The 70839-nt window shown below is 47.9% G+C and overlaps 2 protein-coding genes across 2 annotated transcripts; one reads left to right on the forward strand and one right to left on the reverse strand.

Moving 5' to 3' along the window:
* Positions 1–3788: 3788 nt before the first annotated feature.
* Positions 3789–14450, reverse strand: LOC114706834 (ras-related protein Rab-19). Its single transcript, XM_028889340.2, is given in 5 exon segments — positions 3789–4463; positions 4466–4666; positions 6696–6879; positions 10900–11123; positions 14270–14450. Coding segments are annotated over 4 exon segments (651 nt in total). The 5' UTR covers positions 11101–11123; positions 14270–14450; the 3' UTR covers positions 3789–4398.
* A 4148-nt stretch (positions 14451–18598) lies between these two features.
* Positions 18599–59591, forward strand: LOC114706829 (sugar phosphate exchanger 3). Its single transcript, XM_028889334.2, is given in 16 exon segments — positions 18599–18683; positions 29478–29635; positions 31937–32045; positions 35766–35858; positions 37556–37586; positions 37589–37638; positions 40003–40148; positions 42033–42129; positions 45183–45267; positions 46037–46215; positions 48140–48281; positions 49622–49723; positions 50301–50348; positions 51578–51729; positions 56477–56542; positions 58296–59591. Coding segments are annotated over 15 exon segments (1482 nt in total). The 5' UTR covers positions 18599–18683; positions 29478–29546; the 3' UTR covers positions 58389–59591.
* Positions 59592–70839: the final 11248 nt, after the last annotated feature.

Raw genomic sequence — 70839 nt, forward strand, 5'->3', positions numbered from 1 at the left:
GCAGTTATTTATAAATACATATCCAAGCTAGTCACAACAGAATATATCTGAAGTTCCTGCTACTCAGGATGATGAGGCAGGAGTATTCCTTAAACTCAGGGATTTTTGGTTTTTTTAGACAGGGTCCCTATGTAGCTCTGGCTGGCCTGGAACACAGAGAGATCTACCCGCCTCTGCCTCCCATGTGCTGGAATTAAAAATATGCTATAGCTAGACTTTAATTTTAGTTTTTTATTTTGTTTTTATTATTTCGTGTGTGTGTTTGACTTTTTTCAAGACTGGGTTTCTCTTTGTAACCCTGGAACTCTATAGACCAGGCTGGCCTGAAACTCACAGATCTGCCTGCCTCTGCCTCCTAAGTGCTGGAACTAAGGGCATGCACCACCACACCCAGCCTAGATTTTAAATATTTTAGATGTGTTTTTATGTGTATATGTTTGTGAGAGAGTATGCCACATGTGTGGGTGTCTATGGAGACCAGAAGAGGGTTATCAGATCTGGAGCTAGGGCAGTTATGAGCACCTAACGTGGGTGTTGGGAAGTGAACTCAGGTCCTCTGGAAAAGCAAAAAACATTCTTAATCTCTGAGTCATCAATCCAGCCCATAAAAAAGACTTTTTTTAGTTAGGCGTGATGGTATACATCTGTAATTCTAGAACTTGGGAGATGGAAACAGGAGAATCAGTAGTTCAAGGTCCTTTTTGGCTACACAGTGACTTCAAGGCCAACCTAAGATACATGAGACTGTCTCAAAAAAGTGTGTATTTACTTATTTAATCATTTATTCATTCATTAATTGGAATGTTGGTGCTTAAACCCAGGGCCTACTGTATGCTAGGCTAGCGCTCTACGGCCAAGCACGTTCTCCCATCCACCTCGCCGAGGTTGATTGTTTTTTTATTTGGTGCTTTCAGACATAAATAGCTGAAAGACTTCAGTTACCCGATCTGCATAGCACCGCAAAAGCTGCCTGTCATTTGATGAACAAGTTACTTAGCATTCCTTTTCTTTGTCTGTAAATTGGAAGAACAGTAGGTCTCAAATGGGAAGAATAGTGAGTAGGTCTCTCAAGTGACAGTTCTGAAAATGAAAAGGAAGATGAGCAGTCCTCCATAGTTCCTTCCCAGAATTCCCAGGAGAGTTGTTATAACAGAAGAAATGACAGAACTGGAAGACTACCGTGCTGGTCTTGAAGAAATGACTCAGACAGGTCCCTTAAGGGGGTTCTAAAGCAGTGGGTGAAGTATTGGTGTTCACAGACAGCCAAGTTAGCAGCATGGAGAGAGGTCTTGTGAACGACAGTGTGCTTTCTGCTGGGGAGATTCTCTAAGTCTCCACTTGGAAGTATGGACTCCAAGCATCTCCTACACAGGACATGCTACCCGACCTCATGTCACAGCAATTGCCAAGTGTCCCCCAGGTCGTGATCTTGTCCAGGACGCTTGGCACTAACCATCCAGCCCTGACACCTGACCTTTCGCAGACTGTTCCATTTGTCCATCGACATTGCTATAGTGAAATACTTTGTGACTTACAAGAAAAGTGATTTGTTTAGCTCACAGGTTAAGAGTCGCAGTGCTGGCCCTGGGGAGAGGCCTGTTTGCTGTGGAACAGCATGGCGCCAGGCCTCACAATGCCAGACATTTGTTGGAGAGGGAGATCACATGGTGGGTCAGAAAGACAGAGTGAGGGAGAGGGACCAAATTTGCTCTTTTTGTCACAGCTCTCTCTAGAGAGAACTAACTTGAGGCTCATGTTAAAGGAAGGAGCCTCAGGCTGTTGACACTGTTGGCAGAAAGCTGGAACTGGATCCTCTAGGGGACGTGCCCAGTGCAAGGAGGTTATGTCATTTGTGGCGTGGCTGGAAGGAGATCTTGGGATACTAAGCCCTCCCTTCCATCTTGGTTCCAGCCCCCACCACACAGCCCCCCTCCTGCTGGGAGGAACTGCACCACAGGCCCAGACACAGACTGAAATCTCTGAACCTGAGCCCAAATTAAGTTCTCAGGTGCTTTCAAAGCTGATGAGTCCCCAGAATCTGAGGGAAGGCCCCTAGTAACTCATGTTTCAGGAAGATGTGAGTGGGCACAAAAGACAGCTCAGCGGGTAATGGCACTTGTCACCAAGCTGGACAATCTGAGCTCAATTTCTGGCACCCATGAGTAGGAGGGAACTGACTCCATGGATATACCTTAATACTTGTGCGTGCATGTGCACACACACGCGCGCACACACACACACACACGTGTAAAAACAATACATAAAAACAATTGTAATTTTCTTAAAGGAAGCTTGAGTGACAGTGTAGAATGCCTCCTGCTTAAGCAGGTAAGAGCTGGGAGAGACAGGCTCTCTCCATGGCTCCTGTCCTGTCATGGTGGACCTGTTAGGAAGGTCAGAATTGAAGGTCCATCCTGTCTCGGCATGTCAGCTAAGGTCAAGTTCCCACCCCTACCTAATGTCCTTAGGAGAAGCAGGACGACCTTGGGGAAGTCGGGATGAGAGGGGGAAGGGCAGAGGTGGCCTGAAGGACTGGATGTGAGTGCTTTGAGGAGTGCCCCCTCCATCTCCTACAGGAGCTAGAAAGAGAGCAGGGGAAGGGGAGCCAGGCCATAGCAGGGTGAGGGGCTTCAGTGAGTGGCGGCTTTCCTTCTGCACTGGAGTTGGTAAACTAGGGGCCTGTTGACTCCCCAGGGGTCTCACCCGACTTCTGTCAGTCACAGAGGAGCAGCTGAGTATGTGCTGCCCTCTGGGGCTCAGACTCCTGAGGCTAAGGGATCCCTCATGTGCTGGGTGTGACCCTAATAGTACCCTTCCTTGTCTCCTTTACAGTTGAGTACGTTTAGGGTTTGGTTTGGTTTCCAGTATTGGGGATAAAACCCAGGGCCTTGAACATGTTAGGAAAAGCACTCTATCACTCTATATCCTCAGCCCTTTGTTTTGAGTTAGGGTCTTGATAAATTGCCCAGGCTGGCCTTGAACTTGTTCTGTAGTCAAGGTAGGTCTTGAAGTTTTTAAAGGTTTATTTATGAGTGTGTGAGAGGGATACTATGTACATGTGAGTGCAGGTTCCTGTGAGTACAGAGGAGGGCATCAGATCCACTGGAGCTAGAGTTAAAGGCTGCTGTGAGCTGCCCAGCACAGGTACCAGGAACCACTCAGATCCTTGGCTCGAGCAGTCCCTGCTAATTACTGAGCCATTGCTTCAGCCCTGGTCTCAAACTTTTGATCTTCCTGCCTCGGTATCTTGAGTAAATGAGATAACAGGCCTGCACTACCAATCCCTACTCTATCATATCATATCATATCATATCACATCACATAACAAGACCTAGGCTGGCCTCATTCAGTAATGTAGCCAGGATGACCTTCAACTTGTGACTCTGGTCTCTGCAGGAGCTGGGATTACAGTCTTGCGCCGCCATGCCTGGTCCTCCTCTATGTTTGTGTCAATTTATGACTGTCTTTTCATCTATTTATTATTTGTGTTTGCAGTGCTGGGCATTGAAGCTAGGATGTTAGACGTGCTCACCAAGTGCTGTCCCCTCTGTTTGTAGTTCTGAAAGCGGGGGCCGCCCCACCACACGATGACGGTAGCAGCTGTTCTTTGGCTGCAGCTTATGGAAGGCAACGACGCAATACTGTTTGCAAAGAAATCTATAGAGCAATTTTTTTTTTTTTTTGCTTTTTGAGACAGGGTTTCTCTGTACACTCCTGGCTGTCCCGGAACTCTCTCTGTAGACCAGGCTGGCCTCGAACTCATAGAGAGCCACTTACCTCTGCCTCCTGAGTGCTGTGATTAAGGGCGTGCACCACCACTGTTTGGAGACTATTTAATTTCAATGCAGCACTGACTTCTGTGTAGTAGATAATTTAATGTTTTAGGAACTCAGGGTAAGCATCTCTTCCACACACACACACCCCCGTGGTCAAAACACATCGACAGGGTGGAGCCAGTTCCATCTGCCTCCTGGTTCCTGACCATTTGGCAAGATGGCATTTCTGCCCTTGAGCCAACAGCCCTTGCTCCCCGGGAAGAAGACCAGGCTGTGGCTGTCAGGAAGCAGTCTGGCTTTTCATTATAGGCCTTTACCCACCCCGTCCTTGGCTGTTTCCAAATCTAGAACGTTCCAGTATCCTCTCTGCATATTGCTGCTCTCTCCTTCTTTCACGGCTGTCTTTGTACAACAGAGAAGCAGACTCCACTATAAAACAGTTGAGGTGTTGGGAGACAGAGACCAGGACGGGGAAAGTCCATCCTAACCCTTTCCCCCCGGGGCCTGAGTCCTGGAGTCCCCAGGAGTCCGTGAGGACAGCGGCGTCCCCTTCCCTCAGAGTCTGCCAGGAGGAGGGCTCGGCCTGCAGTGCTACCTGGAGACGCTGGCCTCCCACACATGTTCAGCAACTACAGCGGGTGTTCTCGCTGGGGCCCTGGGCCACAAATATTGGGCTGGAATCCTGGAGAGACCTTGCTGGATGGGCTCCCCGTACAGGTGCAGGCTGTTGCGGGCAATTAACTCCTTCGCCATGAGCACGAAGACTTCATCTATGTTCCGGGACTCCTTGGCAGATGTCTCCAAGACAGCCAGGAGGCCATACTTCTCAGCCAGTGTGCAGGCATCCTCAAACAGGACGTGCCGCTTCGCCCACAGGTCCGATTTGTTTCCTGCAGATGGAAGATGTGTAACTATAACAGTGATATAATCTGCCTTTATCAAACAAACCCTCTCCCTCCCTCCCCCTCCCCCTTCTCCTTCTGCTGTCTTCGTACTTTTTTTTGTTTTGTTTTTGGTTTTTGGTTTTCGAGACTTTAGAGCCTGTCCTGGAACTCACTCTGTAGCCCAGGTTGGCCTCAAACTCACAGAGATCCGCCTGCCTCTGCCTCCCGAGTGCTGGGATTAAAGGTGTGGGCCACCACCAGCTGGCCTGTCTTTGTACTTTTGAAATTTTTTAAAAATTACATTTATAGGCACAAAAAGCTACACAGAGAAACCCTGTCTGGAAAAAAAAATTGCATTTATAGCCAGGTGGTGATGGTGCATGCCTTTAATCCCAGCACTCAGGAGGTAAAGGCAGGATAATTTTTGAGTTCGAGGCCAGCCTGGTGTATAGAGTGAGTTCCAGGTTGGCCAGGGCTACACAGAGAAACCTTGTCTCAAAAAACTGAAGGGGAAAAAAAAAAGGAAGAAAAAGACAAAAAGATTATATTTATTTGTTGTGTTGGGAGTGTGATGTACTCATATACCACAGCACATACGTGGAGGTCAGAAGACAACTTTCAAGAGTTATTTCTCAGGCTGGAGAGATGGCTCAGAGGTTAAGAGCACTGACTGTTTGTTCTTCCAGAGGTCCTGAGTTCAATTCCCAGCAACCACATGGTGGCTCACAACCATCTGTAATGAGATCTGGTGCCCTCTTCTGGCCTGCAGGGACACATGCAGGTAGAACATTGTATGCATAATAAATAAATAAATCTTTCAAAAAAAAAAAAAAGAGTTATTTCTCTTGGGGATTGAACCCAAGTCTTAAGGTTTGGTGGCAAGTGCCTTTATCACTCAGCCATCTTGCCCACCCCCTCTGTGTTCTTTGAGATAGGTTCTCATGTAGCCCAGGCTAGCTTGAACCTGGTTACATAGTCACAGCCCATAGGTGGTGGCCCAGGCCTTGCTGATGCTTTTATAGAACACCAAACGTACCGGAAGCTGATGAATTCTCAATTCTGAAATAGTTGTCCCTCACTACCATGTTCAGCTCTTTGATAGACATCCTAAGAGAAATTTCATATGCCTAAGAACCTTATAAGGCAGACATTAGCATAACCTACCACAAGAAGTCGACTCCCAAACTTTTCTTTTTTTCTTTTGAGATAAGATCTCAGTGAACTTTGACCTCAGTGACTCAGATAGACTGGCTGGCCTATGAACTGGACGGATCTCCCCGTTTCTAGGTCCATGAGTGCTGCAGCACCTGACTTTGACCTGGGAGCTGAGGATCTGAACTCAAGTCCTCATGTTTTTACAGCAAGCGCGTCATTGGCTGAACCACCTCCCCGGCCCCTCCTGAACTCTCCAGTTACCTGCCTCATCATCCAGAGACCTGGGATCACATGACCAATTTCCAGTGAACCTTTTAGTTGATTTTTAAAGGTTTCACTTAGGAGTTGGCACACTCATAAGTAGTCATTCATTGGCCGGTCACATTCATCTGAGTGGCTCCTGAGACAGGGTTTCCCTGGCTGTCCTGGGGCACTGTGTAGACCAGGCTGGCCTCGAACTCACTGAGATCCGCCTGCCTCTGCCTCCCAAGTGCTGGGATTATAGGCGTGTGCCGCCACCCCCCCCCCCCCCCCCCCCCCCCGGCCTGTACTCAGTCCAATCTTTATTTAGTTTACTTTATGCTTTATTGTGCACGTGGGATTGAGTTAGTTATCACCAGGAAAGTTTTCACCAAATTGTGCTGTGCTTAAATATGCCTAAAACAAACTACTTGGGGTCAGACTTCTGAAGTCTGAACCCATACCAGCTACTTAGTCCTGTCAACTCAACTGCCTTTTGCCTCCCAAGGATGGTTATTCTGCTGGCTGCGGTGGCCACACTCTCCACCTTTTAGGATTTCATAGTCCACTACTGAGGAAAGCAAGTTGAGCACGGGCAGAGGCGGGTCAAGAAATGCTAACTGCTGGGGACATGCCCTACCGATCAGCATGATGACCAGGTTAGCCGCTCCATACTTCTCTATCTCATGAATCCAGTGAGGGACAGACTCGAACGTGGACCGCCGCGTGAGGTCGTAGGCGATGATAGCTGCGTGGGCACTTCGGTAGTAGCTTTGGGTGATGGTACGGAAGCGCTCCTGGCCCGCGGTGTCCCACACCTGCATCTGCGGGACGGAAGAGAGGACAGGAGTTAGAGCCACGCGGACACCTTCATCTAAGTCACCTTACGCATCGTTTCCTGTGGGCTGGCAAGATGGCTCAGTGGGTAAAGGTGCCGCTGCCAAGCCTGAGGACCCGAGTTCGATTCCTGGGGCCAATATGATGGCGGGAGAGAGCCAACTCTGGCAGGTGGGCCTCCAGCTGTCTCACACATACACACACATACACACATACACACACACACACACACACACAGTGGCAGGCATGCCCACACAGGCACACACGGCAAATAAGTAATATACTTTTTAAAAGAACAAAGCCAGGTGGCGGTGGCAGTGGCGGTGGCGGCACACGCCTTTAATCCCAGCATTTAGGGAGCAGAGGCCGGTGGATTTCTGTGAGTTCGAGGCCAGCCTGGTCTACAGAGGAAGTTCCGAGAACAAATAAATCCCCACATCTTACTGCAATGTATTCAGATTCAGCAGGACCAGGCAGGGCCAAAAGGTGCTTCTGGTCTAGGAATCACTGTGCTCTTCCACTGCTTGGAAGATTATTTATTTCTGGGTCTTTCCTTTTGACATCAAACATTCCTTGGCCTGGGTTTTTCGGTTCATATTTCGACTTTACCTGTTGGGGGGAATCCTGGCAAAAGGGATAGTGTAGGCTGAACTGCATTGATTTTAAAGGACCGCTCAGACCGTTCACATTCAGTAGCATCCTTATCACAACGTTCTCCATTGTCCCAAGCATGGATCGCGTCAGCACCAACTTATACACCTTCCAATAGTGTCTGAATTTTAAAAAAACATTTTTTTTAAGAATCATTTTATATGTTTTTACTTTTGTGTGTGTGTGTGTGTGTGCACCACATCTATGCCTGGTGTCTATAGAGGTCAGAAGAGGGCATCAGATACCCCTGAACTAGAGGTTATGAAGTGGAATGGACTGTTTTTGATTTTTTTCTTTTTTTGAGACAGTTTCTCTGTATAGCCAGGATATCCTGGATGTCCTCAAACTCACAGAGGTACACCTGCCTCTGCCTCCCCAAGTGCTGGAATTAAAGGCGCAAGCCACCTCACGGCTGGCATGCATTGTTATGAACTACTATGTGGGTGTTGGGAATCAAACCTGGATCCTTTTTGAGAGCAGCAAGTGCTGTTAACCACTGAGTCATCTCTCTATCCCTGTGTATAAACTTTTTTGTTTTTAAGATAGTCTCATATGGCCCAGGCTGGCCTTGAGCTCAGTATGTAGCTGAGGTTGGCCTGAAACTCTTGATCTGCCTGCTTCCGCCTCCCAAGAGATTATAAGCATGAGTCTCTATGACGGGCACTGGTCACTGGCATATGCTTATGCTGTTTATATAAAAACTGATCATTTAGCCTGGCTTGGTAATTACAGCTACTCATAAGGCCCAGGCAAGAGGATTTTGCTTAACATGTACAAAGTCCTAGTCACAATCCCCAGTATCAGAAAAAAAAAAAAATACATGTCTGAGGCTTGGGGGCCATACACATGCCACAGTGCATGTGTGGAGGTCAGAGACAGTCTCAGGTCGTCAGGCTTTGTGGCAAGGGCCTTTACCTGCTGAGCCTTGCCAGCCCCTCTCCCCTTTTATCCGTTAAAGAAAAATTGCTAACACGTCACCAAACAGGAGAGAATAGAAAAATGAGTCTTGAATCACTGCGATTCAGTAATTATCAAGATTTCCTCCTTCAGCATCCTCCTATGCTGCTCTTTGATAGCCAGTGTCTTCAGCTGGCGCACATCAGCACACAGACGCGGTGTTCTCGTTAGCAGCTGGCCGCACATCAGCACACAGACGCGGTATTCTCGTTAGCAGCTGGCCGCACATCAGCACACGGACGCGGTATTCTTGTTAGCAGCTGGCCGCACATCAGCACACGGACGCGGTACTCTTGTTAGCAGCTGGCCGCACATCAGCACACAGACGCGGTACTCTTGTTAGCAGCTGGCCGCACATCAGCACACAGATACAGTAGATAGTTTCTTTTTAGTTTTTTTGAGACAGGGTCTCATGAGGTAACCCTGGATGGCCTGGAACTCATGAAGCAGACCAACGTGCTAGCTATAAATTTGTGGTCATCCTCCTGCCTCTACATTTTGAATTCTGGACTTAGCACTACTCCAGGTTACAAATAAACATTCATTTACATAATCACAATACCAACAATTCCCTGCTGTCATCTAATTATCTACACCATATTAAAATTTTCCCAATGATCCCAATATCTTCTTAGGTATTTATTTATTTTGAGGCAACGTCTATGTAGCCCAGGCTGGGTGCAAACTTGTGACCTCCCTGACTCGGCCCTTTCAGTGCCAGGATTACAGGGATGTGACAGGATGTCCCACTACTTACAGTTCTTTGAGAGTAACAGTGGGCGTCTACATATAAATCTATACGTGAGTTCTTTGTCATTACATTTTATTTATGGGGTGTGTGTGTGTGTGTGTGTGTGTGTGTGTGTGTGTGTGTGTGTGTGCAAACGCACACGAGTGCACCATGGTACACAAGCATGTGTGGGTACCTGCAAGCTCACAGTCAGCAGGGAAATGATCCAGGTAAGGGAGGTACAAATGAACTCGGTTCAGCCTGACTTAGTTAGCCAGTGCTGGGCCAGACCTTCGGAGTCTGACACCAGGTTGTTTATTTTAGCCGTTATTTAAGCACAGCACAATTTTGGAAGAATGTTTTCTGATGGCAATTAACTCAGTCCATTGTGTACAACAAAGCTTAAGACATGTTTACCTGAGACTTTTTATCAAGTACAAATGGCTTCCTCCATAAAGATGGATTCTGTTGACTTACAAACAGTGCTCAAGATTTAGGGTCTAGGAAGAACGACTGAGGTAAACATAACGCCTGTGGGAGTCAGGACTGGCCTGGCCTAAGATAAAAGAGAACTCGCCAGGCAGTGGTGACGCACACCTTTAATCCCAGCACTCGGGAGGCAGAGCCAGGCAGATCTCTGAGTTCAAGGCCAGCCTGGGCTACAGAGAGAGTTCCAGGACAGCAAAGGCTACAAAGAGGAACACAGTCTTGTGGGGGGTGGGGGGAAGAGTCACTTAGGCTGTTTATTCAAGTACAAGTGGCATCTCTCCTAAAGGATGGGTTTAATGGACTTAGAAGCAATGCTCAAGATTTAGGGGGAAAGTCTGGGATAAAAAAAAATATAAATTCTGGGGGATCTGGGTGAAGCCTGGCCCTACAGAGAGCAAAGGATCACCAGTTTGCAAACTACATTTTTTCCCAGGAGGAAGAGAGGGAACATCTCTTTCCCTGAAGAGATAAGACTATGAGTCTCACTAGATTCTCCAGTGCTTATCTGTGTACACATGGACCTCTTGCCCTCTACACGTGTGTAGGTCAGGGCAGAGTCCTTCCTACTAAGGCCCAGGGAAGGGAATCAGGTGATCAGACTTGGTGGCAAGCTATCATGCTGGGTCTGACTTTGTTCTTACAAAATTTGTGAAGTAAGTTTTTTTCTGGTCTGTGGCCACTTTTTTATATTTGGTCATTGGTCTTTTGTCTGTTTATTTTTGAGACAGAGTCTCGCTATACAGCTCTGGCTAGCCTTGAACTCACAAAGATCCAATTGCTTCTGCCTCCCATGTTTGAGGATTAAAAGCATGCACTACCTCATTTAACTCTCTATTTTTGAGGGTCCTCACTATGTAGTAGCTCAGCCGGGCTTGGCACTCAATATGTGGCCCAGGTGGCCTCAATCTCCTTGCCTTAATCTTGTGCTGGGATTATAAATATGTACCATCACACAGTTGCTGGTGTTTTTCTTGGACATTTATCAAAATTCCCTTCGTGTCAAAGAACCTAGTCTTTCTTTCTATTGCAGATAGAAAACTGTTTATCACAGTTTTGGTTTGTAGAAATTATGACCTTTAGGTAGATGTAGCAATATCCTCTTTTATGGCTCCCATGTTTATACCTTGCTTAAAACGGGCTCTAGCTCAGACAATGGAACTACCCCTGGTGCTCCTCTGACCTTTACTCTCTTGCCGTCTATCTCGAGGGAGCGCACCGTGAAGTCCACCCCGATGGTGTTCTGCTGGGACTCGATGTAGACTCCAGACTTGAAATGCTGCACCACACACGTCTTCCCCACATTGGAATCTCCGATGAGGATGACCTTGAACAAATAGTCCACGTTCTCATCTGCTGCTCTGGCTGAGCTGGAGAACTGCATGGCTCTGGCTTCCTAGAACAGACCTAGGGAGGAAAGGCGGCAGTCAGTTTTTCTCTAGTGAGCACCCACCAGGCTCCTGCAATGGGCCTCCAGTACAAGACAAGCTGGGGTAGTGAAGTGTGGGAGCCCGTTCTGGGGTTCCTCGTGGCTTTACCCAGCAGGTCCGAATAGAGGATGATCAGGACCACGGGCCTGAGTGCAGGTGTCTGAGATGGCCTGCACTTGGCTGTGCTGGGGAGGAGGTCTTTTGCTCCACCCCTTGGCATCTCTATAAAAACCCTGGACCAGAGACAGTCCGGGCCCGTTGGAATAGGTTCCAGGCCCTCTCGAGGCTATCCTTTATTTTCTATCTGTTTATCTCCACAAGATTCTCTGCTATAAATCCTTCTATCTAATATTTCCTGCTGCTCGCACTCAAGAAAACTCTGGGAAGCTGTGGGGGTGGTGGGTAAACGCCCCACAGTGAAGGATGCCAATGACTGTTGAGGCGTAGAGAGTTGCCCCATAAGCCCCCACCCCAGGTATATGTGGACACAGCTTCAGAAAAGCCCTCACACTGATATGGCCATTCTTTGATGGGAACAGAGTGCAGTCAACTTTACCGAATCAGAGACCCAAGGAAATCCCATTCCTGAAGATGAGGTGCCCAAAAAGCAGGATGGTGAAGGTAATGGCTACCTGGCATGAATAACTCCCTGGTCAGGTGGAAAACATGCCCCCAGCCACCAGAAGCCTAGCTGCCCAGTCAACTCATGACAACTGTCAAGATTTGACTGGGAAGCCAGCTTAAGGAAGAGTACACAAGTGCGCTGTGCCGGAAGAGGCCAGAGGTCTTGGCTGCCCTGGAACTGGAGTGACAGGCAGTTGTGTGTGAGCTTGAAGTAGATGCTGGGAATTGAACTTAGGTGCTTTTCGCCTTGGAACCATCTTGCCGGTACCCACGTAGCCTTTTTATTCTGGGTAGTGCTCCATTTTTCTCAAACAGGAAATTAGAATTTTGAGGATATTTTTAAAAACTTTAGTTAGAAAGATATGGCCGGGCCAGGTGTGGTGGCACACAACTTAAATCCCAGCACTCAGAAAGCAGAGGTAAGTGGATCTCTATGAGTTCAAGGCCAGCCTGGTCTACATAGCAAGCTTTAGGATAGCTGCATAGTGAAACTTGGTGGATGGGTGGGCGGGGGAGAGCTCCATGGGAAATTCTAGCATGGAAAAGAAAATAGTTTAGAGGTTTTTATTTTTATTTTATTTGGTTTTTTTGAGACGGGGTTTCTCTGTGTAGCTTTGGAACCTGTCCTGGAACTCAGTCTGTAGACCAGGCTAGCCTCAAATTCACAGAGATCCGCCTGCCTCTGCCTGCCGAGTGCTGGTACTACTGCCTGGCAGCTTAAAGGTTTCTAATGTTGGTATTTGCCAAACTTAATGATTATCAGAATTAGCTGGAGGAGACAATTAAAAGTATATATTCTTAGAACCTACCTAGACCAATACATCTGTCTATCTATCTATCTACCTACCTACCTGTCTACATATCTATAGTAATTTAACATATATAGTAATTTATGGGGCTGAAGAGATGACTCAGTAGTAGTTAAGAGCATTGCTTGCTCTTTCAGAGGACCCAGGTTTGGTTCCTAGCACCCACATGATGCCTCACAACATCTGAAACTCCAGTTTCAGGGGTCCAATGCTGTCTTCTGGCCTCTAAGGGCACTGCATGCATGCAGAGCACAGACATATATGCAAACAAATCATCCATACACATAGGATAAAAATAAATACATTAAAAATTTATTTTATGAGTGTTTACATTAAAAAAAAGTCAGACACAGTGCCATGTGCTTGTAACCCTGTCTCTGGGGAGGTGGATACAAAGGATCCCTGAGGCTCCCTGGTCAGCCAGCCTAGCACACTCAGTGAACTCCAGGCAAATGATAGGTCCTGTTTCCAAAACCAAAGTGGACGGCCCTGAGGACAATACAGGAGGTTGACCTCCGGCTGCCACGTGATGTGAACACACACGAACACACACAGATAAAAATTGAAACAGCAGACGCACATGTCCCCGGGTGAATCTGATGGGATTTGAGAACCATCAGTCAGTAAGTACACCATTCGCCTGCATCTACACTCCCACTTGGTGCAGCTCTGTTCGGCACTCACCTGTGCTTAAATAGCTTCAACCTCAAGGAACTCGATTTCTCCGGAAAACAACTGTGCCCTGGGCAGCTCAGGGTTCCTATCTGCCTTCCCAGAGCGCCCCTTGCTCCATAGCAGCATGTTGAATTCCTAGTCCGCATGATAACTCGGCAGATATTTCAAGCTGCAAGCATATTCCAGAAAGGGCAGGTGCTTCGGCATTGAAACCACCACTCACACATTTGTTAGGTCTCCTTACCAAACATCTCACGAGACCAAAATCCCCAAAATACTTTGGTGATTGAATTTGAGGTTCAGGAAACTGTTCCTGTCCCAAGACACCCTCACCTCTCATTGATTTATTCTTTGGTTTTCTGATGCCACAGAAAAGCCCATGCCAAGCCAGGCAGTGGTGGCACACACCTTTAATCCCAGTACGGGGAGACAGAGCCAGGCGAATCTCTGTGAGTTTGAGGCCAGTCTGGGTTACAGAGCGAGTTCCAGGACAGGCACCAAAGAAACCCTGTCTCAAAAAACCAAAAAAAAAAAAAAAAAAAAAAGAAAAGAAAAGCCCATGCCTATATTGACAGACAAATAAAAATGCATACAAATGCTCCCGTCTATTTTGGCAGACAAATAAAAATGCACACAAATACCTAGTCTATACTTTCGAAGAAACCAAAGGCTTTAAAGAGGCCAGTGACGGTCTGGGCCCCCTGGGTGCCCCTGAGATCACCTACGGAGAGATGATCCCGCAGAGATACAATCAAACCACTTTTTTACTCTTCTGCGTCTTTTCACCTAAAGAAAGCCATTCTACTTCCGGCATCTTACCACTGTAACTGGAGCTGAAACCTTGTTTCCAAGTCTCCTTTCTCTTCTTTCCCCTCAAAGTGCCCGGGCTTTCACAAAAGCCCCCCTTCAAGTTAAAATGCAAGCCCTGCAAGGAGAAACCAGCGGCGGCGTCCTTCCAGACAACACCATTCCACATCCCCGCAGCCTCCACCTCCTGGGTTCACCTGTTGCTTACCTGTCCCGTCTCACCTTGCTGGCTAGCGAGCAGGTAGTGTTTGCTTTTTTTTCCTCCTGGTTTCCTTCGCAGCCCTCGGTGCCCTTCTTCCTCCTGCCTTGCTGCAAGGTGGGAACTGTAGTTCCGGTCCCTGGCGTCAGGTTCGGTGGCCCGAGAAAGCGAAAGGGAAAGGAGGGCAATCCCTCCCACCTGTAAGGAGCCTGAAGCCCCAGGTGAGGTACTGGCTGGCTAGGACCTAGCGCACACAGCTGGCTTGCGTGCCAGAATTGGTCAGATCAGGAGAAAGCCCAGAGAGGAACTGCCTGTCGCTCAACTGACACCCGTTAAGCTGCCCTGTTCCTTTTCGCTCTGCATCCTTCATCCTACATCCTGCCTGATACGCTTGCTTGTTTTTTTTTTTTGGTTTTTCGAGACAGGGTTTCTCTTGTGTAGCTTTGCGCCTTTCCTGGAACTCACTTGGTAGACCAGGCTGGCCTCGAACTCACAGAGATCCGCCTGGCTCTGCCTCCCGAGTGCTGGGATTAAAGGCGTGCGCCACCACTGCCCGGCGCTTGTTTTTTTTGGTTGGGTGTTAACTGAGATGACATCCACATAACGGAGGACATTGATCTGGGTCTTGAGTGACTTGTTTTGAGAAATCACTGGAAGAAAGGAGGTGCTCAAGCAAGAGTAAACCAAGGGTCCATAAGATATCTCAGTGGGTCAAGGTGCCTGCTGTCAAGCTTGAAGGCCGGAGTTCAATCCCAGGACCCAACTAGTGGCAAGTTGTTCTCTGACTACACATACATGCACAAACACATGCACACAGGCAAAATAAATAAATGCAAAAAAAAAAAAAAATCCAAACCAAACAAACGAAAAGCCCCTAAATTAAAAGAACGTAGAGCAGTTGGGGATTTAGATTCATGATAGAATACTTGCCTAGTAAGTATTTTTGTTTTGTTTTGTTCTCAGCACCAAAACAAAATAATAAATAAAATAAAGATGCCTTACTGCATACGGGTGTGTGTATGGGGGAGAGGGAGTCTCAAAAGGTCTACCACACGGCAGAGACTAAATTTTTTTTTTTTTTCCGAGACAGGGTTTCTCTGTGTGGCTTTGCACCCTTCCTGGTTCTCACTCTGTAGAGCAGGCTGGCCTCGAACTCACAGAGATCCGCCTGCCTCTGCCTCCCGAGTGCTAGGATTAAAGGCGTGCGCCACCACCGCCCGGGCACAGAGACTAATTTTTAAGAGTAAGAAAACTTAGAATTGATTAGTCCTTGATGCTGTCAATAGGAGCAAAGATCTGAGATGATTTTTTCCCTATTTCTACCCAAAGAGTCTATCGGTTCTAGACTGCATCAATTAAAGCACTTCTCAGAGCCTATTTTAAGAACTAAATCTTCAAGCTGGAGAGATGGCTCAGTGGATAAGAACTTGCTGCTCTTCCCGATGACGATGACTTGAGTTCAGTCCCCAGCATTCATGTCACGGAGCCCTCACACAGGAGACGATTGTCCCCTGTTTAAGAGCACTGTGTCTCTGATGCCTTCAAATAACCTCTAAGTTGTGACTCATCTTACCCCAAATTGCACCCACACAAGGACTTTCAGGAGTATCTCTTTGAAGCAAGGTCACTCAAAGCTGGGACACTGTCTAAGGCTGCTGCCGCCTGTGGTTTTGAGAGTCACTCTAACATGTGTGACTTGGAAACTGGATATAGGTCAAGATCTGCCACAAATGCGTGGGCTGGGGCAGGAAACAAGGCCCTGCTAAGTCACTGTCACTGAGGAGAGCTGCAAATGTTTCTTTCTTGCTTTTGGTAATGATTATTGTTAAAAACAAAGTCAGTTGACTCAGACCCAGCCCACCTTGCACACTGGGAGAGCGCCTGGAGGTGGAAATCAAGTGTTAAAAATAGCCTGCTGGATACCTTTCTACCTCATTTTGATTTTTTAATTAATTAATTTAATTTTTTTATTTATGTGAATGTGTGTGTGTGTGTGTGTGTGTGTGTGTGTGTGTGTGTGTGTGTGTGTACCTGAGGAGACCAGAAAAAGGCATAGGATCCCTCAGAACTAGAGTTATGGCAGGTTGTGAGCTGCCTGCTATGGGTGCTGGGGACTGAACTTGGGTCCTCTAGAAGAGCAGCAATTGCTCTTAACACTGGACCCAGCATCTCATCTCCCTTTCTACTTTATGTATTATTTATTTATTTGTTTGGAGCTGAGGACTGAACCCAGGGCCTTGCACTTGCTAGGCAAGCGCTCCACCACTGAGCTAAATCCCCAACCCCTCTACTTCATTTTTAAATCCACGAAAGAAAAAACTGAAATGCAGACAATTTGGAAATCCACTCACTGGTTTTGCTTTTTGCCTACCTGTTTGTAATGGAGGCACTTCCATCGACAACCTAGATGGATATGTTCCCTCCCTGACCTGAGTCTTCCTCCTTTTTTAAAAAATTTATTTATTTATTTTAATTTATTTTATTTTACTGTGTAAGGTATTTTGTTTGCACATACGTCTGTGCACCATGTGCGTGCCTGGTGCTGGAGGAGGTCAGGAGAGGACATTAAATCCCTGGAGTTATAGACAGTTATGAGGTACCATGTAGGAGCTGGGATTGAACTCAGGTCCTCTGGAAGAGCAGCCAGCTCTCCACACCCTCATTGTCCTTTTCCTGTGCCCCCTGAGCTGTACAGACATTCTGATGTCTCTCTCTGTGTTGGGGTTTGGGTGGCCCTAAGGCTGTCCACTTTGGCTCCTTGCTTCTACCTCTCCTCTGCTGGGGGATCTTGTTACTGTGGCTTCAGCTTTGACTAAACGTTGGTGTGCAAGTCAAAAGAAGTTTGACCAACTTCACCAATGCCACGAGAGTAACTGTGAAATGAACCTGGTTCAGGAGTGCCCCAGAAAACAACATTTGCCATGTTTGACCACTGTGACGGGAGTTCCCGCAGAGCTGGGCAGCTGGTTTGCCTCCGGGAGTGTTGTTAGCACCTGGGCCTGGATCTACCCTTTGTGACGGCTACCTTTTGTGTCCTCGACCTTTGGTTGGAAGCATGTAAATCTTATATGAGAGTTCCTAAATGTTCAAAGCCTATGCAAAACTTGGCTGTGGGAGGACTCTGAAAACTGAGCTGTCTTGTGACTAGGAATTGCTTTGGCATTTGTCTTTTTGGGGAGCTTGAGATAAGAGGTTTTGGTACGGGGAAATTGACTTGCTAGGGTGTAAATAGTGCAACAATAAAAAAGCCTTTTGCAAAGCTACAGTCAGTCAGTTCGCCAGGGCTTGAGTTCCCTGCAGCTGCAAGGATAAAAATCATCATAGAATGACCCTGTTTCTTCCACGAACCCGCATGAGCCAAACATCTGACACAATAGACCACATGGAGGTGTTTCTGGAGCATGCTTAGATGCCTGTTGTGTTTATCATTTTGGATTCCTGCTCTGAGTGTTGAAAGTATAAGGAAGCGCTCTTCTTATTACCTGGCTTTGGACACCCTGCAAAAGGAGATTTGGTGATGGCAGAGGCATCTTCCTCCTTCTCCTCTTCTTTCTTTCTTTCTTTCTTTTTGTTTTTTTTTGTTGTTTTTTTTTTGTTTTTTAGCCTTGGCTGTCTTGGAATTCACTCTGTAGACCAGGCTGGCCTTGAACTCACAGAGATCCACCTGCCTCTGCCTCCCGAGTGCTGGGATTAAAGGTGTGTGCCACCACAGCCTGGCTCCCTTTCTATTTTTATTTATGTGTTTATGCGTGAGTGTATGCCATGTGTGTGCAGTGCTCACGGAAGCCATTTGAGGGCGACGGGTCATCTGGAGCTGGAGTGGTTGTGAGCCACCATGTGGGTGCTGGGAACCAAACCTGAGTCTCCTGGAAGAGCAGCCAGTGCTCTTAACTGCTGAGCCACCTCTCCAGACTCCTTTTAAAAATGGACTGATTTATTTATTTAATCATCTCTCCAGCTCTGCTGCTGGGAATCTTAATATTCATGGTTTATTTAGGTGGTGTGTTGACAGGGTTTATGCGAACACTGACAGGTAAATGTGCCTACCTATATGGACAATTGCATTTAATTAAAATATATAAAGCAGAATAAAACCTCTTTTGGAAAAAATGGTTAGCCTACCAGTTCTTCTCACATTAGATCGCTCATTCATTGCCCTTTTCAGCTGACATTTCTGGCTATCCTCCCCGTCCTCCTGCCCGCCCGTCCGCCGCCGGCCGCCCGCCGGAGTCCAGTTAAACCCAACCTGCAGACTCGGCAGCTCGCAGGTGAAGCGGCACTGGCGGACTACAGCTCCCGGCATGCTCCTGTATGCTCGGTCACGTGAGCGTCCGGAAGCTCTGGCCACATCGCGCTGGGTGAGGTGGCGGCGGGGGCGGCGGGCAGCGGAGTCTAGCGGAGCTGGTACTTCGGCGGGTCTCAGGTGCGAGCCTGCGAGCATCTGGGTGCTTAGGCCCTGGCCAGGCTGGGTGCGCGGGGACTCTCGGGTGCGGGAGGCGCGGGCAGCTGGTGGGTGTGGCGGCGCGGGCACGGCAAGCCGCTGGACCCCACCGGACCCCACCGGAGCTCCCGATGCCGCCGCCGCCGCCGCCGCCGCCCCTGTGCCGCCCTGAGGCTGTGTGCACCGCAGGGGGAGGAGGACACCCGAGAGGAAAGTGGCCAGCCAGCCCATGTGGACGCCCGGCCGAGGGGACTTGTACCCCTCCGACCACCGGTCCCTTGGCCTTGGATCGTGGGACATTGAACTGAAGAAAAATGAGATCCAAGAAGAGGACTCATGGTTTAGCAAGAGGAGGGCCAGGTTTTATATAGGGTGGGGGGCTTTGGGGTAGGATGTACCGAGGTCAGAGAGAAAGAACGGACTTCGTGGAGAAAGTAGGCTTTTGTTTTCTAGTAACTACCGGGACTCTGTTGAGGAATTCGGCTCTGTTACTTATTCGTCATTCTTTGGCTCTTCTTATTTGCAGACTGTGGCTGTCCTTAATTTTGATAGGGACAATGGAGATGTGTCCACTTAGTTTTAATGTTTTCTGAAATATGTTAGGCGATGCCGTGCTAACTTACTGAAATGTTTAGAGGAAGCAGAGTTGCCAGGGCGAGCAAAAACAGACTCGTAATTGCTGGCCTCTTTAAGCATTGCTTGCTATCTTCACACACGTTTCTGTGTTTACGGATCATCGCCGATGAAAAGAGCGCCTTCACTTCTTTGAGGTTAGATTATTTCTCCGCCATTTGCCAGATGTTTCCTGTATGACAGACTCGGCCCTGAAAACCCAGTAAATCGTTTCATTTAAACCTTAAGTGAGGAAATTGAGCCTCAAAGAAGTAAACCGAATGGACTTGAACTTTTCGTGTCAGAGCAGTGTGTGGTCGCTCTCTGCTTTCAGGAGCAAGATCAGTGTTCATTGTCTAAGGTTCTGGATGGGTGCCTGTTCATCAGCGAGGATGGCATGGTTAGTGCTTTGTCTGGAGGAGGGAGGAGAAAGTAGTTGTCTTTGATACGTGTCCAAAATATGTGATATAGAAAATATGTGATCGTAGGAACCTTAATATAAAGGATGTGGTTTTAGGGACCATGAAACAGATAGCTAGGTCCTTAAACATCTTTTGATAATGAGTCAGTTTTAAGAAAAAGGAGCTGGGTGGTGGCGGCTCACACCTTTAATCCCAGCACTTGGGAGGTAGAGGCAGGCGGATCTCTGTGAGTTCGAGGCCAGCCTGGGCAACAGAGTTCCAGGACAGGCGCAAAGCTACACAGAGAAACCCTGTCTCAAAAACAAACAACAAACAAAGGAAAAGGATTACTAGGTTTGGTGTGTGTGTGTGTATGTGTGTGTGTGTGTTTTGACAGATGTCATGCAGTCCAGGTCACCTCCATCTACCTATGTAACTGAAGATGACCTTGAACTTCTTATTTCCTATCTGAAGTGCTAGGGTTGCTAGTGTGTACTACCATGTCAGATGGGTGTGTGCTGGTCAAGCAATCTACCACTGAACTAGACCCTGCTTTTAAGTCAGGTTGTCAAATCAGTGTGCACTCTGCTGTTTTTGAGACAAGGGATTGCCTGTTTGTAATCCAGCCTGGCCTCAAATTTGGGATCTTTCTGTTGGGATTATAGGAGTATACACCTGGGTAGGCTTGAGTTTTGAAAAGAGAAGGGATGGTACCGGTGAATAGCTTCTAGTGAGATGAGAGGTCAGAAAGATACTTTGTAAGTGCTGAGTGTTGGCATACACAGTACTGTGAAATCGCCAAAACCAACCATCCATCTTGGGTTTTTCACCCTACCAGTACTTTGAGTACATATAATCATTTTACTTTGCACATGTAAAAACTAAATCCTTGAAGAGTCAGATGATTGCCAGTTCTGTATGTTTGAGGGTGTAAAGGGAATCACATTTGTTTATAAGTTGGACATTTCTCATCCTCAACTACATACCAGTGAATTTAAGCTGTGGTAATTCTAATTATGTTTTACGCAGCCTGGGATGTTTTCTCTTAACTTTCCACTTACACAACATAATATGGAGTCTAGTTAGGTCTGGGTTTGAATGTTTATTTGTTCCTCAAGAGAGATTACTCTCTGATACCTGTTTCTCATCTTAAAACTACCTGGAGAGCTATGATTATATAAGCAAAGACCCTATCAGGGTGCTGGTGCCTTGTAGGCATTCAGCTAACGAAATCATTGACCCTGGGCCTTTAATTTGGGAGGCAGAGGCAGGCAGATCTCAGTGAGTTCAAGGCCATCCTGGTCTCTGTCTACAGAGTGAGCTCCAGGACAGCCAGGACTACACAGAGAAACCCTGTCTCAGAGAGAGAGAGAGAGAGAGAGAGAGAGAGAGAGAGAGAGAGAGAGAGAGAGGGGAAAAAAAGAATTGACAAAGTATTTTCTTTTTTCAATTGGTCTAAGTGCTCTGGGAGGTCCTGGGGATACAGCTGTAGAGTTAGGACAGAGAAAGACACCTTTTTTTTTTTTTTTTTTTTTTTTTCAAATGGAGTTTGTAAATGAACAATAAACTTGTAAATCATTAAAGAAGCAGAAATGGGAATAGAAACTTTATTTATATATAGTACAGGGACTTGAACTCGGGGCCTTTCATACGCTAGGCAAGTGCTCTGCCACTGAGCCATATCTAGCTCTATTTTATTTTTGTTTCGAGGCAGGATCTGAGTGTCACCCAGGCGTCATCTGTTACCGCGCTTTGTAGTCCAGACGGCCCTTGAAATTGCAACTTCCATGTTGGCTTTATCTGCATGCCCAGTGTGTCTATTGTTTTGAAATGAAGTCTTGTTACGATGCTGACCTTGAACCTGTGGTTGCTCAAGCGATCTTACTTCCACCTCCCTCATAGTGGGCAGTGTGCTGCAGTATCCTGTTTTTGCCTTGTTTGTGGGAACTTTTTTTTTGTCCTCTGAAGATAGGGTCTCACTGTGAAGCCCTGACAAGCCTGAACTAACTTGCTTTGTAGACTAGGCTGACCTCAGACACACAGAGATCTGCTCACCTCTGCATCCCAAGTGCTGGGATTAAATGTGTTTACCACCACACCTGGCCCCAAGTATTTTTGATGAGTGGTCAGAGTGGCTCTGGGGAGGTGACATTCTGAGTAATGAGCCAAAAAGAGGGAGGAGCTGGCTATCATAAAGAACCAAGAGAAAAGCACAAAGGCCAAAGGAGATGGCCTGGCGGGTTCAGGGATTGGAGATGGGGGTAAGTTTAGGGACGGGGTGGGGGGGGTGGGAAGGAGGCGGGGGACAAAGAGTAGATTGTGGCCTGGCAGAGAACTGGAAGCCATTCAGCCTCCCAGTGGGGGACTGGTAAAACAGATAGAGATTTGTTCACATAATGGGAACTGCACATGCTTAGACGCAGCAGGTGGGTAGGTGCTGGGAAAATAGATTGCTTCTGCTGGTGTGTGTGTGTGTGTGTGTATGTGTGTGTGCGCGCGCGCGCGCACTTGGAGGTATATTGTCTGAAGGGGCTCTGCTTGGGGTGAATGCGGAGATACAGAATCTGCAGGGACGGGAGAGGAACTGACCAGACAGGGTTTTTGGAGACGGGGTGGGCGTGAGAGTTTTACTATCACTGTCTACCCTTTTATATCTTTTGATGTTCTGCTGTGTGGTCTGGATGCGAGGTGTCTTCTGGCAAAGCGTTTGTTGCCGTTGTGATCAGCAGGTGGTTGTGATCAGAGGGGGCGGTGCTGTTGAGTGTGATTGCATCCGCAGGATGCTGACTTCATCAACAGGCTAAGCTACTGATGGGTTCAGTAGGCTGACTGGAGGTCAGTCTTGGTGGAAGTGGATCATGGGCGCCTGCTTTGAAGGGTTTGTCTTGACTGCCCTTCGCTTCCTTAGCTGCTGTGAGGTGAGCATTCCCCCTTGCCGTGCCCTTTCGCTTGATGTTCTGCCTGGCCATCGGCCCAGAGTCAGTTGAACCGAGTATGGAGTGAGGCCTCTGAGCTGTGAGCAACGTAAATCCTTCTTTTGCATCAGGTATTTGTCTCAGTGATGGGCAAGCTAACGTATCTGCCTTGCTCATCTATTTCCAATTGGAAAGTAAAATAAAACAACTTTCAGCCATTCCAGCTCAGTCATCTATGCGGAGACCCGACCAGCCCAGCTGTTCCCTACCCTTAATCATGCTCGGTTTCTTACAGGGAGCTAAGGCTGGGAAGGTTCTGCAAAGACTTTGTTGTTGTTTTTAATCTGTCTTTTGGAAAGCCATCAAAAGGTTGTGAACAGAAGTTGATTCATCCACTTTTTTTTTTTTTTTTAAATGGGGCTACAGATGAACCCGGGGCCTTATATATATATCTTATCCTTGCAACATAATGTAGCCTACATTATTTGTAGCAATAATGGTAGCCTTGATTTATGAGTTTTGGGGACAGAGTCTGCATAGCTAAGGCTGACTTCAGAATCAACAGTGGTCCTGCCTCAGCCTCCTAAGTGCTGTTTACACATGTGTGTGCCACCCTGCCTGGCGGTGGGATTGATGTTATAAAGTAAATGGAGTGTGTGAAGAATCATTTGGGGTGCTGTGAATGTAGAGGGAGCACAATCCTGTTAGAGTCGGCAGGTGGTAGATGAAGGTAGATTGTTCAGGGTGGTGGAGGGGGATTAATTGGGATATATTTGGAGGTAAAAAGGGCTGCATTTAGTAAGGGCTGGGTGTGAAGCTCAAGAGAAAGGAGAAAACGAAGAATTAATCCTGTTTACTTGGTCCACAGGAGGGATGGTGGTGGTATTTCTGAAGTGCGGAATCGCAGGGGAGGAATAGATCTGGAGAAATGGATCCCATTTTAGATCTGTGGAGAGATACCATGTAGTCATTTGGGACCTGCAGTGTCAGGTCAGTGGCCTAACGGAGTGGCATTGGTCTAAAGCCACAGGACTGGGTGACAGAGCAGAGAGAGCTCCTGGAAGTTTAGAAAGGGAAGGGAGAACGCGCCCTCTCGGAGGTTGAGAAGGCGGGGGTGTTGGGAAGTGTGGGAGTCTTGCCAGACCGTGTTGCCTGCCCCTTTGAGGTTTGTGGTTTGAATCTGAAGTCAGCCCGCTCGTGTGATTTTTCTCTGACAGAGCTCAGCTGTGAGGACACTGAGGGAAGGAAGTGGGCCGGGCCTGGAAGAGGGAAAGACTCACTGGGAGATGGCCTGTAATCTGGGAAGGAAGTGTGGGTGAAGGGGGGGAACGCGGTCTGAGTGAGATGAGTGTTGGAGCTTGAAGTAGCCACGGCAGGCACTCCGGAAGGCAGGTGTTGCCCGTGCGCCGTGGGAGCTGATGTCAGCCCGAGTTCACCCTTGGAGTGAAGTTTCTCGGGGACACAGGGAAAGGATAGGTGGAAAAGGTGGAGGACTGCAGAGGGGCTTAAGGGGTGCTTTCCTCTTCCGTTGGCTGCTTGAATGCCCACATGCAGAGGGAAGGAAGGGCCTGTGAACAGGACTGCCCAGTGTGGAGGCCAGCGCTGGCGATCAGAGTTCCAGAGGGAAATGGTGGTAAGGCTGCTCTGGGACATGGTGGGCATGTCCCCTTGTCTTTTCGGAAGCAGTTAGCCTGTGAGAGGAATGCTTGCCTCTTGAGAGGCATAGAGCCAGCCAGGCGTCTATAAGGACATGGGACTAGTTAACTCTCTCCGGGGTTTCAGAAAGCCTGGTGGGAGGGTGGGCTGGGCACTGGGAAAGACCGTGTCGGGGGTGGTTGGTACTGCTGTTATGGTTTCTCCTCTACCAAACTCCCTTTTCATTGTGCTCTGGCCTTTGATCAAAGTGTTAGTAATACAGAACATTTTTGTTTAAAAAATACTTATTTGCTTATTTATTTACTTATTGAATAGGGTCTGCTGTGTAATAGCCCAGGCTGGCTCAGTGGCAGTCCATCTGCCCCAGTTTCTCAAGCACTGGTGTGTATGCATGATGTGCATGTGTCCGCTTAGGCGTGCCACAGCGTGCATATGGAGGCCAGAGGACAGCTTTGTGAGGCTGGTTCTCCTCTTCTCTTTTATGAGGGTTCCAGGGATGGAATTCAGGTCACCAGGCTTGTTCAGCCAGTGCTCCTGTCTGCTGAGACGTCTTGCTCACCCCCAAAGTGGGATGTAATCTTATATATTTTCTTTTTTTCAAAAAATACTGTTTTTAATGGCCTTCTAGGGTAGGGGAAAGCCTCATTACAAAAATCACATTGCTTAGTGATTGTGAACTCACTTTAAAATGCATTGGTTTTTGGATCTGATTGGTATCGTGTTTAGTTTGTTTTTATGCAGTGCAGAGGATTGCACCCAAGGCCTTTGTTAGCCAGGCAAGAACTCTTCCACTGTGCTATGGTCTCCGTTCCTGAGATCTTTTCTTTTTATTAGTTATGTAGCCCTAACTGGCCTGGAGCTCTCTGTGTAAACCAGGCTGGACTTGAACTCACAAAGATCTGCCCACCCCTGCTTCCTGAGTGTTGGGATACAAGGCGTGGCCTACTAGCTTGAGCTACTAGCCCTGCACAAGACCTTATTATTATGTTTTTATTTATTTATATTTTGTGTGCATTGGTATTTTGCCTTCATGTGTGTCTGGGTGACTGTGTCGGGTCCCCTGGAACTGGAATTACAGACAAATGTGAGCCGCCATGTGGGTGTTGGGAATTGAACCTGGTCCTCTGGAAGAACAGTCAGTGCTTTTAATGTCTGAATCATCTCAGCCCCAAGACCTTATTTTTAATTTTTTTTTTTTAAACATAGTTTCTCTGTATAGCCCTGGCTGTCCTGGAACTTACTCTGTAGACCAGGCTGGCCTCAAATTCAGAGATCTGCCTGCCTCTGTCTCCTGAGTGCTGGAATTAAAGGCGTGGGACATTATGGCTGGCAACATTTTACTTTGTTTATTTATTTTAAGGTACCAGTGTAGAAGGTTGAGGGATATTGACCAAAGGTTGTAAAATTTCCTTCAGCTAGAAGGACTAAGGTCAAGATCTCTATTGTGTAATGTGGTAATTGTGGTCATAACAATGTATCTTGTAGTGTTTCCCTTCACAGAAGATGATACCCCGTGGGGCAATGCATTTGTTAATTCCCTTGATGGAGCATTCCACAAAGTATCCATATTCCAAAATATGCTGTGTATGACAAGTGTATACTGTATTTTGTGAATTAAAAAATATAAGAAAAGCTAGGGCTGGCTCCTGGGTCAAAGTGTTTTCTTTGTAAGTCTGATGACCTGAGTTAGCTCTCTGTAACCCTTGGTGGAAGGAGAGAATTGACTTCCAAGGACCTCCACGTTGTTTAGCATGCATGCTCAAATTCTCACTCTCACACACAATAGTAAGTAAATATACACATAAATAGCACTGTCAGCTATTACATAATGGTTATGTGTTCAATAATCAGTTGAGAAAATACTAAATGACAAACTACTATGATTTCAAAAACAGAAATTTGGCTTTAATAAGTGGAGTGTGATTGTACCTACCTGTAATCTTAGTACTTGGGAGGCTAAGGCAAGAAGATTGCTGCAGTTTGGAGGCCAGCCTGGACTACATAGTGATTTTGAGTCTAGCCCGGACTACATAGTGAGATGTGTTCTTATACTTTTTTAAGTTTTGCTTTCATGTGTATGAGTGTTTTGCCTACATGTATGTCTGCCTAATACCTGCAAAGGTCAGAAGAGGGCATCAGATTCCCTGGAACTGGAGTTACAGAGTGTTTCAAGCCACCATGTGGATGCTAATGCTCTTAACTGCTGAGCCATCTCTAGCCCTAGGATTGTCTTGAGGGGAAAAAAAAGTAAACTGGACATGATGGTGTATGCCTTTAATTACAGCACTTGGGAGGCAGAGGCAGGTGTCTCTCTTATGAGTTCAAGGCCAACCTGGTCTACATACTGAATTCCAAGCCAACCTAGGTACATTACAAGACCGCCCCCTCCTTTTTTTTTTTTTTTTTTTTTGTTTGTTTGTTTTTTGTTTTTTGTTTTTTGAGACTGTTTCTCTGTGTAACATTCCTGGTTGTCTTGGATCTCACTTTGTAGACCAGGTTGGCCTCGAACTCACAGAGATCCACCTGACTCTGCCTCCCAAGTGCTGGGACTAAAGGCATGTGCCACCACCGCCCACCTCACTTTTTTTTTTTTTTTTTTAATTGTAGCTCGTTTGGTAGCCCTGGGTTTGATTTCCAGCACTCAGAACTGATCATGGTAGTGCACAGCTGTAATCCTAGCATTCTTGGGTAGCAGTCATCCTTGACTACATAGAGAGTCCAAGGCAGCTTAGGTAGGAGACCTAGACCCTGTCCGGTTAGAAAGAGAAGGAAAAGGAGGGAAATACGTAAGTAAAATAAAGACATAAATTGGGCTTTATTAGTTGTACCAGAACTGGCTAGACTTGAAACACACTGACATGCCCAGTGTGTGTTCACGGTGTTGGACATGATGAAAGCAGCATGCACTGACATCCAGACTTGGCAGAGACCCGTGTTCAAGCCCCTAGTTCACATCTGGGTGGAAGCCGTCTCTGGGCTATGGAGGATATATGCTCACAGTGTTCTTTTTCATTATTGTAATGACACAGGACCAAATGGTCTAATAGTATTCATTTCAGATGGCAGTCTGCCAACAGCAGGTGACTGTTTGAATCTGTTTTCCCGCGTACTTATTAAGACTTTTTGCTTTCATCTCTATGGCTTAGGATAAGGTGGTTTATTTAGAAACTAAATCCACGTGGCCTCAGATATCTCAGTAGATACATATATACATACATACATGTATCCAAGTGGCCTGAATTATACAACTGTTACTGCTAAAGCAATAGTAACCTCAATTTGTTGAGTTTTAACGTAGTTATTCATTTATTTTTATCACACTTAGTCGTGGGAGAGGGGATGGTGCGCTTGTGTGGAGGTCAGAGGCAGCCCTGTGTGGGTCCTGGGGACCCATCTCAGTCGTCAGGCTTGGTGACTCGTGTCCTGACTGACTGAGCCGTCTCGTTGGCTCTAGCTTTTCTTCAATTACATTTTGCATTTTATATCTTATGCTCTTACAGTGTTTTGAGGTGGAATATGTTCAGGTAAAATAGCTGTTTTCTTTGCTTCTTTTTTTCTCTTGGCACCCCAGGCTGGCCTAGGTCTCAATGTATACCAAGGATGACCTTGGATTTCTGATCCTCCTGCTCTACCTCCTCAGTGCTGGTATTACAAGCATCAGGTGATGGGGAGCAAACTCATTGCTTCCCGTATGTCAGGCGAGCAATCTGCCAAGATCAAGAACTGTAATTTTAGTAGCAACACATGATAGTTTTTGTTTTTGTAACTTCTGGAATTATAAACTTCATTTATTTTGTCAGAATTTTTGGTCTTACTGTGCTCATAAATTTGTTAGCATTTTTCAGAAGGAATGATTTTTTGTTTGTTTTTTTTCAAGACAGGGTTTCCCTGTGTAGCTTTGGTGCTGTCCTGGAGCTTGCTCTGTAGATCAGGCTGGCCTTGAACTCACAGAGATCCGCTTCTGCCTCCTGAGTGCTGGGATTAAAGGCGTGCCCCACCTCTGTCCGGCCTCAGAAGGAATGATTTTAAAGTGAAATTCACTACGTTCTATTTATTTGGGGCTAAAACAGTTTTCTTTTGTGGGGCTGGGTTTGTTCAGTGACTTGCTTTGTATACTGGACCAGTCTTGACTTTTGATTCTGCCTCAGTCTCCTGAGTACTAAGATTACAGATGTATGCCACTGTGCCAGTTAAACTAAAAATATGTATTAAAATAGTTTTTACTTTATTTGTATGTGTGTTTTCCTGTGTGTATACATGTGTGCCTGGTGCCTGAGGAGGCCAGAGAAGGAGTCAGATTTCCTGCAGCTGGAGTGAACCTCCACATGGGTGCTGGGAATTGAACCTGTGTCCTCTGGAAGAGCAGCCAGTGCTTTTAACCACTAAACCACCCCTATAAAGTTTTTTTAGGTTTATTTTTATTATTTTAAAGTGTGTGTAGGTATGTGTGTCTGCATGTGGGGATGTGTGCATGAGCGCAGGTTCCCATGGAAGCCGGAGACAGCAGGTCCCTTGGAGCTGGGAGTTACAGACATTGTGAACTGTATGTATGTAGATGCTGGGAACTAACCTCGGGTGATCTGCAAGAGCAGTCCATGCTCCCAGCACTGAGCCAACTTCTCAGCCCTGTGCAGATATTCCTTATTTTAATCAGCATTTCTGAGATGATTTGAACTTTTGTTTCTTTAATAGCTCAGTTCTTCCAAGTTGTCCGTTTACTTCCTTTGCTTTTTCTAGAAAAACGAGTGCTTTTCTCCGTTTGCATGGCTGTTCCTTCTATTGGGTATATTCATTTGTTGAGGTTCCTGCTCCTATTCCAGGACTAGCCAGTAACCACAAAACATAATTTTCAATACAGTTTTCTGGTACCAAGTAGTTTATGAGATAAAGTTGTGATTGTTTGTTGGCTGGTCATAAACCTACTAATTGAGATTTTACGAAATTATTTTGGATAGTTTGGATTATCTCTGTCTGTCTGTCTGTCTGTCTGTCTGTCTGTCTGTCTGTCACTCTGTGTGTTTGAGACAGGTCTCCTGTAGCCCAGGTTGGCCTCAAACTCACTTTGTAGCTGAGGATGACCTTGAGCTAGCTCTTGATTCTTCCTCAGCTTCCCAAGTGCTGGCATTGGAGTCCTGTGCCATTAGGTCTGCTTTCTTGTTTAAAATGTCAAGAATGTGCCTTTGTCTTTCCAGAAAGAAGAAGTGATGTGACTCATCACTCTGAAGACTTTGAGGTCAGGGTGACGAGGGAGCAGGAAGAGCATGGCCTGGCCACGATTTCTGCAGAGGGGGGCTCTGTTCACCGGCTTCAGCCATCACCACGTTGCTGTGTTCCTGCTCACTTTCTTCAGGTAATGGCTTCCTGACTCTCTGGTCTTCTGCCTTTGGGAGTGGTACTGCCTCAGAGAGTCGAGTATGCTGGTTGACACCGGCTTCCAGTGAAATAGATACCTTCCATTCGTACTGCATTTGTTTGGTTTTGGTTTTGGTGCTTTGCGGAACTCGGGAGGGCTGCAAGCTTGCTGAGCGTGTCCTGTGTCACTGAGCTGTGACTGGCTCTCAGTTGTGCTTTTCCCCCCTAAATATTTAATGACACCCTCATAAGTCAAGTTTTTCGAGGTAGGAGGTAGGGTCTCATTGTGTAACTCTGGCTGTAGTAGAACTTGCTATATAGACCAGGCTGACCTTGAACTTACAGAGATCCACCTGCCTCTGCCTCCTGAGTGGCAGGATTAAAGGTGTGCACCACGTCCCCCAGCCACAGTTTGATCTTTTTAAAAAACGTTATGTGTGTGGGTGTCTTGTCTGCATGTCTACCACATGCAGTGCCCGTGGAGGCTGGAAGAAGAGGCCACTGGGTCTCTTGGAACTGCAGTATCTTATGGTTGTGAACTATCGTGTGGGTGCTCGGAACTGAACCAGGTCCTCTGAAAGAGCAGCAAGTGTTCTTATCCACTGAGTCATCTTCCAGCTCACATAATTCAATTTCAAATTTTTATTTTAATTAATTTTTGTGGAGATGGGGATAAAATTATAGCATTAGAGCATTTTATTTGTGCTTAGCCTGTACTTAACCACTGAGGAGCTCATTTGATTTTTGTGACTTTTAATTTTTTTTTAATTTTATTTTGTGGCTTTGAGGATAGAATTCAGTCCTTGCACATAATTCTAGGCTTAGCACCTGAACTTCATTTCGAAACTCCTTCATTTTTATTGAGACAAAATATATATTTGTTATTTCAAGGCTAGCCTGAGATGCATGCGCACGCATCACACACACGCACACGCACACACTTCCTACTACCTCTATCCTTTTGTTATAGACATGCATTCTGATATCCCCATTGTACTTTGTTGATGACTTAGGATAGTAGTTCTCAGGGTCATTTTGTTCTCCGGGGGTTATTTGACAGTTTGTGACATTTTGATTGGCCTGATGGAGGGTTACTGTTTGCATTTAGTGTCAGAGACCAGGGGTGCTGCTAATGTCCTAACTTGACCCAAGAACTGGTTGACAGAAAATGTTGTAGCCGTTGAGAAACCCCAGTCTGATATCAGGTGCACGCTACTGAAACGGGAGCTTATAACAAAGACGTGCATTCAGGAGCGTGTTCTAGAACAGCAAAGATGAGAAGGATGTTGTTGGGAATTTGGGTGACTCCTGTGAGACCCGAGGCTTAGCAGCCCCTAACTAGTCAGCATGATTGGAGGAATTGTCTGTGTTTGTGATTCTAGAGCTCTAAGTGACCTCTGCAGTAACATCGTAAACCAGGATATTTAGGGGTAGGAGTTTATTATATGTAGCCCTCTTATTCAACTGTTTTGCTGTTTTCTCAGATCTTATTATTAATTTTGTTAATTCATTTGTTTTTTGTGGGGTGCCCTTTGCCACAGTGTGAGAGTGGAGGTCAGAGGACAAGGTCTTGGAGCCTGTCCCCTCCTTTTCCACGTGTGCCCCGGGGATTGAACTTCGGTGATTAGGCTTGGAGACAAGGCCAAAGAGACAAGGCCACTGAGCCATCCCACCAGCTCTGTTAATCTTTATTGATGGCACTATACATGTTGATTCCCCCTCCAAGAATAAATTAGGAAAGAGGTGCTGTAGTCTTATAAGAGTTGCTAGGTCATTTTGACAGCCTGGCTTAGGGCTCCCCTTTTGTGTGAGATGGGGGTGGCAGGGAATGACTCACGCTTTCCAGAACTGGCACTGGGCCCTAAGGTAGGTGTGCCACGTCCAGTTCCAAGCTAAGTTATGCACCAACAGTGAGATCATAAGGAAGATGAGTGTTTTTCTCTCTCTTTCAAGACAGGGTTTCTCTTTATTTTTATTTTATGTGCGTTGGTGTTTTGCCTGTGTGTACGTACGTCTGTGTGAGAGTGTTTGATCCTCTCGGAACTGGAGTTGCAGACAGTTGTGAGCTGCATTGTGGGTGCTGGGAACTGAACCCGGGTCCTCTGGAAGAGCAGCCGGTGCTCTACCCACTGAGCCACCTCTCCAGCCCCAGCAGAGCCTGCCTTAATTAGCAGCTTTTGCCTCTTACAAAGCAGCAAATAGTTTTCCTTTCAAACTTGAATAAAGTGGATGTGCAGGTTTGATTTTTGAGTGCTGTTTTCTTTGCTTCTCATTCAGTTCTGTTCTCTCTGTTTTGCAGCTATTCTTTGCTCCATGCGTCAAGAAAAACATTCAGCAACGTCAAAGTCAGCATTTCCAAGCAGTGGACCCCAAGTGCTTTCAACACATCCTTTGACCTGCCTGCAGAGGTACGCAGAGTGCGGGCATGGAGCTGAGAAGGGCCTCCTCCATGTCCACCCTTAGCAGTTCTTAAGTTCTTTTCACATCATCTGATCAGGACTTTGAAACAACTTACTGTGTCCTAGGGTACGAGCTCCAGGCTGTTGTAAGTTCAGAACCTTCAGACTCAGCCTAGGTACCTAGCCCATCACCTTGTATCTCACTGTTGTGAAATCACACACTTCTGGCTTCATTGAGATTTCACAAGTGCTGTGTGCATTTCTCCCTTTGATTGATTGATTGATTGATTTTTCATTTTTAGTTTTTGTCTAGTCTTGCACCTTTTTCTTTCCCTCCCTCCTTTCCTCTCTCTTCTCTCCTCTCCTCTTTTCTCTCTCTCCCTCCTCCTCCTTCTTCCTCTTTCTTTCTTTCTTTTTTTTTTTTTTGAGACAGGTCTGTCTATGTACTTAGTCTTGGCTGTCCTGGAACTCACTCTGTAGACCAGGCTGGCTTCAAACTCACGGAGATCCGCCTGCCTCTGCCTCCTGAATGCTGGGAGTAAAGGCGTGCGCCAGCCATATAGCCAGCTACTTTTTTTTCTTTTTTTTTTAAAGTAACTCTTTTTAAAAAAAAGTTGTGTGTGTGTGTTGTGTGTGTGTGTGTGTGTGTGTGTGTGTGTGTGTGTTTGTGTGCTGTGCACAAATACACATAGGTGTACATACATGCCCAGAGGCCAGAAGAGAGCATTGGATTGTCAGGTGCCGGAGGGTACGAGCTGCCCCATGTAGGTGTTGAGAAGTGAAATCTAGTCCTCTGAAAGAGCAGTAAGTACTCTTAGCTGATGAGCCATCTCTCCAGTCCCTCTTCACCCATTTTCTGCCAAAATTTTGCCCTTCCTTTTGGGATGAGGTAAAATACCTCTTTTTCTTTTTTCTTTTCTTCCTTTCTTCCTTTCTTCCTCTCTCTCTCTCTCTCTCTCTCTTTCTTTCTTTCTTTCTTTCTTTCTTTAGAATGAATTTTATTTCTTTCTTTGTGTGTTTTGAGTGTTTGTTCAGGGGTCGGTTCTTTCCACCGTGTGGGTCCTGGAGATTGAAGTCCCTGGCAGCCCCTCATTTCTTTTGTTTAGGGGAAACGTCTTTGGCTCCTCCAGCTGTGGTTTGGTGACACCTGAGCCCCCAGTGTGGGAACCAGGTGCTGTCTGTCCCGCATCCAGAAAGCTGGGATTTGTATTTTGGGATTGTGGGTTGGTGGGGTGGGGCTACACCACCCCGGGTCTGATAGGTCAGTGGAGCACTTAGAGCACTCAGCATGTGTGATTTATTGTGGGAAAAGGACCGAGTGAAATTAGCAAACGGAAAGGTGCCCAGCGTGACGCCTGCGGGGAAACCAGGTCCCCTCCCGAGCCTGTGACCGCGTTTGTGAATTGCTGTTTACCTGGGAAGCCCCTTGGAGAGTCATACCCAGGGTTTTTATTGGGGTTGGATATGCAGGCCCCTCTGTGTGACACACATTAAAATTCCAGGATCTCAGGAAAGCAGGGTCCAGAGAATGAGTGCTTGCTGGGAAATGGTAGGAGCCCTCCCCAGTCTGGTTAGGGCCGCCTGATGCTTAGGGGTCTGCCTTGTGAGCAGGCTTTACTAAGAAGAGCCACCTTAGGCCAGGTTGACTCTTTTTGGTGGTAGCCATTCACATTATTAGCTCTTATGTAATAATACTGACTCTTTTGCTTCCTTGCTGGTTCATCCATCCATCTATCCTGGTGCTGGATCGAATCCAGGATCTCATCTGTACTAGGCAGGTGCTCCACTCCTGGGCTCCACCCCCAGCCCTGTAGGTATTTATTTTACTCTAACTGACGGCGGCGCAGTAGGTGTTACTATCCTTTTTCTGCAGAACTGCTGATTTTGCAGTTTGGATTGATTGATTGGCTCTACAGAAATCAGCTTCTGGCATGCCTGTAGAGCTTTGTGTTTCTTTACAGTCCCATTCTGTTGATACCCACACTCTGACCCAAGGCAGAAATTGGGAAATTAGTTTAAATCCAGCTTTTTTCCTGAGTTATACCACCAGCCCTCAGGATTTTACCTTCTGTTAAAGATACAATATTTTGGAGCTGGAGAGATGGCTTAGTGGTTAAGAGCACTGACTGGTCTTCCAGAGGACCTGAGTTCAATTCCCAACACCCACATGGCAGCTCACAATTATCCATAACTCCAGTTCCAGGGGAGCCAACACCCATAGCCAAACACCAATGCACATTAAAAAAAAAAAAATACAGTATTTTGGGGCTGGAAAGAAGCTCAACAGTTAAGAACGCTTGTCCTTGCAGAGGCTCCTCAGGTCTCATCACCCGGGTCAGGCAGTTCGTAGCTACTGGTAATTGCATTGTCAGGAGCTCCGATGCCTCTGGCCTCCATGGGCACCTACACTTACATGTACACACGTGCGTGCCCCAACCCCGCAGTGGGGTAGAAATAAAAATGAATCTTTAATTTTTAAAATTACATTTATTTATTGTGTGTGTGTATACTGTGGGCATGTGCATGCCACAGCACATATGTAGGAAAATCAGAGGACAGTTCCTGGAGACCACTTTTCTCCTTCCTCCATTGAGTCTTGGAGATTGAACTCAGATGCTCTGGATCATGCCTGTGAGCTACCTTGCTGACTCGAAAAATAAATCTTAAAAACAATACTGCTGATAGTAAAGCTTCTCTTTACTAGTCTAAAGTAGGCAATCTAACCTCTGCCATAGCTCTCCAGCAGAGCTGTGTCCTGCCCAAAACTCTCCTGGGTTTATTTGCTGTCAAGTCTTCCTGTAGCTCCAGGCAGCAGCTGCTCTGGGAAGCTGTTTTTGTTCAATTTTTTGTATTAATTAAAAAAAAAAATGGCTGGGCGGTGGTGGCGCACGCCTTTATTCCCAGCACTTGGGAGGCAGAGCCAGGCGGATCTCTGTGAGTTCGAGGCCAGCCTGGGCTACAGAGCGAGATCCAGGAAAGGCGCAAAGCTACACAGAGAAACCCTGTCTCGAAAAACAAAACAAAACAAAAAAACAAAAAATTTTTTATACGTGTGTGTGTGTGTGTGTGTGTGTGTGTGTGTGTGTGTGTGTTATGTTTGCGTGTATATACTTGTGTTCCTGATTTCAATGGAGGCCAGGAGAGGGCATCAGGTCCTCTGGAATGGATTTATGGATGGTTGTGAGCCACCATGTGGGTGCTGGGAACGGAATTTGGATCCTCCGAATGAATAGCCAGTGCTTTTAATTGCTGACCCATCTCTCCAAGTCAGGGAGTTGTTTTTCAAGTATACAAAACATGGCTTTCCTGGGTGGAGGTGCATACGGTTTCTAATTCCTGGATATTTAGTCCAGTCAGAACTTACTTCTTCTAAATGCCTGTATTTGTACACGCCGCCTAGTCTTCTTACTGAGCTGACGTGCTCACCAGCATCTCAGTGTGTTGACTTAAGAGAAGGGTGGACTAAGGAGCATCCTCAATGCACTAGAAGTAGCAGCAGGTCCTTGTCAAAGCTGGCCCTTTGAAAGCATGCAGCTTTTCACACGGGACTCTGACTGGGGTGCTCCCCTTTCCTTGTGTGCACATGAGTGCCTGTGTTCTTACTAGGGGTCACTCCTGCCCTTCGCTGCCGGGGTTGTGTGGGATGGTGGCGGATGCAGATGGATGGGAAGTGGCTGAGAGGTGTCGGTAGTAAGGTCACAGCAGATGACCGGTTCTGTGTTTCTGCAGATCTGGAGCGGCAACCATTTGTTCCCCAGCACAGAGGAAGCCACTCTTTTCCTTGGAACACTAGATACTGTGTTTTTGTTCTCCTATGCAGTGGTAAGTTTTAAAATTAATAGAGTTTTTTTGTTTGTTTTTGTTTTTTAAATAACTACTTAAATTTTTGTTTTGTTTTGTTTGTGAAAATAGCCCAGGCTGGCCTCGATCTCACAGAGATCTATCTGCCTCTGCCTCCTGAGTGCTGGGATTAAAGGTATGTGCCACCCACCACCACCTGGCTGAAAATTTTTTTGTTGTGGTGCTGAGAATCAAAACCAGGGCTTGTGCCTAGACTCATGCTGTCCCGTGACTGACCTCCCCACTCCCTCATCAGATCTTTTTTAAAAATTATTATTGTTGGGCTGGAGAGATGGCTCAGAGGTTAAGAGCACTGACTGCTCTTCCAGAGGTCCTGAGTTCAATTCCCAGCAACCACATGGTGGCTCACAACCATCTGTAATGAGATCTGGCGCCCTCTTCTGGCCTGCAGGGACTAATGCAGGCAGAACACTGCATATATAATTTAAAAAAAAAGTGACTCTTAAAAAAAAATTATTATTGTTTTGTTTTTGTTTTTTTTGAGGCAGGTTCTCTGTGTTGCTCTGGCTGTCCTAGAGCTGGCTCTGTAGACCAGGCTGGCCTCAAATTCACAAAGATCTCTTGCCTCTGCCTCCCAAGTCCTGGATTAAAGACATGCTGTACCATACTTGGTAGATAGAGTTTTATTTTTTTATATATATATATATTTTAATTTATGTGTATGGGCATTTTGCCTACACGTATATCTGTACACCACATGTGTGCTTGGTGTCTGTAGAGATGAAACGGCATCAGATCCCCTGAAACCAGACAGTTTTGACCCACCATGTGAGTTCCTTGAGCCAAATTCTGGAAAAGCAACCAGTACTCTTAACCACTGAGCCATCTTTCTAGCCCCAAATGGTTCTTTTGTGGACCTGCCTTTCCTTCTGCGGCTTCCAGGCCTCGTGCTTTCTGGAGTAATACAGCAGCAATTGGCTCCCTTATGGGAAAGAGAATTGAGAGTTTTCCATTGGCCTCTTACTCACAAAGTGCACAGGCTCTTGTGGCGCGTGTAGGCCACTGAATCTGATGCTTGTCTGCCAAGCCTCCAGTGTGGAGGGACAGACACCTGTGACGTTTGTCACCTGAGGGTTCTGTGTTATTAAGGCACTCAGTTTATTGGGAATAGTTGGTCCTACGTCAATTTAAGTTTGAAGCCAAGACATTTGTGGCAGAAACCTAAGCTGTGTTGCCCTCAAGGTCTGGACTGATCTCAGTATTTACTTCTTCCTGCTGGGCACTGGCAGGAGAGTGGAAGGTCAGCCACTGTGCCTCTCATTGGTCTTTGCCCTCCCAGCCTTCCCATCCTCCTTGCTTTGTGGTCTCCGGAAACCTAGAGAGCTCAGGCAGTTGGGGTGCATCATAACCTCTGTCCTGCGCCAGACTGCGCACGCGTGGGAACATTTCTTAACCCCAAGTGCACATGGCTCAGAGAATCCTGCAGGAAGGCTCAGAGCCACTGCTTAATCTAGCCCATCTAGAAAATGGAACATACCCAGGGCTCGCCTTGCCCTCTTCTGCAGAATGTTGCAGCGCAATGTTACAGACAGGTCACCCAGACCCGTGAATAAGTTTGGTTTTCCAGTCCCTCTCGTTAGTTTGCCTCACTGGTCACGTGTGCTTCCAGTTCAGACCGATCCCATTTAGAGGTGTCATATGAAATGCTCTCTTTCCAGGGCCTCTTCATCAGTGGCATCATTGGGGACCGCTGAATTTACGATGGGTTCTGTCCTTCGGCATGTGTTCTTCTGCGTTTGTGGTAAGTTGGAAGATTTTTATGGTTATAGTGGTTATCACTGGGCTGTCCGGATGGCTTACGGATTCGAGAGCAAACCTGATGACCTAACGTCCGTCCCCTGACCCCACGGTGGGTGGAGAGACACGCCTGAAAGTTGTCCCCTGACCTCCCTCCGTGAGTGCACTCTGGCATGCGTGTGCCCCGCTCACACACGCGTATCATAAACACACTAATTGTGACTAAAATTTAAAAATAAGCAGTTGCTACTACTTTGATCAGATGTTCTAGACTGTTAGTTAGCCCTTTCATGTCCATCTAGAGTGCAGGAATGAGACCGGTCTTCATGTTGTCTTCCTGTGTGTCTTTCACTGAGGCGCATCTTTTTAAAGCAAGAATCCTGTCATCCTTCCTGGATTCCCATAGCCTGGATAAACAGCGTAGTGTTGGCTCTCTTCAGCCTGGTCTCGGGCTGCCTGTCAGTCATGCTCGCTTGCCTGCCTTGGCTGCAGACAGACTAACACATTCTGATTCCCTGACCCGGCCACTGTTTTCCATCCAGCGCTTTTATTCTCATTCTTCTGGCCCCAAATGGCCCTCGTGTAGCCCCCTGACACCCTTGGCTCTGCACCTCTGTCTGACAGGACTCACTCATGGCCTCTCCCGGGCTCTGGCTCACATTTCCCCCCTTTGTGCGTAGGCTTCAGTCTTGCTTTCCAGAGTAAGCCCACAGACCCTAGCCCGGGGCAGCCTTAGTCTGCCACCTCTTTCTCCTGTTTCCTGACTCGGATTCTTCAGTGTTTCCCCTTCCTCATTTGCAAAGGGGATGTGCGAGGCAGCATCCGAGTCAGCCGTTGTTACTGCCAGTGAGGCTTCTTACCGATTGAATCAACTCCTAGACTTTAGTCAGATTCTGATTATTTCAGTTTTTCAATGTCTGCCATTTCTTAAAATTTTAGAAATCGAAGCACTTTATTTATGAGCCAGTGAACTGCACTTATATTCATATTTTTTAATATTTAAAAACATTCAGATGTATATATAAACCCTGTAGGTATTTAGTCTTGTCTCTACAAACAAGTGTGGTTGAGTGACTACCTCTCTCTGCTCCTGGGCAACCATTGACCATTTTTCTTTCCCTGTAGTTTTGCTTATTCTAGAATTTACAACTGAGATCTGACAGTATTCTACTTACCCATGCCAAGTCCTCTCAAAATAGACTTCAACTGCAAATAAAATGTCCCTTTGAGCAAATGCCTGGAAAAAACCAGGCACATGATAGAAGCTGTTGAATAATTCAGCAGATGATAGATAGGATTCACTTAAGTGAGTCAACTTAGTAGCTGCCATAGCAACATCTGGCTTACATGGGACAGTCCTGGTGCTCAGTGCCTGGTTCCGTCCTGACCCAGCATGCACATGTGGGTTCGTGTAGTGCTTTGGCCCTCTGGAGATTGCCATTCCCAGAGGGGGTGAGGGAGCAGATGGAAAATGAGGCCTCTGCTTCTAGAGTGGAAGATTCAAGTTGAAGGGAGTGTTGTGTGTGCACGCGTGCGTGCGTGCGTGCGTGCATACGCACACTCCTGCAGGTGTGCACATACAGAAGCCAGTGGAGGACATTGTGGGTTTTGCTCTCTCACTGTCCGACTTCTTTTCTTTTTCTTTCTTTCTTTCTTTCTTTCTTTCTTTCTTTCTTTCTTTCTTTCTTTCTTCCTTCCTTCCTTCCTTCCTTCCTTCCTTCCTTCCTTCCTTCCTTCCTTCCTTTCTTTCTTTCTTTCTTTCTTTCTTCCTCCCTTCCTTCCCTTCCCTTCCCTTCCCTTCCCTTCCCTTCCCTTCCCTTCCCTTCCCTTCCCTTCCTTCTCTCTCTCTCTCTCTCTCTCTTTCTTTCTCTCTTTTTTTTAAAGATTTATTTATTTATTATGTATACAGTGTTCTGCCCGCAGGCCAGAAGAGGGCACCAGATCTCATTGTAGATGGTTGTGAGCCACCATGTGGTTGCTGGGAATTGAACTCAGGACCTCTGGAGGAACAGCCGGTGCTCTTAATCTCTGAGCCATATCTCCAGCGCGCCGCCGCCCCCCCCCCCCACACTTATTTTCTTAAGGCAGAGTCTTTCACTGAACCCGGAGCTTGGCTGGCATCTAGTGAGCCCCAGTAATTTTTCTGTTTGCATCCCCCATAGCACTGGGTTACAAGGGGACATGAGACCACACTCCAGTTTTAAAAGGATTGGAACTTGGGTCTTCATGCTTTTCGTAGCAAGCATACTTACCCACTGAGCCATTTGCCCACCCCACAAATAGATTTTTCGTGTATCCTGAAAAGCAGTTGGGTGTATTGAAAGTGTCTGTGTGATGCCGCATGTCCCTTTCTTTCCTTCTCTTGAAGGTGTTTGTCTTTGGCACCCTTACGGAGTGGCTGCGCTTCTACAACAAGTGGCTGTACTGCGGCCTGTGGATCGTGAACGGCCTGCTGCAGTCCACTGGCTGGCCCTGCGTGGTTGCTGTGATGGGCAACTGGTTTGGCAAGGCTGGGTATGGCGCCCCTTCCTCTGCTTGCACTACTGTTGGGTCACTGAGTCTGCTCGAACTCTGTGAACTGGGTGCCCTAGAGCATGCCTCATCTTGTCTCTGTTTTAGACAGAGCAGGTCTGGGATAGAAGGTCCGCGGCAGAGTGTGTGTGGACCTCAGTGACGGTCTGTGGACACCCAGTGAGGCACGTTGCTAAGGCCGTACTTCCCAGTTCATTCTTCTTACGCCTCTCTCCTTTAGAAACTGTAATAGTCCCACCCGAATGCCATCCATTATGCATGTTCCTTTGAGGTTAGCTCGCTTTGCCGTATTTTGAGGCTCTATGGTTTCCTTGTCATTTCATTAACAGTAAGGAACCTCCGCCTTGAAGGTTGGGGGCATTGCCCCGTAGTAGAGCACATGTGTAGCGTATAGAAGATAATGCTAGCACAGAAGAAAAAGGTATCCATGTGGCGTGTCTACGGTCACCAAAAGAGGGCTCTACTTCAGATGTTGCCATGATTTGGGGCTTGCAGCACCTCCCTACCCCTCAACCTTCATGTTAGAGTAGGTTGGACTTGGCATGTGTGGTGTGTGTACGCTGTAGGAGGAAGGAAGGTACCTGCTGATGAATCCTCCACGCCATCCCTGAAGAAGGCATGCAGAGTGCACAGGGTGAAAAGTGAAGGATCCAGGCTTGCTTTGTGCTTTAGCTGTTTTGTTTTGTTTTTTGGAGACAGGGTTTCTCTGTGTAGTTTTGGTGTCTGTCCTGGATCTCACTCTGTAGACCAGGCTGGCCTCAAACTCACAGAGATCCTCCTGGCTCTGCCTCCGCCTCCGAGTGCCATGATTACAGGCGTGCACCACCATGCCTGGGAAGAAGGGCCGCAGCGTGTGATGTTATTGACAGAAGGAAGCTAACTTGGTTTGCAGGAGCCTTGGGCTGTGTGATGGACACTAACGCTCAAGTTGTAGCCCAGCGTGGAAGTCTTTCAAGAATGTAATGCAAGAAGGAAAAGATGATAAAATTATGAGTACTGAGTGAGAGTGGGTGTGTCCCTCGGCAGCCCACTGCCATTGGTCCGCCGTGGGTGTGCAGAGCCTCTGAAGGGACCTTCCATCTCCAGTTACACAGCCAACTAAAGTCCATGCAGATGGGAGGAAGCCTGTGGGGTGGAGGTCTTACTCTAGAGCCCAGGCTGGTCTTGAACTTGTAATCCTCTTGCTCTGGCCTCATAAGGGCCTGGCAGACTGATGTTAAAGAAGCAGCTGCAGTGAGACAAGTCTGGCCCGTACTGCTTTAGACGCTGACTTCTTGGGAACCTTAACAGTAATTCACGGCGTCCACTGAGATTGGGAGTGCTGGGGAAAAAAAAAAAAAAATCCCGGTTCTCGTAGGCCAGATTCTTCTGAGTCATGCACCTAGGTCCTGGCTTGCTTACTTACCCGCTCCGTGACCCCCTTGATGGGTTTTAGTATTTTTATAGTATTGGAGCTTTTCATCTTTTTTTGTGTTTGTTTTTCTTGAGACAGGGTCCTGCCATGTAGCATGGGTGCCTTGAACTTGCTGCAATCCGACCCTAGCCTTCCGAGTGCAGGGATCAGAGGCGTAAACCACTATACCTGGCTTCTTTTCTTCAATTCTTTTCTTTTTCTTCAGTTCTTAAGACTTCACTATTGCTCTGCAAGCGCTCCGCCTCTGCATTAAACATCTAACCCCTAAATGAAAATTTAGTATCATTAAATCTTAGAAGAATCTGGTTTTATCATTCTGGTATATTTTTCAAAACTTTAAATAGAATGTTGATTCTTTGTAGTGCATGTCTTTACTGTTTTGGCCATTTTTCATTTTGTCTGCACGTAGAATCCTTGACGCATTGTCTTGGTTTTTCCGTTCTTCTTCTTAGCCGAGGAGTTGTCTTTGGTCTCTGGAGTGCCTGTGCTTCAGTGGGCAATATTTTGGGAGCGTGCCTGGCTTCATCTGTTCTGCAGTATGGCTATGAGGTGGGTGTTTCTTTCACGGTTTGTATGTGTACACTTGCTCTTGCTGTTTAATCCAGGGTGACCTTGAAGTACTCCTTATCCTCTTTGCTCTGTCCAAGTGCCACGATTACAGGCGTGCACCACCATGCCTGGGAAGAAGGGGCCACAGCGTGTGATGTTATTGACAGAAGGAAGCTAACTTGGTTTGCAGGGGCCTTGGGCTGTGTGATGGACACTAACGCTCAAGTGGAATGCCCAGCGTGGAAGTCTTTCAAGAATGTAATTCAAGCTGGGCAGCTGTGGCGCACGCCTTTAATCCCAGCACTTGGGAGGCAGAGCCAGGCAGATCTCTGTGAGTTCGAGGCCAGCCTGTTCCACAGAGCGAGATCCAGGACAGGCTCCAACACAACATGGAGAAGCGCTGTCTCAAAAAACCAAAAAAAAAAAAAAAAAAAAAAAAAAAAGAATGTTATATAAGAAGGGAAAAGATGATAAAATTATGAGTACTGAGCAAGAGTGGGTGCTGTGGGACGGTCTGTATATCAAATTGCTCTGATTGGTCAATAAATAAAACACTGGTTGGCCAGTGGCCAGGCAGGAAGTAGGTGGGACAAGGAGAGAGGATTCTGGGAAGCGGAAGGCTGAGGCGGAGAGAAACTGCAGCCGCCGCCATGACCAGCAGCATGTGAAGATGCCGGTAAGCCACCAGCCACGTGGCAAGGTATAGATTTATGGAAATGGATTAATTTAAGATAAAAGAACAGTTAGCAAGAAGCCTGCCATGGCCATACAGTTTGTAATCAATATAAGTCTCTGTGTTACTTGGTTGGGTCTGAGCGGCTGTGGGACTGGCGGGTGACAAAGATTTGTCCTGACTGTGGGCAAGGCGGAAAACTCTAGCTACAAGTGGGTGTGTGCCTCGCAGCCCAGCTGCCAGTGGTCCATCGTGGTTGTGGAGAGCCATCTCCAGGTACACAGCCAACTAAAGTCCATGCAGATGGGAGGAAGCCTTTGGGGTGGGGCGGGGCATGTTCAGTCTGCTGAGTATTTGGCAGACTCTGAATAGGGTGGTGTAGTGCATCCCCAGCAGGCTCAAATTGAAGTAAGCTTGTTCACGCAGAAAGAGGAATAAAGACAGTCACCTTCTTTCTGACCTCTGAGCCTTTGGGAGTATCATCACAAGATGTTGCCAATTATTTGCATTGTTTCAACTACTTTGAATTCCTGAGGAATCAAGTGGCCAAGAAGCCCTAGGCATCCATCCCAAATATCCCAAGGAGTCTAAGTGATGGCAGAAGTGAAACTTCCAGAACATGGTCCCTATGGCCAACAGAACAAGAAGCTGGGCGCACTGGCTCTGTTACAGTCCTGGGTGTGTGGAGAGCTGAGCAGCCTTTGTTCGGCCTTCTAATGTTCCTATGTGGGAATGAAGAATAAGAAGTATGCAGATTGTCTGAAAGTTAGGGAAGGTACAGTTGGGGTTTTTTAAACCAGTAAATTATTTTTATAGAAAATTAAGGAGATAAGGGAATGACAGAAAGACTATATTGTGTGTTTAGTGGTTTGGTAGAATACAGCTTGGTAAGCTGTTGTGATCCTGAGGTTGTGAAGCAATGGCCATGGCTGTGGTTGACAATGTCTGTCAGGTTACGGCGGCCCTGACCAGGCTGGTCCACCTCTGGGAAGTGTCGGCACCCGTGAATGTGCACACACGTGTACATCAAGTGTTATCTGCAGCTACCGCAACACAGTGTATCACAACCAAAGCTTGACGTTCAATGTCAGCCGACAGGGAAGTATTTAAACTCTGATGCGCCTGTTGGAGGATGCCGTCCATGCAGCTGTGACTTTGGGATCAGAACCTCTAACTAAAGAGAGCAAGACACTGGGAAGATCTCACAGACAGCAGGCAGACCCTGTCAGCAGTGTGCCCCGGGATGCCCTTTGGAGAAAGGAAGAGTGATGATGGTTCCATTAGCTTGTGTGTTTCCTAACGGCCCCTGGAGAACAAAAGCTACGCGGCAGTGTTTATATGTTCGGGCAGTTGAGAGTTGGATGGGCTGGGAAGGGATCGGGCAGAAGGGATTTACTCCACACCGTAATGCTTATGTTCTTGACTAGATCGCCAGTTAGAAACCTAGGTGATTAAAAGTAAGTTGCTCCTTCAGAGAGTAGGTATTTTGGTCCAGGTGAAGCCCATCATCTGTCACAGTCACCTTCCCCTCCCCCCCCCCCAGACTTTTTTACATCTGTCACACCTGGATTGTACTAATTGGTTCAAGTGTGAATTTCACTCATTCCTGTGCTGCTCCTGGATCTAGCATCTGGAAATACTAGCCCCGGGTACTGAAGTCCTCCCTGTCCCCTGCCTTTAATTTTGTTGTTCAGTTGTTTAAAAATTGTGTCTCATTGTCTATATCAGTAAGACAGCTGTGCAGCCTGGCCATTGAGTCTCTCATCCTGACATCCGCCTCCCGTGGCGGTTCTCTTCCCTGTGGTCCAGGGCAGCAGCCTTCCCCAGGCATACAGTGAATAGCATCTCGTCCCCAGGGTGCCAGCATCTCGTCCCCTGGGGTGGAGAGGATTCTCCACCGTGTCCTTAAACAACATCATCTCCCGTGTCAGCCTGCTTTTACCTGATTCCTCTTGAATCCTCTATGTTTCTACTAGGGCTGGGTCTTCCTGTTCATTTAGCTTCATGCCACCTTTTCGTATTGTGTTGGGTATTGGTTAATCCCCTCAGCTGGGTATTATATCTTCGAGGGCAGATGTTATGTCTTTGTAGGAGTTTGGATGATGAAAAGATTGAGATTTGGGGGACTAATCCTGATTTTTCAATCCTAATAGTGACACTTAGTATCCAGGGGACCCTCACGGTCCTCTGTGAGCCTCACCATGTCCTTGGGAAAATGCAGTGGGGAGTCACATGTAAGAACAGTTGGCTTGGTGCCTAGCCTGGAAGCCCCGGGTACTGAAGTCCTCCCCGCCCCCTGCCTTTCCTGTCCGACCCCCGTCGTGTGTCTCATGAACACGGCTGTGTAAGGACCACCTCAGCCCTCTCTCTCTTCCTCCAGTATGCCTTTCTGGTGACCGCGACTGTGCAGTTTACTGGCGGGGTCGTCATCTTCTTTGGACTGCTGGTGTCGCCAGAAGAAATCGGTGAGGAGAAGCCATCTCTTCCGCTCAGAATACCTTACTGTTAGGAGCTGAGGGAAGTCCAAGGACAGGACAGGAATTCCTGGAGGAAAGCTGCACGCTGCTCTCAGGGCATTCAAGGAACAGTTTTGCCCTGTGCATCCTGTCCAGTCACAGCCAAGTCTGTTACCACTACAGGGGTTTGAGGGAGTGAGGCACATGAGTGCAGGAAGAACCGAACGTTTGTAGACGATTTATGAAACTGAGACACTGGCTAAGAATGTAACATCTTAGCCAGGCGGTGGTGGCGCACGCCTTTAATCCCAGCACTCGGGAGGCAGAGGCAGGTGGATCTTTGTGAGTTCGAGGCCAGCCTGGGCTACAGAGTAAGTTCCAGGAAAGGCGCAAAGCTACACAGAGAAACCCTGTCTCGAAAAACCAAAAAAAAAAAAAAAAGAAAAGAAAGGAAAAAGAAAAAAAGAATGTAACATCTTGAGACTGGATTCTTTTCCTTTAGAAACTGATTCGGTTTGATATTTTCTTGTGGTTAAATTTGGAGTGTGTACAAGTGAAGCCACAGGAGCAGAAGGGTGTGCAGCTCTTCTGAGCTTTGAGTGACAGGCTCTGGGGCCTTAATTGGCTTTGCTTGTCCTTGGTCTCTGGAGCTTAGCTGGGTCTTCTACACAAGGAAAATAACAGCATCGACTCTGTAAGCGGTGGTGTATGGGAGCCTGGCTCAGGGCTAGGCACACAGGTCGTGCTCTGTAAATGGTCACTGTTGGTGCTGTCCCAGGTCTCCCAAGTATTGAGGCAGAAGAAGGTTCGGAGGAGGATTCACACAGGCCCCTCATTAGTGGTGCTGAAGAGGAAGATGGATATGAGCCAAATTATTCCATCCAAGAGGACGGGGCTGCCACCCAAGTGACGGCAATAAGCTTTCACCAGGCTTGCTGCCTCCCTGGAGTCATACCGGTAAGGACTGGCCTGTCTACTTCCACAGTCGGCCAGGGAAGCTGCCTTCATTTTACCCGTGTATTTGAGATTGTGTAGCATCCCTCCGCTTCCCTGAGAGCCATGATGACTGAATATTTGTAGCTCTGGGGGAACTGAAAAATCTTAGTTTAATCCCTTGACTCTGTAGCACACAGAAGCTGCAGATGGGCATGGCCAGATGTGACCCATGAACCTGCTGACCCTGATCTAGCATGCAGCTCCAAAGGCAAAAATGACAAGTTTTTAAATATGTGTTTTGAGTCTGTTGAATTTATGTGGACCCAGAAGGGTTTGGACGGTTCACTCTCTGCCTCATTTGTGACTTCTGGTCATCCCAGGGAGTAGGGAGTCACCCTGTCCAGGACAGACTCTCAGTATTTCTTGGTATCGCACCCCAGTGTCTCCACAACCTTTGCAGTCGGGAAAACCTCCGTCTGAGGCGAACCCCTTCTGCGGCAGTCTGTCTGTCTTGATGTTTTGGGTGCCTGGCTACCACTGGAGTGGAAGTTAAGAGGCCTAGTTTGTGTTTCCAGCTTGCCCACTAACTTTCTGTAAGTCACCCAACCCATCCTTGTGACTCAGTTCCCCTTCCTGTGGGATGGAGATGACACCCGTCTTGCCTGGGTCTAGATCACTGGCTTTGTGTAGTCGACAAAACACCTGTTCTTGTCACCTCTTTTCCTGATGCGTATGCATCCCCCCCACCCCCACTTTTCAGTCCCTCTCAGCCCCCTTCTGCCTGTGCCTGTCTGCTAAAAAGCCTAACCCTCCCAACAGGCAGTCAAGTGTCAGTCCAGTGTAAGTGTGACACAACCCTGTGATGCTTGAATCAGGACAGTGACGTGTCGGGGAAGCTCCGGTGCTTGTAGCCCTGTTCTTAGGAAGAGCCTGTCTGAATTCCCGTTATTAAAGCATTTGGCTGGTAGTTGCTTTGGTTGAGACAGAACTTGGGTTTGTTGTGACCAAACAAGAAACTCATTTGCTGGTTCCTTTGTACTTCCCGAGCCATTGTTCTCCAGCAGGGGCAGGGTGGAAAGGAAGTCTAGTTAACCCGCGCCTTTGTCTTTGGAGCAGGCCGTGGGCAGAGCGCTCGCTGGTTGAGATTTGGCTCTCTACGGGGTGGCTGCTGCCCTGCCAGGGAAGCTCTTTTAAAACACGTGGCACCTGGGGAATAGCTGGCGCTCAGGGGCAGGAGTGTACTAGCCAGACACCCTTTGAAGTCAGCCCTCTGCCTCCGCCTCCCCTTTGATGCTAATAGTCAGGGTTTCCTGGTAATAATGTGTTGGATACAGGAGTCTCAGCCATCACCCACTTAAGGCAGCTTTCAAAAGAGAGCCAGGAGGCCAGTCCTGAGCACATCCCTTCCTTTTTGGCCCACCAGAGATGCTCTCCTTTGTGGGATGTAGGGCTTTTTGGAAGCTCTAATATGAAAGTGGTCCTCAGGGGGATGTCTTTCTGTGACTGAGTCACATTACTCTCCATAGTTTTACAGCATTAACGTGGTAGGAAGAGAACCACGAAAGTCTGACTGCTTGCAGCGTGAGCGGAGCTGTTTGCTAGGCTGCTTTGTCCGTAGCTGATGCGGGTTGGCAGCACGGATACCGTGGGCCTTTGGTCTGAATAAAGAAATGTGGGTACAGTGCGCACTGCTTTGTGGGTTCCAAACACTGGCTTGCCTTTGCCAGGGAAATGATAGGAGAGAAACTGGGGATAGTGAAGAAAAAGCTGTATGTGATTTTATTTATTTATTTATTTATTTATTTATTTATTTATTTATTTATTTATTTTTTAAGGCCTTTTTAGAAAGCCGTGGGAGTCAGGAGAAGAGGGCCTCCGGGTCCAGTCAGGGAGGTCACCAGGCTGTGCTGTTTGCTGCATGGTGACAGCCGTGATTTTCTTACAGTACTCCCTGGCCTACGCCTGCCTGAAGCTGGTGAATTACTCCTTCTTCTTCTGGCTGCCCTTTTATCTGAGTAACAACTTCGGGTGGAAGGAAGCCGAAGCCGACAAGTTGTCCATTTGGTACGACGTCGGAGGCATTGTAGGTACGCGCGTGTGCACCTCCTTCCGGACTTAGGAGATCTTGCTTCATTTGAAGTTTTACGGCTTGTCCCACAGCCGTCTCCCAAGCCATCCTTCCAGTAAACCCGCAAACTCGTGTGAGAACAAAAAGTCCATAGAGAGGAAGGCCAGCCTGAGACGGACGGCTGTGATTCATCGGCTGTCTTTTCTTAGTCTGTGGTTGATGGATCGGCCCTTTTGTCTTGGGAACACTCGGGGATCTCTTTAAACGCAGCCCCTTTGTGTGCTCTCGGGGTGGCTTGCCTTTGAAGCTGATTTTGTGAGAGATTCAAGATGGAGTGGGAATGTGTTCGTTTTGGCTTCCTCTACTGTCCCAGTGTCTCTGGCCGAGGAAGCAAACACGGCACCTTCCTGGGCAGATTGTCAGATACGAGAGGAAGGAAGAGCAGGAATTTCCCTTTTCTCTCTTTCTCTCTCTCTCTCTCTGTGTGTGTGTGTTTGCACTTGCCCTGCTGTATACAGCGGTTTAGTTTATTTTTCCAGCCTAGGGATTGAACCCTGGACTTTGTACGCGCTAGCAAATATGTATAACCCTAGTTCTATAACAGATTTTACCAGTGGCTTTGTGGTATAGACAGAAATACAAACAAGGAAATAATAAACTTTTAAATAAGACCAACAGATGACACACTATGGCCCCACCTTACCGTCTCTGTCTCTGTGATATTTACACACAGGTACTTTAAGTCCAAGCCACCCTGAGCACATGAACTGTGCAGTGGGTCCTTAGGTGGCACACGGACATTATGTCTGCACTCAGCCGTTGGCAGTCTTAGGTCCAGACACAGGTGACGGAGACACCCTGAGACCTGCCACACTCTGTGCCTTCCTAAGTTAAAGTTGCCTTGGCGCAGAACGAACGGAGCTGGTTTGGAGACGCAGCTCAGGGGCTCTGTCGAGGGCTCGTGAGGCGTCTCCCTAAACTTGGTGGTGCTGAGGCCGAGCCCCCAGGCTCACACTGGGCAGCCCGAGCTGCTTGCCGCTTTATGATCTTCCTGCTCCAGCCTCCAGGGAGCTGGGAGTACAGGTTCACTTAGTTAGTCCATTGTCTGCTTTAAATTAAAACGAAGAAAATCCAGGATCACCTCACTCTTGATTTGGTAGGGGAAACAGTAAATATGGGTAATAGTGGTTTGGATGGTTTTCTTTTTTCTCTCTTGGATGATTGATTTGAGGTGTCCTGTCCACGGGCCGTCACCGTGGGAGAGCCCGCTGTGTCCTTGGCCCCCGAGGAGCTTGCCTCAGAGGGCTTGGCCCAGGCACGGCTGCGTTCCGCTGACGTCAATGCTCTTTGTGCTTCAAGGTGGGACTCTGCAAGGCTTCATCTCCGACGTGCTGCAGAAGAGAGCCCCCGTGCTGGCCCTCAGCCTCGTCCTGGCGGTTGGCTCCCTTGTTGGGTATAGTCGTGAGTATTCTGTTGCAGCCGCCTTGATTCCTGATCTCTTGAAGGTAGACCCTTGCCCAGAGTCAGCGGTCAGCCGTGGAGAGAGCCGGGATTAGCTCCGAGTGCCTGGGAATTGTCATCCCATGGTTTTATTTGTGTGGAGAGGAAACTGGCATCTCTGCTGCTTTGTGGATCTGTCTGAAAGCTTGCTTGGGAGTGTATTGCTTTGTTTGAGGGGCGGCTCCAGAGGGACAGCATTAGAGCTGATAAAACCATAAAAGGGGGCAAGGTTTCAAAAGCGGGAAGATGGTAATTAGCAGGCCTTGGGGTGTGTGTGTGTGTGTGTGTGTGTGTGTGTGTGTGTGTGTGTGTGTGTTCTAAAGACGGTAGAGTCGTTCTCTGCTTTTAGACATCTCATTAGCTAGAGCTGCAGCCAGAGGCAGACAGGACAAAAGCCGCAGAGGCAGGCGGGGAGAGTTGTCCGTCTTTGTTGTCTCTGGAGGGATCGTGAGGTGTCGGAGATGCAGCCGCTGTGCGCTGTTGCTGAGGCACACGAACCTGCTTTTCCGGTCACTGTGCTGTGTGTCTCTTCTCACAGGCTCCCCGAACAACAAGTCCATCAACGCGCTCCTGATGACCATCACAGGTATGCCAGGCCGCTCTGTTCACTGTGCTGGTCCTCTGGGAGTTCGGAGGAGGCTGTCTCCTGCAGATGGACCGACACTAAAACCTCCGCTCTGTAGAACTCAAGTGATAGAGAGGTCGATGCCTCCTTGGGCAGCTTCCCTCTCTGTGACAGAAGCTGTCCCTGTGGACAGATGTCCTAAACATTTGGATTCAGAAAGTGACTTGGGAAGGTGTCACATTGGAATTCCACCCACCAGCTTATGGAAGTCCAGGACAGTTAGCTTGTTCTCTTGTGCCAAACTGGGTCAGTATTTTCCTGAGCACTAGGTAAAGTCGTTGGGCACAATTAAGGAACATGTTATTTTAAAAAAAAAAAAATAGTAATTTTTGTAATTCAGCAAGATGTGTGAGTCTGATTCCAGTAAGATGACCCAGTTTACAAGAGCCAAGCCACACCCAGCCAGGGGTTGGCCTTCTCAGAGCCAGGGCAGATAGCGTCCCTGTACCTCTGAAACAGCACCGTCTCGGCCCTCTCTTTCTTTCTTTTCTTTCTTTTTTTTTTCTTTTTGTTTTTTTTTGTTTTTGTTTTTCGAGACAGGGGTTTCTCTGTGTAGCTTTGCGCCTTTCCTGGAGCTCACTTGGTAGCCCAGGCTGGCCTCGAACTCACAGAGATCCACCTGGCTCTGCCTCCCGAGTGCTGGGATTAAAGGCGTGCGCCACCACCGCCCGGCAGCCCTCTCTTTCTTTCCAGTGTGTTCACTGACCTGAGTGGCTCAAGCATTAAGAAGACTGTGTGTTCTGTTGTATTGTTAGCCTTAGGTGCCATAGATACACCAGGGGGTCACACCATTCAGGAAAGGATTTTAGAGAAGTAGATACCAGTTTGTTTGAAAATGCTGTCTGAGAGCACTTCCTGTTTTCTGTTTCTCCCCAACATGTTAAGACGTTGGGATGATATTTTTTTTCTTTTTTCTTTTTCTTTTTCTTTTTTTCTTTTTTTTTTTTTTTTTTGGTTTTCCGAGACTGGTTTTCTCTGTGTAGCTTTGCGCCTTTCCTGGAACTCACTCTGTAGCCCAGGCTGGCCTGTAGCCCAGGCTGGCCTCGAACTCACAGAGATCCGCCTGGCTCTGCCTCCCGAGTGCTGGGATTAAAGACGTGCGCCACCACCACCCAGCCGATATTTTTTTCTTATCTGGCTAGAGTTAGGGATTATATTTTAACATGAACCTGTTCTCTTTATGGCTTCAGGGTTTTTCATTGGCGGACCATCCAATATGATTAGCTCGGCTATTTCTGCAGACTTGGGCCGCCAAGAGCTGATCCAAGGGAGCAGTGAGGCTCTGGCGACTGTCACGGGAATTGTCGATGGAACTGGGAGTATTGGTGCTGCCGTGGGCCAGGTGAGAACAGCGTGTGCTTGCTGGCTCCCACGGTAGGTGGCGCTCTTGTGCTGCGAACCACTGTACAGAAAGCCCGGAGACCTAATATGGAAGGCATCTCACATGGCCATAGAGTGTGTAGCTAGCTAGCTACCTCTGAGTACAGTCTGTTTCTCCATGCCTAGACATCTGTGACTGGTCCCAGAGGGTGACTGTATGTATCCTGTAGCAGAGTTGTCTGGGAAGCAGAACTCCGGAAGTCTGCAGACGTGCAGAGATGGAACCTGTGGAGCTGTAAATTCCCGTGTGGATGCTGGAGACGCTCTAGGCTCTAGGTCTAGGCTCTAGGCTCTGGGCTCTGGGCTCTGGGCTCTGGGCTCTGGGCTCTGGCTCTACTGTAGTAGTCAGAATGACTTAAAGGTTGCTGGTTTGCCTGACGAGCAGGGTGAATCACTGGTAGCTAATCTTGGGGTCAGTGTGGGAGCAAGCAGTGAGGAACAGTAGACTGTCCTGGTGTTGATCAGCCATGTAGTGGAGGCTCATCAGTGTCTGCTCGCTGGAGTAATGAGGCTCCGTGAGGGCGGCATCCTGGTTCGGTTCCCCTGCAGCCTTACCCAGCACTGCTGCCGGCACACAGGAGACATGCTGCTTCCAAAGTGCTGTACAATCCTGAGGCTATTTGACCACGTAGGATATATCACTAAGAGTCAAAAACATAAACAGTTAACAAGAGTGGAAGAATTCCTGCTGCGTGCTCTGAGGTAGAAGCCAGACGGGGCTACCGTCACCCATCCAGAAGGCTTCATGTCTGAGCGGGTGGCGAACAAGCATTTTATTTTATACACTTAGGTATTTTCGTGTGTGAGCCTATGTGTGGGGGCATGCTTGCCATGCGGCACATGTGTGGAAGGCAGGGCAACCTGCCAGAATCTGTTCTCTCCACTCTATGGGTCCTGGAGCTGGAACTCAGGCCTTCACCCCGAGCCACCTCTCTGGCCCCATTGCATTGGGTGTTAGATTGTCCCTCACTAGTGCTCTCTAAGTTAGTCAGGTAGGTAATCATAATTAGCATTGCAGTCATTTTACTTGGAATTTTCTTTTTTCCTTTTTGAGGACAGTTTCTCACATAGCCCAGTCTGACCTTGAGCTTGCTGTGTAGAATAGCATGACCTTGAGTCCCCGACCCACCTCCCGAGGCCTGGGATAATAGACTGTTTAGACTTGGTTTAGTCCTGTCCGTCTGACATGTCAGTGTTCGTAAACACGGGTCACTGTCGGACTGACCTCCACAGTCAGGCGAGTGGGTCAGGAATAATCATTCTTAACTGTGCTCATCCCTTCTCTTGGGATTTTTGTTTGTTTGTTTTGTTTTTCCAGATGGTCCTGGCTGTCCTGGAACTCAAGAGATTTGTAAACCAGGCTGGCCTCAAACTCAGAGATCCGCCTGCCTCTGCCTCCTGAGTGCTGGGGTTAAAGGTGTGCACCGCCGTGCCTGGCCTCTTGGGGAGTTTTGAATGGTTTGCCATTGCCTCCCAAACTCTGAAGGCTAAAACTCCGTCAGCCTTGCCCTCGGCCATTCCCTGGGCTGCTCCAAGTGGCTCCAAGTGTTGCCTCTGCCTTCCCTGAATTTCGACAAATTCTCAAGAATTTGTTGTTTTTTCTTCCTGGTTGCCTTAGCAGTTGGTACATGCCTCCAGAAAACACCTATGGCACCTATGGCACCAACTTGCCAATCTGGATCTCTGTCCTCTGTACCAGACTCTGCATTCCTTGAAAAGCAGATTGTTCCAAACAGAGTGTGATGGTGTGCACCCCCCCCGTAATCTCAGCCCTCAGAAGCAGCAGAATTGCTTTGAGTTGAAGGTCGACCGGGGCTGTGTAATGGCAACCAGGCCATCCAGGGCCAAAGTGGATCAAAGATCTAACTTTAGGAGCTAAAATTCTGAAATTCTTCGAAGAAAACATAGGGACAAATTTGATGAAAAATACATAAAAATGGCTAATATAACATATGGGAAGAGTCTCAATAGCCTTAGTAGAGAAATACAAATCAGAACCACACTGAGATCTGATCTTCATTCCTAGTGGCTATAATTAAAAAGTAGGAAATAGAGGCTGGAGAGGCGGCTCAGTGGGTAGAGCACTGGCTGCTCTTCAAGAGGACCCGGGTTCAGTTCCCAGCACCCACATGATGGTTTGCAACTGGCTGTGACTCTAGTTCCAGAGGATCCAGTGCCCTTTTCTGGCTTCCACAGGACCAGGCATTCACGTGTTTCACATCTGTGTGTCCAGGCAAAATCAGAGCCTTCCATTGCTGGTATGAGCATAAACAAAATGGTGGAGCTTTTGTGGAAAATGTGGGTATTCTCCCCCCCCCAAAAAATTACAATATTATTCATAGTAGATAAAAGGTGGAAATAGGCATCCAACAAATGAATGGATTTTTTAAAAATGTGCTATATACATTCAGTGGAATTCTATTCATCCATGAAAAGGAATGAAATGCTGATGCATGCTTACTGTATGTTTGAACCTTGAAAATTTGCTAAATGAATGTGAAATTAAAAACAATTTACATGAAATATCTACAGTAGGCAAATTCACAGCTTTAGAAAGTAAATTAGAAGTTATTAAGTCAGGTGTGGTGGTACATGCATGTAATCTCAGCACTTGGAAGACTAGGACTTCCAAGAGGATTGCCACAAGTTCAAGGCTGTCCTAGACTAAGGAATGAGTTTGACCAGCCTAGGCTAGAGGGTGAGATCCTGGCTTTGGGGAGAAGAAAACAACAAAATAGAACTTGCCAGTGGCTAGGGTTGTGGGCGCTGTGATTCACAGAGCTTTGTTATAGATAAAAACGATGTGGGAATAAGTAGCTGTTGTGGCTGTGCATCATTGTGACTAACTGATGCTCTCGACCTGTGTGTTTAAAATGGTTACAGTTAGGGAGTGGAGAGGTGGCCCGGGGGGAAGAACACCCACTGTGTAATCAGGAGGACCGATCAGGATCCTAGCCTTTAGGTAACAAGCTGGGAATCCTAGGCTTTCCTGTAACCCCAACTCTGAGGGAGCCATAGACAGGACGATTGCTGGGACTCGGTGGCTTCCAGCCTAGCTGAGAAAATCTGATCCCTATGCCCAGGCAAACCTCAAAAGAATAGGCATTGTGATGGAGGGGGACACCTGATACCGTCTTCCAGCTTTTACGCTTGGGTACAAGCTCACATACCTATGCATACATGGACACACATACACTTAAAAAACTGTAAAATGGTAATTTTATGTTAGATATTCCTGTAATGGGGGAGGGAGAGAACGCTGGGTTAAGTGCTCTTAGCTTCTTTTCAATAATTGGAAATAAAGAGAAAAGCCAGGGGGTTGGGCATTTAGATCAGTGGTAGAGTGCTTGCCTAGCAAGCATAAGGCCCTGGGTTCAATCCTCAGCTCCGAAAAAGAAAGAGAGAGAGAGAGACCAGGTGTGATGGTGTGCGCCTTTAATCTCATCGCTTGGGAGGCAGAGGCAGATCGAGAGAGAGAGAGAGAGAGAGAGAGAGAGAGAGAGAGAGAGAGAGAGACCAGGTGTGATGATGTGCGCCTTTAATCTCAGCGCTTGGGAGGCAGAGGCAGATCCCATAAAGTGAGGACAGCCATGCTACACAGAGAAACCCTTTCTCGAAAAACCAAAACAAACAAAAGAAAGTAAAGGGAAGGAGTTATCTTGTGGGAGGTTGGTAACGTAGTAACCCGGTGAACAGATAGTGTGGTTGAGAAGGGAGAAGGGCATTTGAGGTCTCTCTCATTGACTTATCAGCTGCCAGCTGCTGAGGCCTACACAGCAAATCTGTGCCTCGGAAACACTGAAAAGGGAAACAGAAAGAAAAGCTGGGGAGCTAGCTTGTTCTTGAAAGCATCAGCTCTAGGACCTTCCACCAGGAGATGAGGAGGGAGCAGGAGGCACCAAGGATGCTGTTCTTCCTCTGAAGAGCAAACCTCTGGCATACAGCTCCTTCTGCAGTTCTGTACAGAATGAGCCAGTAATAAAATGCACACGGAACCAGGGTGGCAGGCCAAGCCTGTAGTCATTACCAGCACTCAGACTGACAGCGTGAGTTCCCGGCCGGCCTGGACATGGTGAGACCCTGTCTCAAAATGGGAATATGTCTGTGGAAGAGCTTTGTAAACGACAAGATGTTATTGAAACCCCAGTTCCTGATTTCCCAAAGTAGTCCTGTCTAATCTCCTTTTCAACTACTTTATCTCATTGATTTCTATTTTATGTGTATGAGTGTTTTGCCTTCATGAATGTGTGTGGTTATCTGGTGCCTGCAGAGGCCAGAAGAGGGGTGGGTTCTCCTGAGTGACAGACAGGTGGTTATGATTAAGAGTAGCCAGTGCTGCTAACCGTGGGGCCGTCTGACTCGGCAGCAAGCTCCTGACCCCCCACCCCACCCCACTGACTCAGCAGCAAGCTCCTGACCCCCCCCCACGACCCCCCCACCACCACCGCCGTTTTCTTGAGGCAGTCTTACGCAGCCTAGGCTGTTCTCAAAGTGGCTATGTGGTAGAGGATGACCTTGAACTTTTGATCACCTTCCAAGCACTGGATCACAGCCATGCCCAACCATGTATAGTTACATGTTGTTGGGGGTCAAACCCAGGGTGTTGTGAACGTTAACTAAACATTATCAAATAGAGCCGGCCATGTCCCCAGCCCTCATCTTGTTAATTTATAAAGAATTATATCATAATTTCCTTTTCTCTTTTTTAGTATCTGGTGTCTTTGATCCAAGACAACCTAGGATGGATGTGGGTTTTCTACTTTTTCATTCTCATGGTAAGCATGGGCTTTTTTCTTTAACCAGTTTTCCTATTTAGTTTAGAACATTTGATTTCATCACTACTTGAAACCAACAAAATTGCTGATTCCTTTTAAAGATTTTAGGGTGAAAAGTAGCATTTGATTAGGCTGGGAAGACTCATTTCTTTTCTCAAGGAGCCCAAGGCCCCTGAGTTTGCCTGTCCCGACCTGAGACTAATGAGTGTTCCCATTTACAATTGCAGAGAAGCAAGAGGCTTACTCATCCCTCGCCAGCCATTAATCAGTGTGCTCCTCTGGGCTGCTGACTGGCTGCTTGCTAAACAGGGCTGGAGAATTCTGCAGCAAGGCAACAGTGTTACAGAGAAGGGAGCTCTAATTAACACCGTCCGCAGGGGCAGGTGTTCAGCTCCAGAGCCTTGGCTGAGATGTTGGGCTTTCTGAGAAACAGCCAGAAAGGCCCTGCTTCTAAGATGCTGCTTTCTGTTGAGAAGGCGTGTGACATATTCTGTCGTATTGTTGAGGGACAATGCTCATCATGTCAGGTCAGCTTGAGCTCGTCTGCGGATGGCTTAGCCTTGAAACCAGGCGTCCTAATTGGCCACTGTCACCTGACTCTAAGCAGCTGTCCTCCGGCCTGTCCCAAGGAGGAACAGGATAGGTCAACACGAGCAAGTCCCTAGGCTCTCTTCTCCAGCTTCTAATGACTCAGATTGGGGAGGCAGAGGCAGGAGGATTATGAGTTGAGGGCCAGCCTGGAAGACTTTGTCTTTAAAGAAAAAGGACATTGGCTTCCAGGATCCATTTGTGGGCTAGGGCTGCAGCGTGCTGAAGGCCCGGAGTTCAGTCCCCAGCCCCGCAAAACAAACGAAAAGGAGATGGCTCAGTGGAAGTCCAGGCTGCAGCGCAAGCCCTTTAACCAAGTTCAGTACCCAGACTCTCCATAAAAAGCCAGATGTGGTGCACCTCTGGGACCCCAGAACTCCTCCTGCGAGAAGGAAGGCAGAAACAGGAAGACATCCAACAGCTTGCAGGCCAGCCACGCTGTAGCAGTAGCACGTTAGCAGAGGTGTGAGCGCCTACCTCAGCGTGGTGGAAGGCGAGAGCCGACTGCTCTGAGATGTCCTCTGACCTGCACACGTGCTGTGGCACCTGCACATGCACACACACACACACACACCTGCACACACACACCTGCACATACACACACCTGTACACACACACCTGCACACACACACACACACCTGTACACACACACACACCTGCACACACACACTACCAGAACTATTGAAGTGAAAACCCGGATCTGCCATGAGGAAGCTGACGTTTGCCAGGTGTGGGGGTGGCGCACACCTTTATTCCCAGCAGAGGCAGGGGAAGCTCTGTGATTTTGAGGCCAGCCTGGTTTACAGAGTGAGTTTCAGAATAGCCATGACTGTGATATAGAGAACCCTGTCTCCAAAAACAAACAAACAAAAATTTAAAAAAAAGAAAGGAGAAGCCCAACCTTCTTCTGGGCTCTAGGAACTTGTTTTGCCCATGGTAGTGGCACACTTCAGTTATTTATTATTTATTTTTGACAGCTGATGTGACATTGTGTGTTTGTGGTTTTAACTCTAATTTTCAAAAGTTGTTTTCTAATTCACTGAAGATGGACCGCTTTCTTTCTGTGATGTCAGAATGTGTTTGCTCAGATCCATCGCTAATGTTCAAATCATGATGCTCTACCAAAAGTAAGTTGTTCATTTTAAAAACTTTTCTCTCTCCACAGACAAGTTGTACAATTCTGTTTATCTCACCGTTAATAGTGAGGGAAGTGTTCTCTCTTGTGCGAAGGAGACAAGCTCACATACTGAGTGAGTGATCGGTGCCCACGGGAGAATGGATGGGACACTCACGGAGCCTGTAGGCCTTCGGTTCCGGCGTGTGGAGTCCTCCCAGCCCCGACGGAACCTCAGCTCGTCAGGCGTCCTGCCCACTGCCCACTGCCCCCGACACTGTCGAATTATTTTTGTACACTAGAGCAGTTACTGACCATTTTTTACTATATTTGTGAATGTACTAAAAGGAACCTGCCAGCCTCTTCGTCGGGCTTGTCAGCTTATCCCGTTAACCGGACATGTTTTGGTCCTGGGCCCTTGTTCGTCAGCCTTAATTAAGGGCTCAGTGAACAGGAGGCAGAGTCATGCAAGCTGGTTTGATGAGAAGACCGCCGGGTGACCCTCTGAAAGCCAGTGTGCAGAGAGGGCATCACCATGAAGACGTGAATCCGAGCTCAGGCCAGATGAAGCTGCGGCCCCGCCTTGGACAGAGTGTACCTTACCGAGGCTGGAAGATGATGTCACTGTGCTTGTGGCTCGGTCACTCTGTGGCTTCTGGAGGTCCTCGTCCTCTCTAGAATGGTTGTCAGCTTGTTCTCCGACTTCACTGACATTTGACTCACTCCTAGGAGTAGTCTTCTGTTCATGAACTATAAGTTATCTCGAACATTCCAGCATGGAGCTTCCAACCTCAGACTTACAGTCTGGGAACGTTAAGACCCTCCGAGAAGCCTTGCTTTGTAGCCTTATTCTTGGAAAAGTGGTCTCTGTCGCAGCCCGGTTCCTGGAGTTACCTCAGAAGAAGACTAGGATTAGAGACACAGCAAAGACTCTTTGTTGCAAGGGTGTGAAATGTATGTATTGAATCATGCTAGTGGATTGTTAGGGCCTGAGGCCTGTCCTTTTTAGAAGGTGGTAGTGTGTATGTCTTCCAGACTGAATTCTATATGAATCAATACTTTAAGGACATTCTGTACATACATTTTAAATTATGTAAGCAAACTAGGAGGAAAATGTGCAATTTTGAGGGACACCTAATTCACATTGGGTTAGGAAATGTTCTCCCACCTCTTGTATTACACTCCAAAATATGTGTTGACAGACTTGTTATTTAATCTCGAGGACTTCTGATCACTTTACGATTGAGTCACTGACATAAAGGGAAAACACAATACATAGGAAGGGAGGGGAGAAAACCAGCTTTTGTAATAAATGCCCAGCTGTTTGGTTATTTAATCTCTGCCCAAGCTCTGCGTTGCCTCTCGTTTTTCCTTTCCGTGGTACGGGTTTGGAGCGTGCCCTGCACATGCCCAGTGTGTGTCTCTGCGGGCTGCACTGTGCTCCAGCCCAGCTCTGCACTTAAGTACGGGGGTGCCTTTGGCTGCCCGGCATTACTTGTCACTGGGCAGCAGACACTTAGCCCACAGCCTTGCCGGGGGAGCTGGGCCCTGCCGTGGGTACTGGGAGGCCTCATTGCCGTGAAGTGCTGGTGCTGGGCAGACCCGTCCTCCCCCTGGGCAGCAGGTGCTCGGTGTGGCGCCTGCAGATGAACGCCGTTGTTATTACCGACCCTCCTCTTCGGCAGGGTTGCGTCTTCGTGTCCTCACACCAGCCGGTGCCGCCTTCTCCAGCTTGTTTCCTGTGCCTGAGCACCCCCTTGACTTCCCTGTGCGTCTCCAAGCTCTTTCTGAAACGGAGTTATAAACACTCAGACCTGCATGAAATGATGCTGGACTCCCTTGATCTGCTTCGGCCAACCTGTGAAGGAAGTAACTGTAACGAATGCTTACGAGTTCACCTTACTTTGTTTCTCTGGAAGAAAAGGTCAGGGGCTAGGGAGCTGGCTGAGTAACGTGCTTGCTGTGAAAGGTGAACAGCTGAGTTTGGATCCCCAGCACCCACGCGAAGAGCTGGTGTAGCGACGTGTGCCTGTAATCCCAGCCCCTACATGAAGAGCTGGTGTAGGGACAAGTGCCCGTAATAGAGACAGATCTAGCTGAATTAGTGAGCTCAGGTTCAGGGAGAGAACCTTAAGAAAGGCCAGGGAGGTTGATAGAGGAAGACAATGTTGACCCCTGGCCTCCATGCGCATGTGCACCCACACACCTAGGCTCAGATACTAACACACATCAAAAGTGGGAGAAGAGGCACGGTGAAAGCTGGTCTGGAAATGGATCTTCTGTCAGTTAAAAAATAATTTGAGAAAAAAAAATTAGTGAGAGGCTTTTACACAGTAAGATAAAGAATTATTGGATGGGAAACATTTTGCCCTTCAAGTGTGTCATGTTCTAGAATTTAAAAATAGAACTTACATATTCCTTAAGTAAGAACTTAGGAAAAGAAAGAAAATCCCTTCCTGCGAGTGTGGCAATGTTAACACGGTGGTGCTGTGCTGGTACCCAGGGCTCTGCTGGCTAGGGGGTGCTCTTCACTGAACCGCACCTCTCGCCCGGGGTTACCCCGGTTACCCCGGTGGTCTTGGAGTGAACTGTGATCCTTCCTCCTCTGCCTTCCCTGGGGCTGGGATGACACACAGGAACCACCACGCCTGGCTACAGAGGCCTTCACTTGTGCGGACTAGTTTTTCTGACTGACTTCCTGTTTTCCTTTCCTGTTGCCTTCCTGGCTCTACCACCAACTTCCTCCTCAACTACTGAGCTGGGTAACCAGGCCGGATGCTCGCCAGGGCTGCCCTGCTCTGTACCTCCCATTCTGCTGTACTCATCAGTGACATCACCAGTGCCACCTCCTCTTACCACCCACGTGAACAGCATGTGGGCTCATTGAGTTCGGGACCTCCTGCCTTAATTCCTTCCGTTTTTAAAGCCCTTCCCTTGTATTTGACTCTGGTAACCGCTTTATCTTTTCCCGGGACTTTGTTTTTGTTTTTCAAGACAGGGTTTCTCTGTGTAGCTTTGGTGCCTGTCCTGGAACTCACTCTGTAGACCAGGCTGACCTCCAGTGCTGGGATTAAAGGCGTGCGCCACCACCGCCCGGCAACTTTTTTTTTTTAGCCCCTTTCTTAACTTTGACTTCTAGAGCATTTTAATTTCATTTTAATTTTTGGGTTTATATGTGGATATGTTTGTTCATGTATTTGGTGACTGTGTCTTCTCGGTTCATGTGTGTGTGTGTGTGTGTGTGTGTGTGTGTGTGTGTGTGTGTGTGTGTGTGTGTGTATGTGTGTGGGTATGTGGAGGCCAGAGGCTGACATGGTTTTCCTCGATCACACTCCCATCCTATTTATTTAAATTGATTTTTATTTTATGAATATGGATGTCTTGCCTGCATGTATGTGCATCATACGTTTGTAGTGCCCTTGGAGCCAGCCGAGCCCGGAAGTCTAGAACTGGAGTTGCAGACAGTGGGGAGCTGCCATGTGGGTTCTCGGACTCGAACCCGGAGCAGCCGGTGTGTTTTACTGAGCCATCTTTCCAGCCCCACCCACCTTACACTGGCTCTTCAGGCCTTTTTCCTGTCTCCACATAGGCCAGTCTGGCAACTGCTTGCATTAATTGGTTTGTTTGGTTTTGGTTTTTTGAGATAGGAATTCCCTTTTTAGCTGTGGCTGATTTGGAATTTCTGTAGACCAGGCTGGCCTTGAACAGAGAGCCCCTGCCTCTGCCCCCCAAGTGCTGAGATTCAAGGCGTGCACCACCTCTGCCTGGCACATTGTTTTCAGTGTGTAGGGCATAAATCTGTATGAGAATATGAAAGACATCTATTCTCTTTAGACCAAAGTGCATGTTTTTTTTTTTTTGATTGTGTGTGTGTGTGTGTGTGTGTGTGTGTGTGTGTGTGTGTGTGTGTGTAGGTATGAGTGTTCTGTCTGCATGTATCTGTATACCAGAAGAGGGCAATCAGATCTCATTATAGGTGGTTGTGAGCCACCATGTGGTTGCTGGGAATTGAACTCAGGTCCTCTGGAAGAGCAGCCAGTGTTCTTAACTACTGAGCCATCTCTCCAGCCCCAAAATGCACGTTAAAAAAACAAACAAACAAACAAAAAAAAACTAAAAGTCTGTGCACGCGCGCTCTCGCAAACACACGCACACCCCATTTTGTTGCAGGGTCTTCTCGCAGGCTCATCCGTAGAACTTTGCACACTTTAAACCCGGGGAGAAGACTGAGCCTCTTGTTGAAGTCTCACCCCGTTCACTGAATCTCTCCGGGAACCTCCTGTAGAGCTGGCGCGCACACTCGTCCCTCCTTGTCCGAATCCATCTTCCCTCAAATGCCTCTCTCACTCTCAGCGATCTCAGTCTTCGCGTTCCCAAGCTCATCCAGCTCCATTTAGTCCAAGAACCCTGTGCGAGCCCCCCCTCCCCACCCCGTCCCCCCACCCCTACCCTGACCTTGGCTGCTTCCCCAGGCAAACCCACCTTACTTGTATACTTGGTGTGTGAGCCCTTGGGATATCGAGTCCCTTTTCCTCGAGGAGAGACCCTGGTGTGGGGGGTGTGCTCGGAGGGGGGGGGGGGGGGGGAGGCCTGGTGACTTCGCTCCTGCCTCCCCTCCGCCCCTCCCGGGCTCTCACTGCCCCCTCCCCAGGTCACTCCGCAGACGTCGCTGCCTCCCCTTTTTTTTTTCTCTGGGCCCCTCCCCCCCCCCCCCCCCCCCCCCCCCCCCCTCACTCCTGCTGGAGCCTTCCAAAGCCCTTCCTTATCTTAGGCACAGTCGGTCAGACCTGCTGCATCCTGATTGTAGGCCTGATTGTATCCTCTGGTTGCTTCTTGTTTCCTCAATTCAACAGTGAGTGTGGGCCACACATCCGAGGACAGGGCAGCCGTCTAGCCGGTTCTCTGACTTCCTGACTCACCTTCCACACTGCCTCTTTGGAACTTTTAGATAGTATCTCAGTTATCTCCCACCCCGCCCTCTGTTGCCTGGAGCATTTCTGGTGAGATTGCTTGTTTTAGCATGTATCTTAAATCTGATTAATGTGAAATACTAGTGTTAGTGTAGAATAGATGGAACAAAGCTCTTAGCTGGGAATAGATGTACTAATTATACATAGCATTTATTTTTAGTTATATGTTACTAATGGCATTTTAGAAGCAAGAACCTCTACAGAAGTAGTTCCAGGGAATCCAGTGTTCTCTCCTGGCCTCCATGGCCATCAGGCACACACCTGGGGCGCAGACAGATCTGTAAGTTGTGGTGCTTGGTTTTTGTCAACTTGACACAAGCCTAGACATCTGGGAAGATGGAATCTTAATTGAGAAAATGCCTCCATCAGATTGCCCATACATATAATATGGGCAATATATACATATATATGTATGATATATATGGACAGTCTGATGGAGGCATTGCCTCAATTAAGATTGCCCATATATATCTCCCATATTATATATATGGACAAGCTGATGGAGGCAGATATATATGGGCAGTGGTCCCAGATTATAGAAGAAAGTAGCCTGAGCCAACCAGTAAGCTGCTCTCTTCCGTGGTCTCTGCTTGTTTCTGCCCTGACTTCCCTTTTTGATGGACCATGACTGGGACATGTAGGTTAAATAAAAGCTTTTAGTCTTGGCATTTTATCATAACAATAGAAACCTTGAGACACAAACAAAACATTCATATACATAAAGAAGTTTGGTTTTTTTTTTTGTTTTTTTTTTTATTGCTGTTCCATTTTACCGTTGAGTCTGCTCCCCAGGCTTTGTGGTTCAGAGGCTTGCAGTTGAGAACCCAGAGAAGATGCCTGTGCTGTCTAGGGTTGCAGAGTGATAGGAGAGAACCAAACAAGTGTTTTCCATCTTCCACGTGGCCTGGCCTTCCCCCCAGCTGACTCTTGCTAGGCTCCCTGCCAAAGCGTGGTTGTGGAGTGCACTCATCTTTCCCCAGGCCACAGTCTCAAGCAGAACCAACAATTGTGAGGCTTTTTGTGAAAACTCCCAGCAGCCCGGCCACCTGCCACTGGGGCTCAGGACTTTGCAGAGCTGGCCAGGCCCCCGGGGTGTATGGCTCTGCTGGGTCTTAGCCCGACTCTGCAGTAGTGTTCTGCTCTTAGTTTGGGGTATGTGCGTGCGTGCGTGCATGCGTGTGTGTGCGTGTGTGCGCGTGTGCGTGTATGTGTATGTGTGTACAAGTGTACTTAACCTCTTCATGGAGTCCAGAGTTTGATGTCCAGTGTCTTCTGCTGTTCTCCACCTTATTATGTAAAATCTTTTGTGCATGGGTATTTTGCCTGCAAGTATGTCTGCGTACCAGGTGTGTGCCTGGTGTGCAAGGAGGCCAGAAGAGGGTGTGAGAGCCCCTGGAACTGGAGTTACAGGCAGTTGTGAGCCACCGTGTCAGTGCTGGGAACTGAGCCTGGTCCTCGGCAAGAGCAGCCAGTGCTTTAATTGCAGGACCATCTCTCCAGCCGCATCACCGTATGTTCTGAGACAAGATCTCTCACTGAACTAGAGCTTACCATTTGACTAGACCAGCCATCCCCTGAGCTCCACCAGTCCTATCCCCTCCCCAGCGCTGGGGTCACAGACACATGCCTGCGGCACTGGGTTTTTAGAGGAATTCCAGGATCCGAACTCGGGTCCTCGTGTTTGCTCAGGAAGCACTCGACCCGCGGAGCCCATCTCCCCAGCCCCTTTGCCGCTGCTGCTGCTTCTTCCTCCTCTTCCTCCCCACCCTCTCTCATTTTCAAGACGGGGTTTCTCTGTGCAGTCCTGGCTGTCCTGGAACTCACTCAGTGGACCAGGTTGGCCTCGAACTCAGAGATCCACCTGCCTCTGCCTTCTGAGTGCTGGGATTAAAGGTGTGCACCACTGCTGCCCCTTTGCTGCTTAAGAAGTACCTCTTCAGCCGGGCAGCGGCGGCGGCGGCAGTGGGTGGTAGTGCACGCCTTTAATCCCAGCACTGGGGAGGCAGAGGCAGGCGGATCTCTGTGAGTTCAAGGCTAGCCTGGGCTAACAAGTGAGTTCCAGGAAAGGCGCAAAGCTACGCAGAGAAACCCTGTCTCGAAAAACCAAAAAAAAAAAAAGTACCTCTTCACTATCTTTCTAGATTTTTCTGTTTGTGGAGAATACTGCTCCCCCCATAAACTCCTGCACTGAAATTGCCCCCCTCCTCTGTGCTGCTGGGCAGGATAGTCAGTGAAGGTGGGATTACTTCCGGTGCGTGGCTTGCCCAGGTCTGACTCTCCTCTGCCTCCTGCTCAGTTACCTCTCTCTCTATGAATGTTTCATTAACTTGGGATGAAGTTCTTGCTTCTCAGATATCTTTAGTCGGCCCTCAACTGCTTGTCATTACCCCTGTTTGAAGGAGATGACCTTGAGGCCAGTGAGATCGCTCAGTGGGTAGAGTCAGACACTGGCCACCAAGCCTGATGGGCTGTTTGATCCCAGGACTTACTGGTGGAGAGAACCGACCTCTGCACACACTCACAAAGAAAGAAATTAATAATACAATTTTTAAATGAAAGAACCTTCCCCCCCAACCTTTGTGCCCTTTCAGACAAAGAGTAGCAAGATCATTTGAAACTGTTTAATAATCCCTTTTGTCTGTGTGGCCCAAGAAAGTTTTCATCTGGACCATCAGCGTTGGAGAGCTGCTGGTAAAGGGCCACCTGCTTTGAGAGCAATACTGTGGATTTAATGGGATAATTGTACTTAGGGAAAATCTTTCACCCAAGACTTCAAAGGCCTTTGTTTTGTGTAGCAACTGTTTGTCTTGAGCCCCAGAGAGTGGCATCAGAAGGCCATAATCCTAGGGTGTGTGTGTGTGTGTGTGTGTGTGTGTGTGTGTGTGTGTGTGTGAAGAGAAAGAGAGAGAGAGAGAGAGAGAGAGAGAGAGAGAGAGAGAGAGAGGTGTGTATGTGGTTTGTGTGTCTTCCTGAGCTCAGTATGTACGGTCTGAAGAACCTAACAGTCTTACAGTTGATTCCACCAGAGAGCAGCCACTGTGGGACAGGTGGAGGTCTAAAGACAGGGCTGGGAGAGGAAGCTACCCTGGAAAGTTTGTGGCCCAGTGTAGTGGGTAGCCATTCCAGCTTGGATCTGGAAGTTCCAACCCCCATTGAGACTCTGGAAACTGTCATGCCTACAAGGCGGTGCCAGGGTAGGTGGCTGGAGACCTGAGAGCTGGATGGGGAGCACTCTCTGTTCTGGGATGCTGAACGGTGGAGATGGACCGAGTAGAGCTCCAGAGAACACCACTGGACTGTGATACACCTTCCCCAGACCCTGCGACCTACCTTTCCCTTTTTGTAAGTTGCCCACTAAATAAATCTTCCTTTTAACTAAGTGGAGTGGCCTTAATAATTTCACCAAAAGCCCAGGACCCTTCCCAGCAGTCTACCCAGTGACCCCAGCTAGTACTGCTTGGTTCAGATGAGACGATTCTGTGGCATCCGTTGGGGGGGCTTCCTGTGCTGCCTTGTGTTTAGTAGAGCTTCGAGAAGCAAGCCTGTGCCATGACTGGGAAAGAAGATCCCTTTGAGTTAAAACAGGACTAGAGCTCAGTCTCTATCGTCAAGTAGAGGCCATTGAAAGAACCTCTGGATGAGGGGCTCAGGCTGAGGACAGGCAGGCAGGAATGGCCCTAGGAATGCCAGCGTCCCGTCCCCCCCATGGAGACCGGGAACTCACCAGCTGACTATGTTGGAGGACTGTAGTTGTTCTGTGTAGATGTAACGGTCTTATTAAATAAGAAACACAGAGCCAAATGCAGAGGCAAAAGCCCAAGAGGTCAGAGCAGTAGCTAAGAGCTGAGACTAAAAACACCTTCTTATCCCTTGCTGCTGCCGCAGCCACCGTCCTTCCCCTGAGAAAGAGACCTACTTCCTGTGTGTCTGTCTTTTTATTGACTTTCTGTTCTGCCTTCTCATTGCTTGTAAACCCAACCACATAACCTCCTTGTCACTGCCTGTCTATACAGACCTCCAGGTCTCTATGGTTGGTATTAAGATCAACAGCGTGTGTCTTCAAGCTGGCTATGTCCTTGAACACACAGACTCTGCCTGCCATGTGATTGGATTAAAGGCATGCATCACCACTGCCCAGCTTCTGCTATGGCTTGCTATTAGCTCTGACCCCCAGGCAACTTTATTTATTAACATACAAATAAAATCACATTTCAGCACATAGTTGTGATTGTTCAGGAGGGTCCAGTGTCGTGGTTTATGTTCACCTCTTTCCTCCCAAATGAACAGCTCTTGTCCCACTGAAGCTCTTTTCCTGATGCAGACCTGCTCTGCCTCGGGACTCCGCAGGGGAGACACCGCTGCACGCCTCCCTTGGCAGCACCACACACGGAACGTGCTCTGTACGTCATTGTTCCTTTGGGTCAGTTTGAAGCATCCTGGCTCCTGCTCCGTTCCTCACGCCGGAAGTTCTCACTCCCTCCCCATCCTTCTCTCCTGTTCTGCTGGGAAGGCATCTCCTCGGAGATCACCACCTCGGGGCTTCTGTCTAGGAGGTGTCTAGAAGCCTGCTCAGACATTAGGTGTACTCCTCTCTCTTCAGCCTTTAAGTCACCACACATCCGGGGTTCAGGTGGGTGGTAAGAACCCCTGGACCACCCTCCCTCGGCCACTGCAGGCCTCCTGCCATGCATAGTGCGCTGATGTTAAATGGGGGGGGGTCACTTACTTGGGCTTCTGTTTCTAACTATTCCTTCTGTCCACAACCAGGAGTCCAGTTTAGAATTAGGACTTCAGGGCTAAAGGGAGCTTGCTCTACATTCTGCTTGGAGTTGGTCCTTCATTTTTAAGCTTGCTGTTTTATTTTTTTTTGAGACAGGCTCTCACTGTATAGTTTTGGCTGGCCTGGAACTCGCTACGTAGACCAGGCTTTGAACTCACAGAGATCCGACTGCTTCTGCCCCTTAAGTGCTGGGATTAAAAGCGTGCGCCACCACCATTCCCGGGTCCTTTGTCTTCAAAAACAAAAAAAGCAAAAAGCGTCTAATTAATTAATTTACTGCGTGTTTGTGTGTTTGTGTGCATGCACACGTACAGGGCATGCACATGCTGTCGTGTTTGTATGCAAGTCAGACCAGTTTCTGGGACTCCCTTCTTTCCTCCCCTCCAGGCTGGCTGTTCTGTTTCTGCCTACCGTATCACTTGAGGAGTGCCTGGGTTTAGATGGGCACATGCCCCCACATGGTGGGTTACGGGGTGGTATACTCACAAAGCCGCTTCCCCAGCTCCGTTTTTTGTGATTTGGTACAAGTTCTCGGGGTATAGCCCAGGCTGCCTACAAGCTCACAATCCTCCTGCCTGCGCTTCCTGAGGGCTGAGATCACAGACGTGAATCGCTCTGCCCTTCCCTCCATGTCCTTTTTCCAGTTGGTCACTGACCTGGGCTTGGGAATTGTCCTCTCCCAGTAACAGGGTGGCCCGTCCCCTGGGAAATGGCTTTAACTGTAAGAAAGCTCGTTGTCCTGTTGAGGGAAATGGCCCAGTTTCCTCCTGTTCTTCATCCCCCTTCTCTGTGTGAGGTGCTGTATTCGCTTGTTTTTGACAGTGTTTCTTACGTAGCCCAAGCTGGCCTCGAACTCTGAATTCTCTTCCTCTCAAGTATTGAGGCTACAGGCAGATGCTGCGGAACCTGGCTGTATTTTCTCTTGTTAAATGGAAGGCTCGAAACTCTTTCCCTGGCTACTGCTCTGTGAACAGGCCGGCTCTGTGAAAATCCAGCTCTTCGGATTTGAAATTGCTGCTTCCTTCTCACTCTTTACCTGCATTTACCTTCCCAGCTCGGTTCTGCATCTCCTGCTAACCCCAAGGAGGTCCTAGACAAGGTCTCCTCCCTGCCTTCTGTGTTGGCACTCGCTTTCAATCTGGTCTTCGCCCATTTGTACCGTTAGAAAGTCAGGACCGCATCTTAGTCTGTGTGTGTGTGTGTGTCTGTGTGTCTGTGTGTGTGTCTGTGTGTGTGTGTGTGTATGTGTGTGTATGTGTGTCGTGTGTATGTGTGTCGTGTCTGTGTGTGTCTGTGTGTGTCTGTGTGTGTGTGTGTGTGTCTGTGTTGTGTGTGTGTGTGTGTGTGTCTGTGTGTGTATGTGTGTGTGTGTCTGTGTGTGTATGTGTGTGTGTACGTGTGTATGTGTGTGTGTATATGTGTATGTGTGTGTGTGTGTGTATGTGTGTGTATGTGTGTGTGTATGTGTGTGTATGTGTGTGTGTATATGTGTGTATGTGTGTGTATGTGTGTATGTGTGTGTGTATGTGTGTATGTATGTGTGTATGTGTGTGTGTGTATGTGTGTGTGTGCTGTGTGTGTGTGTGTGTGTGTGTGTGTGTAAGCTGCGAGAGTAGTAAGTGCTCTTAATTGCTGAGCCATTCGCCAGCACCACCATTCCTTTTGAGACAAAGCCCTGCTACGCAGCTCTGACTGGTCTGGAACTTTCTCTGCAGACAGGCTGGCCTCAGATTCGGAGATGAGCCTGCCTCTGCCTCCCACACCCTGGAGGCATGAGCCACCATGCCCAGAATTTTCGTGTTTGCTTAACCCCTCAGGCCAAGCAGCACCTTTAGGTCAGCCTCAGGTTGTTATGAGATTTCCAGTTCTTAACTCTCCTGCAGGGCTGGGCATGCGTGCAGTTGGCGGGAAACCTGCAGATCACTGGGATGTCTGACTAGGGAGTAGCGGGTTTCCTCAGAGCCGTCTCCACACTCTGAGTCACTCACTGGTGGTCCTTGTTGCATAAACTGCTTGGAATGTTTTGGAGTGTCCTCTAACGTCAGGGTATATCTAGATTTGCCCCAGCACTGGGGACCTCAGTTGTTCTGCTATTGAGCTCAGCTTGCCCTTGCCTAGTTATTCAGCAAGTGATGGTCTTATTTCTGCCCTTCACAGTGCTGAAACACTCACATTTGCCTAGTTTCTCTTTAATTCTCAGTGGCCACACAATCTGACATTCCCCAGCCTCACAACCTTGAGGATCATTGTTGGTGTATTTCATTTTAGGTAGTCAATCTTCAAGTATTCTGATTCCTTTGCCAGGGGAGGGGCGAGGCAGGAAGGTCTAGGTCCTCCCAGGCTGACCTTGAACTCACTGTTCCCCAGGTGGTTCTGGATGGAACCTCAGCCTCTGCACCCAGGGCATCATCTTCCATTTTGATTCTGTCTGGAGGAGGGGCAGCAGCCTTTGGAGGATCTCAGCTCCTAGTCTTGCTGTGCTCCAGCCTGTACCATGTTCCGCTCTCAGGGTAACCATGTGCTCAGCACTTTAGTGCTGACACCCTTCTCAGACACAGAAAGTGAGTGGCTCTCCTGGCGAGACTGTCACGAGCTTTGCACAAATCTTCATGTCGCCAGGAAACATCAACACCCAAGGACTACGTTCCTCTCCCACTGCTGGATCAGGTGTGAGGGTATTGAACACCTCGATTTCTATTTGAAGAGAGGCACGGGCCAGATGTGGTGTAATATCTGTAATCCCAGCACTCAGGAGGCTGATGCAGGAGGATTCCCATGAATTTGAAGCCAGCGTGAGCATATAAAACTGTGTCTTCCTGCCTCAATGTGTGTGGGGGGGGCGGGG

The sequence above is a fragment of the Peromyscus leucopus genome, chromosome 3 (assembly GCF_004664715.2).
Source record: "Peromyscus leucopus breed LL Stock chromosome 3, UCI_PerLeu_2.1, whole genome shotgun sequence".
In the NCBI taxonomy this organism is placed as follows: Eukaryota; Metazoa; Chordata; class Mammalia; order Rodentia; family Cricetidae; genus Peromyscus; species Peromyscus leucopus.